Below are 72,089 nucleotides of genomic sequence, written 5' to 3'. Positions count from 1 at the left end.
GTGAGTGTGTGCGAGCGTGCGCATGTGTGGGTGGTGCAGTGTGAGTGTGTGTGTTATGCCAAACCATTTTTACACGGTTCAGAAATAACACTGGCATATACATTGTGATGCTGACGTATTTTTGCAGCCATTTTCAACGCTGAATTAACATTGTGGCATGTGACCAGCGTCATCGAAGAACTGACATTTGGAAATATTTCAGTTGAGCGTCCACTGTTAGTTACACTAAGTGTCCACCCAAAAATGAAATTAACAGCTTTCTTCCACCAACGGCCAGTAATTCATACTGACTACTTGTGTGCTGGCCTGCTTAGTATACTATACCATCGAAAACGAATTATGACAGTTATAGTATTCATCATGTGCTTTTTGGTGTAAGCAGCATAACGAAAATTTTACAGAATGCTTAAGACATTATTTCTTACCCACATGCATTTTGTAGTAATTTAGATACTGGAACAGTACTGGCGATCTTGCTTTGAATGTCCAGAACCATGTTATAGGTATCAGTTTGGTTAGATGTGTGTTCGCATGTGTGTGTGAAAGAGAGGAACTATATTAAATAAGATTCCGACACTTGACATAAGCAAGACATTTTTTATGTTCCAGACATATTTTTGCTTACATCTTAGACGTTAAATGAACATGTGGACCCTTCACAATCATCACTAAAAATTTAGAAGTTGAAAGTTTTTATTTTGAGGGTCCTTTGTGCGTTACAAGCAGCATCGTACAAGGATCGTTTTATGGAAGCTGACAATGTTAATTTGATCCTCTAACTTCATGGTATAAACACTGTGTTTGTGTCAGTATTTTTATTGGTGATGTATTTTAGATGTGGAATTACTGCAAGTTAAATAGTTTGTACAATTTTCGGCTCAACCTTTATGAATGTGGCCCAAAACTCTGACTGCCCAGATATGTCTTATTTCAGCTAAAGTAGCTGCTATGGGACTACGTTGTGACCACTGGTTTCATTTCAGTGGTCATTAAAAACTAGGCTGCCATTGTAGAATCATGATGTGGGATGTGAGAGACCTAAGGTTTGGTTGGCTGGTCAAGTGAAATGACGACATTATAAATAAGTGTGAATTGCTTGTAACGTGATAATTTAGGGAGCGTAACTTGTGACATCCTGGGTGTTCACACGTAATGATCACCTGACGACCTTCAGCAGGGGCTTGAAGGTCAGATTGGGATATAGAGTTCACAATTTACAGAGTATATAGGAACAGAATTTTAGGTTAAGTAATCTTGTAGCATTAAGAAATATATTGACAGCTAACAGAATATAGAGCTACAATCACTGCAGTGACATAATACACATTCCGATGGTTTAATATGATCACATTATGATTAAACAAAGTGAGAAATCATAAGACGAAAGTAACATTCGTAAATTGTGAGACGTACCACGACTCTGTTGAAGTAAAAAGAGGGAATAGTCTACTATGAGGAAAGCACAACACATTCATACTTACCAAATGGTATAAATATGTTTTTCCCATACAGAAAAATTTTACAGTTATTAATAACATCAGAAACCACAGTCTAATGTACTAATTAAAGCACCTGAGCTCAGCAACTGATAGACCTGCGTACATTGACATGTGTCATCCTTCAACATTTGTCATCTACACCATAAAGAAAGGGTGCTGGGAAGTACTACACAAAAACTAATTTTTTTTATTAGGGTACCAGTTCTTAATTAAATACTTGCCAAAGGAACAGTTGGTGTTGTCCAGATAAAATTCTTTTAAGTTACGTGCTTTTCTACCTGTCAGGCATTTTACGTTATTAGGAATATTATCACATATTTTTTACACATATTAAGCTCTTTTCTGAGCGAATGAAAGCATTAATTATTAGTAACTATAATTAAATATTTTTCTAATGTATCATCGACACCTTAAGATAGAACAATACTGAAAGTATTTTGAATTTAGGGATGTCCATTTGAGAAAATACAATGAACAACTTTCAGAAAATCATCATTTACTATTTCTCCCTTTACTATTATTTGATGGGCTTTACAATACTGGATGTATCATCTGCAAGTAGGATTGCAAGTTAACCAAAGTATGAGATAATTTAGGTACGGAAAGAACAGTAAAGGACTATAATAATAATAATAATAATAATAATAATAATAATAATAATAGCTTTATTCAACATCGAATGGTACAATGCACATGTACAAAGAGACAGTAATGATTAAAATTATTTGTACAATACGAAAGACACATTCTTCTGAATACGTCATTCATTTACAACAAAATTACAATAAGATGTTTACTGATTTCTATTCACATAATTTCACAAAGCATTTGTTGTTCTTCATATAAGTATGGTACTCTTCTAATGCGTAGAAAGGGTGTTTCAGTAAAAATTTCTTAAGTTGATGTTTCAGTTTAATTGTAGGAAGAGCAATGACAGCACTAGGCAGTGCATTAGCTAATTTTATACCTGCGTACTGAGGCCCCCTTTCGTAAAGGGCTGTTCTGTGGCTGCCAATGTAAAATCTTTCTTTATTTCTAATATTGTATTGGTGGAAATCTGAATAAGTGTTTGGGTGCAGTCTTTTCACAAGCAGTATGGCTTTTAGAATGTATGTGTTTATAAAAATTAACACCTCCGTTTTTGCAAACAAGTTGTGACAAGATTCCCTATATTTTGCTCCACAGATTATCCTCACACCCCTTTTTGAAGAATGAGTAGCTTATCTAGATTAGTTTTGGTTGTTGCCCCCCCAAATTTCAATACCGTAGTTCAAGTGAGAGGAGAAAAGAGCATGGTGTGCAGTTTTTAGGACTACGGTGTCTCTACAGAACTTGTTAATAGTACTGATTGCAAATATATTTTTTGACAACTTAGTTGCTAGGGGGTCAATATGCGTGTCCCATTTCAAGTTGCTTTGGATTGTTATATCAAGGAATTTTACTGTAGACTCTTTCTTTACCAATTCGTTGCCCATGTATAATTTAATTTCAGTATTCAAACTAGTTTTGTTAAACTCCATCAAACATGTTTTACTGGTGCTTACATTTAAATGGCTTTCATTAAAAAACTGAACAATTTCTTTTGTCACATTAGTGCACTCACCCTCTAGTTCATTACATGATTCCTTTTTACATACAATGGACGTGTCATCGGCATACAGAACAATTTTGGAATTTATAGTACAGTATTTAATATCATTCACATAGATCAAGAACAGAAGTGGGCCCAACACCGAGCCCTGGGGCGCACCATATTTTATGCAAGTTATCTCACATTTGTAGACACCACTTTCCGTTTTAAGTAGAACAAATTGTTTTCTATTGCTCATGTAACACTTTATAAGGTCATAAGCAGCGCCTCTAATACCCATTTTCCATAGCTTGTCTAATAGGATGTCAACATTCACACAATCAAAGGCTTTTTCCAGGTCTAGGTATACACCTGCAAACCTGCCACATGTTCCTTGCTTTCGATACCCCCTATCACTTCTTCAATTAGTTGATCAGCTACAGTGCTAGTTGATTTACCTTTTAGGAATCCATTTTGATTTTCGAACAATAGATTGTGTTTGTTAGGAAAGTTTATAATCCTGTTGTATATAACTTTCTCAACTATTTTGGAAAAGACAGGAAGGATTGAGACTGGTCTGTAGTTTTCTATTTTGTTGTTGTCACCTTTCTTAAAAATGGGTGTTACCTGTGCTATTTTGAGTCTGTCTGGAAAGGTATTGATTCTATTATATTGTTGACTGCTGTAGACAGAGGTAGTGAGACATTTTGGCAACAGGCTTTTAAAACATTAGTATTTAGGCCATCATGCCCAGCTGAATTAGAGGGTTTTAGAGAGCTAATGATGGCCATTATTTCTGCACAGTTTGTGGGGAGTAGATATATACTATGGTCACACGTATTACCTTTAAAACTGTAGCGCATGTTTTTATGTTTGACATTAAAAATATTTGCAATTTCCTGTTGGTCTTTTATGAGCATACCATTGTGGTTAATAGTAAAGTCCATACAGGATTTGTCATTGCAGGTTCTAAAACTGTTTATGACTGCCCTGATGCCAGCAGTTACGTTGTGTGAGTTTTGAAGCTTATTTGCAACATAGTTGCTCCTGGTCTCTGGGAGTGCTTGATATGTTTTGAAGGCTTCCTTTACCTCAGGAATCTCTCTATTATTCAGCATTGCACTGTGGAGTAGTTTTCATTTTTCCCTCGCTTCAAAGACATTACTATTTACCCAAATATTTTTGTTTATATTTCTTGTTTGTTTCATTTTTGTGATTACAACTGGGCATGTGGTATCAAGGCAGTAATAAAAGTCAGCAGCAAAGGTATCATATGAAAAGCTATTATTTTCAAATCATTTTGTTTGTGCTAGCATGCAGTTTAGTCTGTTTATGTTGTCATTATACATTATTCTTTTAGGTACAAACTGTTGCTTTGGAGTGACAGTGGGGGCCTCATGGAGCTCCAATTTAAGCTGTACTGCATGGTGATCTGAGATGGCTAGTTCTAAAACCGATGCACTGTGGGATAGGTGGGTCATGTTTGTTATTATGTTGTCAAGATATGTTTTACTACTGTCAATTTCTCTAGTGGGTTCCCGAATGAGTGGGGTCAGGTTAAATTCATCACACAGACGATGTAACTTTTTGGTGCTGACATCATTTGTTAATAAATCTATATTTATATCCCCTGTAAATATAATATTTACATGACCATTTGGCCCAGAAAATGTTGTGTCTATACATACAAGCAAGTCAGAAAGATTTACAAAAAAGGTATCTGTATTTGCTGCAGGTGGCCTGTAAACCCCAATAACTGTTACGTTATCTCTACCCCATTTAAGGTTCATTGCAGCAAATTCTGAGACGCCTTCGAAGCAGAAGGCACTCACATAAATAAAATTAAAATTACTTTCATTTACAGTGAAAATTGCTACACCTCCCCTAGTCTTGTCTTTTCTACTGTAGGCTGTGCAGAATTTCATACACAATGGTTGACTAATGCTAATCAGAACTTCATTGTACCAATGTTCAGTTACAACTAATATATCGGGTTTGTCCATCCGTGAAATTACATTTAGATCATTATGCTTATTTATAAGACTACCGAGATTCTGGTGTATAATTTTAAGGCTGAGTTTTATCTGCTGGACCTTAGAGGATAATTTTGGACAAGCAATGAGGCCAGCAGGATTTACAAGTTTCCCTGGCTTGCCAGCGGTGGGTGGTGTTGTGGCAGATTTTGTTGAGGTGGGTTGTACCACCCCATGGCAATGGACTTCTTTTCACCACTTTGTGAACAATGTCGCCTGACTGCCTCAATAATTTTGCTACTAACAATCTTTTTGCCTCTTCTGTTCATGTGCAGACCATGAGATGTGTGCAGCTCCCTTTCTAGATAGCTGACATCTACTAGAGACACATTCTGAAATGTACTATATAGAGCTTTAATCCTGTCATTTGTTTTATGAACTTCCCGGTTCACAATAGACTGTTTCATAAGATCATGCCTCTGTGGAATGTTGACAACAATTGTTTTAGTGTCATTTAACTTACCCAGTACCATTTTAATATATCTAATTGCATCAATTGCTTGATTTCTTGCTACATCATTTGAACCTCCCATAATAATGACACAGTCGTTGGATGAGAAGGAGTCACAATCCTGCAGGCACGGCTTCACTACAGCAGAAAGAGGGGCTCCAGGCTGGATGTGGCCTACCGCTGCAAAGTTGTCTGGCATATTTGCGACGTTTTGCGCTATTTCACGTCCATGGCTGTCTCCATATAATAGAATCCGGCCCTGCTTGTGTTTCTGATTGTAGTCGTATCTTCTGTTTTACTCTAGGGACGATTTCTTGCGTGTAATTTCACAGATTCCATTTCCTTGGACGGTTTGTTTACGTTCAGTTTCACGTTTTGCACACGAGTTTAGGACTTGGAGTTTTCTGAACCTATCACTGACAGTTTTTTGCTGCTTGAAGGATTACTTCTAGTTTGCACGGACTGAACTTGTTCTTGTTCCACTATTTCGTCGAGAATTGGAAACCTGTTTTGAGTAATGACGGCAGGAAAGCTTTCCTTGGTTTTTAGTTTAGGCCTACATTCTTTCATCAGGCGCTGTTGTTCAAATTCGCACAACTTCTTATTTAAGAGAGTAACTTCAGCCTTTAGGCTCTTTATTTCACTTACCATATCGCCGACTAGTACAGATAATTCACACCTACACTCACAAATTTTTGCTTTATGATAGTTATCTGAATTCTGAACGCAGCACTGACTACAGTTTCAGCATGTTATAAATTCATTATTTTCTTTCACAGATGAGTCTACTACCGCACATCGAAAATGATACGAGTTATTACATTCCTTGCACGTGATTCCGGTTTTCAGTACTTTTCCGCATTTCTTACACTTTTCCCCGTCAAAACACGAGTTTTTACGTAATCTAAGAACTTTATCATTACTATTTGCCGCCATCTTGACCAATGCTCAAACTCTATGTAACTCCCAAGCAAATTTCTGCTCAAGCACATGATATAATTTCCCTCTTTGTATCAATAAACCACATGTGAGAGTACTATGGTTGTCCAAGTGATGTGGAGGACTTTTAAATAATAAAAGTGTCTAATATATTGGCACTGCTGATGTAACTTACAGGATAGCAGCAGCTATCGAGAAAGAATATTTCGATTACTGTGCCAAACGTGGAGCAAAATATATGCAGCTTGTTTATTGCCGTGGCTGATAAAGCTTACCGCTTAGCCTACGACGTTACATTGATTTTGGTACCACACTCCAGAGAAATCAGGTAATGTATGCAATATTTACCAGAATAATTAAGGATTTGTCCAGTGACAGCACAAGGCACATATGGCTTTCCTTTTACTGTGTCTTGCTGCTTCAAGGTCACTTTTAGGTTGTTGTTGTTGTCGTTGTTGTGGTCTTCAGTCGTGAGACTGGTTTGATGCAGCTCTCCATGCTACTCCATCCTGTGCCAGCTTCTTCATCTCCCAGTACCTACTACAGCCTACTTCCTTCTGAATCTGGTTAGTGTATTCATCTCTTGGTCTCCCTCTACCATTTTTACCTTCCACGCTGCCCTTCAATAGTAAATTGGTGATCCCTTGATGCCTTAGAACATGTCCTACCAACCGATCCCTTCTTCTAGTCAAGTTGTGCCACAAGCTCCTCTTCTCACCAATTCTATTCAGTACCTCCTGATTAGTTATGTGATCTACCCATCTAATCTTCACCATTCTTCAGTAGCACCACATTTCGAAAGCTTCTATTCTCTTCCTGTCCAAACTATTTATCGTCCATGTTTCACTTCCATACATGGCTGCACTCCATAAAATACTTTCACAAACGACTTCCTGACACTTACGTCTATACCTGATGTTGACAAATTTCTGTTCTTCAGAATTCCCATCTGCTATCTGTAAAAATTTTAAATAGCCATTCGCCCCCTGTATTTTACCCATGCCACCTTCAGAATTTTAAAGAGAGTATTCCAATCAACATTGTCAAAAGCTTTCTCTAAGCCTACAAATGCTAGAAACGTAGGTTTGCCTTTCCTTAATTTTTCTTCTAAGATAAGACGTAGGGTCAGTATTGCCTCATATGTTTCAACATTTCTACGGAATCCAAACTGATCTTCCACAAGGTCAGATTCTACCAGTTTTTCCATTCGTCTTTAAAGAATTCGCGTTAGTATTTTGCAGCAGTGACTTATGAAACTGATAATTCGGCAATTTTCACATCTGTCAACACCTGCTTTAGTTGGGATTGGAATAATTATATTCTTCTTGAAGTCTGAGGGTATTTCCTCTGCATGTATGAGACACCAAATGGTAGAGTTTTGTTAGGACTGGCTCTCCCAACAGTGTCAGTATAATGGAGTGGTGTCTACTCCAGGGCCTTGTTTCGACTCAGGTTCTTCAGTGCTCTGTCACACTCTTCACACAGTATCATATCTCCCATTTTATCTTCACCTACATCCACTTCCTTTTCCATAATATTGTCATCAAGTACACCGATCTTGTATAGACCTTCTATATACTCCTTCCACCTTTCTGCTTCCCCTTCTTTGCTTCGAACTGGGTTTTTAATTGAGCTCTTGATATTCACATAAGTGGTTCTCATTTCTGCAAAGGTCTTGTAATTTTCCTGTAGGCAGTATGGACCTTACATCTAGTCGGATGAGCCTCCACAACCTTACATTTGTCCTCTAGCAATCATTGCTTAGCCAGTTTGCACTTCCTGTCGATATCATTTTTGAGACGTTTGTATTCCTTTTAGCCTGCTTCATTTGCTGCATTTTTGTATTTTCTCCACTCATCAATTAAATTCAATATTTCTTCTGTTACCCAATATTTCTACTACCCCTCGTCTTTTTACCTATTTGATCCTCTGCTGCCTTCACTATTTCATCCCTCAAAGCTACCCATTCTTCTTCTACTGTATTTCTTTCCCCCCTTCCTGTCAATTGTTCCCTAATGCTCTCCCTGAAACTCTGTAAGACCTCTGGTTCTTTCAGTTTATCCAGGTCCCATCTCCTTAATTTCCCAACTTTTTGCAGTTTTTTCAGTTTTAATCTACATTTTATAACCAATAGATTGTGGTCAGAGTCCACATCTGCACCTGGAAATGTCTTACAATTTCAAACCTGGTTCCTAAATCTCTGTGTTATCATTAAATAATCTATCTGATACCTTTTGGCATCTCCAGGGTTCTTCCATATATACAACCTTCTTTCATGATTCTTGAACCAAGTGTTAGCTGCTATTATGCTGTGCACAAAATTATACTAGGTGGATTCCTCTTTCATTTCTTTGCCCCAGTCCATATTCACATACTATGTTTCCTTCTCTCCCTTTTCTTACTCTCGAATTCCAGTCACCAATGACAATTAAACTTTCGTCTCCCTTCACTACCTGAATAATTTCCTTTATCTCATCATACATTTCATCAATTTCATCATCATCTGCAGAGCTAGTTGGCATATAAACATGTACTACTGCAGTCGGCATGGGCTTGGTATCTATCTTGGCCACAATAATGCGTTCACAATGCTGTTTGTAGTAGCTTACCCATACTCATATTTTTTATTCATTATTAAACCTACTCCTGCATTGCCCCTATTTGATTTTGTATTTATAACCCTCAATTCAACTGACCAAAAGTCTTATTCCTCCTGCTATGGAAATTCACTAATTCCCACTATATCTAATTTTAACCTATCCATTTTCCTTTTTAAATTTTCTAGCTTACCTGCCCGATTAAGGGATCTGACAGTCCACGCTCGGATCCGTAGAAAGCCAGTTTTCTTTCTTCTGATAATGATGTACTCTTGAGTAGTCCCCACCCAGAGATCCCAATGGAGGACTATTTTAACTCCGGAATATTTACCCAGTAGGACGCCATCGTCATTTAATCATATAGTAAAGCTGCATGCACTCGGGAAAAATTACGGCTGTAGTTTCCCCTCGTTTTCAGCCATTCGCAGTACCAGAACAGCAAGGCAATTTTTTTTAGTGTTACAAGGCCAGATCCGTCAATCATCCAGACTGTTGCCCCTGCAACTACTGAAAATGCTTCTGCCCCTCTTCAGGAACCACATGTTTGCCTGGCCTCTCAACAGATACCCCTCCGTTGGGGTTGCACCTAAAGGCACAGCTATCTGTATCGCTGAGGCACGCAAGCATCCACACCAACGGCAAGGTCCATGGTCCATGGGGTTGCTGGAATCATTTATTTTGTGCAGCTAAGTAAACTATGATATTACCATGCCTGAGTTGTTCGTATTATTTATCAGAAAATCGTTTTAGGTCAGATGTGACAAATACCAAAAACAGCTAAACATTGTGGTGATGTTATGGAAGAGAGTTAACTTTCCCTTGCTCTATAATGATTTTTACCTTCTGCTAATAATCCTAACATATGCTGGAACATGGTGGAGACTACATGACTGTTTGACAAAACGTCATACTGATAATAGTAATATTTATTTATCTAGGTTAACAATGAGGCTTGCTATAGTTTCTGCTACCTGTCAAAGTCACCAAAACTTAGTGACCTATACTAGTGTATTACATTTACCTTGCAGCACATTACATTTATCACCGTCTTCTGATAAGGCTAATCTGTGTTGTCACATAGTGTACACTGCCCCATACATAACAATACCAAAGTAAAATAGTAAGAGGTTGTCCCATACATCGTCATATTACAATAAGGTTGTAGCTTATTGCCCCATATATTGCAATGCTTCAATGAAAATTGTAACAAATTACCCCTGCATCGTTTTGTTACAGCCAATTGTGTCAAACTGGCCTCTTATTGCAAAATTGTGACAAATAGCCACAAACGTTTATATCCTAAACCGAATTATCGTTCCATACATTACCAGTGGGTCCAGCCATAGGATCTCGTATATTATACTAATACCAGAAGCTGACAGGAGTTGCCAGCTAGTGGAACTTATAGCTTCGTTGTAGTAGCAAAATCTTATAGTGAATCTACCATAATATGATGGTGTGTCATTCACTGAATTTCAGATAGTATCCCATGTAAAACGTAATGAACTAGCCCATACATCAACATTATGGCACCAGCTGAAACAATTTCCGCCACACATATACACTCGTACATAATAACTGTACCAAACTGCAATACACATAGAAATGTTGCAGCAGAACTGTAGTACATTCTCCTACCTCACTGTCTAGGCAAGTGTAAACGTGATCGAGCAAGCATTACGTTCACCGTGATTTGGTACATCATGTGTGCAAGTCAGTATCCAGTCCATGTTGTCATAAGCCGCCTCTATCCCCATTATACCATGGTGTCGTAATCCCACATTCAGGTTACTAACCTTGACCAAATAATGTCAGAATCCAAAATGGGCAGTACAAACTGGTTGGCCATTTTGAAATGTGTGTTAACAACTACGTTGATTGTAAATTGTAGTCAGTACTACTTCCCTGTAAGATGATGATGTATGGGCCGATTCTTGTTGTAACATTGTCATGTGGAAGTCATTATCTTACAGTTTGCCTATATCATTCTGAAACATGAGACAATCTGAAACAAGATTTGCATATTGGCACTATTGTGTGACCTTACAAGCTATGAAGTATTGGAGATCGGCAAACCTTAAATTTACGAGTAAAATAACCATGTTTGGGGCAGCTAAAGCATCATGTAGTCCCCACTGTGTGAACACGTAGTTCAACATTTTCAGCTGAAGATAAGAAGCATATATTGCAAGATGAATTTAATACCATAGCATGGATTTGCGATTGTTTTTGGGTGACTCTGAAGAACTCTTATTCGAAAGTTGGTAAATTGAAACACTTATTTCTAACCTAAAGGATTGTGTGTTATGTCTGTTCAGTCTGCTATCTTATAGTAGTGTTATGAAGTCTCCATAAGTGACAGCATTATCTGCAGTATCACCTAAAGGTGAATTAATTTTGTTCTACGATACAAAAACAGTACCTTATCAAGGAGGTTACTATAGTCTTTGTCTGTTTTTAGTACATATTTCGATTTGGCTATGACGAGTTGTTGAAAAATAAAGTAGACACATTAGACCTGGAAATAGCTTTTGTTTTACTTGGTAAATCTATTCTTTTTAATAAGTGCACCTTGAACTGTTGGATCAGCAGCAGTACCATTTATGGCTTCTAATGTTATAGGGTAAGTATTTACTTAATTTCATAAGTAATTCAGACAGTTCCCTGTTTCATTAAGTTGTGATGCAAAGATAATTAGATTTCATCAAATAATGTGTAAATTATATCAGTTGTAACAATGTACAAGCCCATATGTATTTAGATAAGTAATACAGACAATTTATATTTGGAAACAGTTGTGGATTCTTTATGCCTTCCAAAGTACCGCACAATAATGGTACTATTCTTTGTCAGCAAATGCCCACACCAGTTTTGCCTACGTAAGGGCTTTGTATATCTTTTGAAAAACCATATAGACCTATTTAATAATAATACTAAGGCCACATGCATTTTACACAAGTTACTGCAGTAGCACCATGTATGACATGCATCTGAAATCTTTGTTTACATTGATAACTAATATTGTTTTGGTGCAAAAGTCGTATTTTGGAGATATCCAACTTTCCTCTTGCCCACATTTTCCTTTGTCCAAGTTGTGTGTTTCCATCTCATGTTGTGAACATTGTGAAGTAATCCTCATTTATTACGAAAATATGTAATTTAAGTGATCGACTGGACGAGAGTTCGCGTCGAAATGACTTTTACTCTCTGAAAAGTGGTTTGGTAAAGTTCCTTATCGTTCACAGTCTCAAGAAGGCTTTTGAAGTACTGTCAACTTGTCATTAGCAAGTTATTTTAGCGGTGCCCATATGATCTTACAGTCACATAACAAGTTTCACTTGGAAATGCCCTTGTACCATTTAATTTGAGAATCCACAGTCATATTCCTATTCGTCAAGTTATATGGCTGTCTTGCATGTATACATCTTGTATTTGGAGCCATAGGAAGTTGGTCTTTCCTAATATGTATTTTAAGTAATATAAGGTATTAAATATTTCGTCAAAACGTACGGTTTGTAGTATGGTTTGTTGTGGTTAAGTGTAAGAGAAATGCAACTCTCTCGAGTAAACGTCTTATTACAGGTATGCCTCAGACCAAATCTAACAAATAAACTGTATTAACCTGAAATAACAGTGATTATGTTCCTCTAGTGTTCTACACGACACAGTATGTTCTTCCCCTCAAACATTTTAATCGGCGAGGTGAATCACTAGTGACAAACTTATAAAAACATCATAATAGGAAAGTTTCAAATTCATAGCACGAATAAAGGGCTTCGAATAGGTCTCATAACGAAATGGCAATATTGTTAAGTATTTTGATGTCTGTCTCGTGGAAATATTGTAAGCTACATCCGCTATGGATGGCACGAAATATTTTTCACATTTTTGATAAATAGTTTAAGGATTTCACATACTTTTGAACAAAGTGTCTGCATCGTCATCGTTTGGCTAAATATATCCAATAAAACACTGGAGCTGTGGCAGACTGCTTCGTTTTTATGGGCATAAAGTACTGGTCTGTGGTTGGGGTAGTGGAGAGAGAGAGAGAGAGAGTAGGAGTGGGAGCGGAAGTTAAGGAATGGTAAGCAACTCATTCTGTCAGGATATTTTATTCTACAAAGTTAGCAGCACGCAATGTGACAGGACCTTATGACACTGCAGCATTGGTATGACGCACGCTCTGCCAATCATGACATCCCATCGCTGTAGTTCCCTTCGTTTCATAAGTAACTTACATCATTAAATGATTTAGTTTTTGTCATATTAATATCTCAAAATAATGGTTGCGTCAGTGTTAGTGCATATCTGTCCTACTAAAATCGATATAAAAGCGTTGTTTCGAGATACACTGTTGTCCTTGTTAATTGGGTATTATCTGTATAGAATATTGTCATCATATACATGGACGAGAACTACATGTTTGTTTCTTCTGAGTGCTCGCTTTATTAGAAGATTAGCAACATGGAAATACGTTACGCTGAAAACCGGTTGTCTGGTATTCATGTCATGTTGTGGTAGCGTCTAATTAAACTCGGATGCCAGCTTGCCATTTTGCATCTCATTATACTGTCACAACGTTGGGAATATCCTTTGTCTGACACAGAAACAGAATGCAATATACGTAGATGTGCACGACACGTTGTATTTGAGTCGTCTCGACTTGGCTATAGAAGTGCCTGTGGACATCAGAAAATAGCAAGTAGCCATTAAATCTTCCTGTCTCTGCGGCAACATACATATTTTCCTCCTAAACAAAATAACTATTGAGTACTTTGTGTCCATTTCCTGCTTTCTAGTACTTAGAAAGACACATTATAAAGGATCCTACTGCATGTATGATATGTACCAAGGAAACGGGGGGTACTGCACCATGAAGCTAACAAACTGCAGAAATAAAAATGTAAAACATACTGGAACCTACATCGACTTAACCTGAGTACTGAATTCAATCTTAGATTTTCCTATATAACATTTACACCGCCCACACTTCTAAGCATTACGGTATTGATGATTCCTTAATTATTCCATATGCATGGTACTAACCGATTCTTTCAGTATACTTGTTTCAGAAAATACTTTTTCCACGAATCGATTCTTTACCTGCTCATTGATTATTCGATCTATATATCTAACATTCATGCGATATTCCGCGTCAACACATTTCCAAACCTTCTACTTTCTTATTGTCTGAGCTGTTCATCGTCCACGTTTCAACATCCGTAAGTGGTTCCATTGTAGACACATACCTTCAGCGAAGACCTTCAGAGATGACAGTAATTTTTACAATCAAATGTATCTTTTCTAGACATAATTTTCTTATTAATGCCGGTCTACATTTTACATCCTCTCTACTTCCGCCATCATAACATACTTAACTTCTGCAGAGCCCAAACTGACCTTCAGCAAAGTCGGCGTCTACCAGTTTTGACATCATTCTGTAGCTCTGCCGAAGTCACCCATGCTTTCTTCTTTCCGCTGCCACACTTTATTTGGCCATCGTATATCGTCCATTCTTTCTAGACATCCATACCACGTGAGACCTACCGTGCCTGCTGGTTCTATTATTGATTTATCGACACCCATAGCCATTCAGTATTTATTATTCGTACACAGTACAGCTTGGAGACTCCGCAACGTCACCTCCAACAGTCCACCTCTAGCGCACGCAACTTGTTTCTCTGATCATGTTTGTGCTGCGTATGTAGCTATGTTTTCAACAACTGGACGATGTATAAGCTGATTGGTGCTTTTTGCTATTTTATTATTCCAAAGGACCGAATTAAGTTGTCGAACGACCCTCTTGGAGTGATTTATTTTATTATTTACGCAACCTTATCTTCTTCCGCTAACATCATAAACCAGCACACCTAGAAAATTTAAGTCCGTCGATCTCACTAGCTCCTACCTCCCGAACCCATGTGCTATTGGCGGTTTTTGTCTACCTAGTTGTGAGGTTTCGTCTTTCGCACTACTCTTTTGAATTCTGAAGCTTGTACACAGCATAATCCTGGTTTACAGCTGCAATGACCTGGTCATCAGTGAAGATAATCTGTACAGGGTTGCGTCCGTCAGAGTGACTCCCTTGTCTTCACACATCCTCCTCAAGGTTTAAGTGCTTCCTTTGCATGGATTTTAAATACAATTGGTGCGATAGCACACCGTTGGTGTCGACTACTTGTAAGAGATGGCTCCAGTAATAGTGAATATCCTCTTTTGACAGGACTCACCGAGTGTGTATTGAAGTGTTCAACTCTTTCGATGTATGTAGTTGACATTCACTATCTTCTTACTTGCCGACCAATTGTTTTGTGGTAACGTACTTTAGGCCTACTGTAAATTCGCGAGGATTTAATGAGCCTCCGTTCCTCATGTAATTCTACCCACTATTACATTCTGTTATGGGACTATTCCGTCAATACATGAGGGCCCTGATTTCAAACTTTTCTGTTCTTCAGATATTTGACATGCAATTTCTGTTCTTTCCTTCAAAATTCTCCCATATATTCGTGCTAATGATGGCATCACACTTAGTTCCTCGTAATTTATACAGCTCTACGTATTGCCCTCCCTTTAGACTGAAGTACCAACACACTTCTGTATTCCTTACGTACTAGGTCGCCTTCCACTTAACATACAGTTGTTGAGCCAAGATACCATACAGATCAATAGAAGCTGTCTACATTCCTTTTGCGTTCTTTCCAATCCTGACCCTTGATTTCCCCTTTTTCACAGATTTTTTTCATGGTTCTACGTTGTATACATGAATTAAAGTGCTACACTCAAATTTAACTTGCCTGTGTAAAATCCTCTAATCTCTCTGACAGCAAGGCTTTGTAATATTTTAGCCATGCCTCCATACTTAACACAGAAACATCAGCTCTGTACATCTTGCAACACTTTTTGTCTCCAATATCTTCCAGTCTCTGCCAGGTCTAGTACAACCAAAATTACCTTTTATATCCTAACTGACTTTCTGCTATGCATCATTTTAGGCTTTAGTGATAGCCTCTTGTGCTTCGATCCGTTTAGCTCCATAACTTCTACGGCCTTCTTCAAGTCGAGAACTCACCTATTTGCTATAGGCTTCCTTGTTCATTGTCATCAATTTGTAAACTTTCACGTTCCACCCTGGAATCCTCTTCTCTTTTGTCATTTTTGATTTCTCCCCCAGAGATCCAACGGACGCCATTTGTGTCATTTCTTTAACTAACTAATAGATATTTACTTCAGTATTACCCTTGATAAACGATACACTGGCTGCCAGTCTAAGTAGCTGTAGGAAGATTGTGAGTGCTTCGGCAAACCTAAGAGATTACATCAGGCTTCCGAATACTTCTAACTTGTCCACTCTTCACCCTACTATCTCTTCCCGTCTAACCGGAAAGTAGATCATTGAGGCCAGTAGGTAGTGGTATACTGCCCTGTAACTCCCACGTGTTTTATAAACAGCCTTCCTTCTGCCATGCTATCACACAGTCAGTTCGAATATTAACTTATGATTCGGTTGTTCCATGTATATTGATGTACTGGTTAATGCCTAACCCATACAATCTTCAAATCTATCAGACCACCCACCTTGTCATTTAACACATTTTATCTGTACTAACAAACAATAGGGTCATTAGTGCTGCACACAGTAAGTACATTCATTACCCCAATAACTAAAACTCCTTTTCGATCACTTATCTTCTCCCGTCATCCCGTCAGTTCTCCATACAACTTTTCCTTTTCGTCCATATTGGCATCATCATTTGGCTCATACAGTATCGTGTTCATAACTAACTGTCTAAGTAATTCGGTTTGCACTTGCAGGATCGTTTCACTAATACGATGCCATGTTTTTAAATCTTCCCTGTATATTTTCTAACAGTTATTGAGACCCCTCTTTGGGATCTCTCCTCTTTGGGCACCACACTGTAGGTATTGATTGCACCATTCCGTTCTTCTGTGCCTCTGCCCTTTTTATTCGTTTCAGCTAGGGCCGTTATTTAGAAGAGACTGCCATGTAATTAAAATGGAATCAAGGAAATTGGTACGGCTCAGGGGCCAGCATATCTCAACAATACGCATAACTCTACCACAAGCGTAAACACATGGAAGAGGTATGGAGAAGTGTACTAACACGTTTCTGAAGAGAAGTACGAGCGTTTTCAGTAACCGCAGTAGCAACAGTATGCATGACTGATCTGTTTTTGTGTTATAAGACAGAATGGATGTAAGGTCACTTCCTCGGACGTGAAGAAAAATCAAAATATAGCTCCTAATGCCCCAAAGATTTCCTCCCAAGTCCCCATTTATCACTATTATTAGGACAATAACAAGTAGTTAATTCAGGAATCTAAGACTTGACAATTTACCAATCTACGAAAGAAAGATAACATTTCAGTAAAATTAAAATAAAAATGATAATAAATCGCAAAACTAGCATAAATTAACATTCGCAAAATAGAACCAACGATTCCAAAGAATAATCCGTGTGAGTACACTTTGGGAATCGTGAGTAATGACTAATTCAATGTATTGTCACTACGTTACGAGAGTTAGCCAAAGCAGGTCATATATATGTATGCTCGTACATGTAGGCGCGCTTAAATTGTTTTTGAGATTGAATAATTGCGATCTATTACGACGCATTAATACGATCTTATGACTTGAAATATCACTGCATTAGAATTCGAACGGAGGCCTTTTACCTATTAGAATAAGGTAAACTTTTAAATAGATGATTGAACTAAACATTACTTAGACAGTGATTTAGGCAACGAACACTGATAGACAATTTTCATTCATAATAGCCAGTGGTTGCCAGTGGTTGACGGAACTTCAGTGATAGGTCCGGAGGATGTAATTTAAATCCCACAACACCTGGGAAAGTTTTCTTCTCAAGGCTCGGTTAGGAAGTTACTGATATTGTGCAATAAAACACCCTCTCGTGCCAAGTCGTGCATTTGTAATTTAAAATTCTATCAAATTAATCACATGAAACTTCCGAGTAATAATTTTGCGCAGCGATAATCTCTGACTGTAGCGCTCGGCGCTTGTGTAGAATCTTTGACTCAAATAACAAGTCCACTGTTACGATTTCTTAGATACTTGAAATTACGATCAGCTTGTAGGGAATTAGTTGTGGATGTGACTGTATTTGTTTTATCGTTAATATTTCATCATTGATCAGTAAAACATCGACTACAAATGATTAATAACGATTCTTGGTGAAGTAAATACCTCACGGACTTCGACATTTCGGTTTAGCACTGTTCTTTTGTATGACGTCTTCTTCGTAACTTGATAACGATCAAGACACTCTACCGACTGTAACTGAGTTTTAGCCGTGGCCAAGTACAAATCAAACCAAATCATCAAGAAAAAGAGGCGTTATATGGACTTACAATGTTGATACTGCAGACTCTACGTACCGGTGGGTCTAATTCTCCTGAGGTGACATATTTCTATATTACTGTATCCAAGTTACTGCCATCAGGCGAAAGACAACGGGGGCTTACAAGTTGGAGTGTGTATTGTTTGATCATGTAATCGGGTAGGTAGATTAGCGAATTTAAAAGAGAAATGGGTAGGTTGTAGTTAGATATAGGGATAATCAGTTAAGTGTGGTGGCGGGTAGAAGGGGACATGTGGTCGGACTGAAAGCTTCTCATATTTCGCCTCCCTTTCCCAATTTATGATTTTATGGTCCCCTATGCCACGAATTTTATTGTTCTCACTATTACGTACAGCGCGTAGGAATACCAGCCTCCAAATTAGCGCTCCAACATCCCTGTTTGAGCCCCATTGATGTACATTAGGAGAGGACTCTTAGAGTCGTGAGTTTTCCCGGTTTTTCTGTTTCACTCAGTTGACTACCCTAATAGCGGCATTCCCTTCACCTGATAAAAATGAGGCACTGCCCTGAGCGGCCGCCTTTGTGGTGGCTTTTAGATACAGTCTTTCAGCAGGCTCCGATATGTGTGTGTGTGTGTGTGTATGTGCCTATTTCCCTTGCACATAGTCACTGTGTAAGTCGGGCTGCTTTATGTACTTTAGAGTGTGGTTAATGCGGCGCAGATTTTAGTGATGTTAATAGCAGTGAAATATGCAGTAATCTATGACTTCATATAAATTTGTTTTAAGATATTCATGTTTATTTTCATATGCGCTGTAATGAAAATTTTACATCTGAAAAATTCGTGAGTTAGTACTTAGTCCTTAGGATAATTTAGGTTAAGTAGTGTGTAAGCTTAGGGGCTGATGACCTTAGCAGTTAAGTCCCATAAGATTTCACACACATTTGAATATATTGAGTACTTAGTCATTGCAGTGTTTGCAGTCAATTAGCACTTGTTTATGAAATCTCTACATATGTCTGATATAAGTGCAGTGAAAATAACAACACCTATCCCAACAATGAAACCAGGTATATGTTCCTGCACACCTTTTATTTCAAGTACTACAAATTTGTCAACACGTCCTGTGGATTTTCACTTTCTCCCGAATTGCACTGGATCGCAAGGTTCTTTTTTACGTTTTCCTTTTTTAGAGATCTACGGTAGTCACTGAGGGTACTTTTGTACATGGAAAAACTGCTCTTAACATTACATGGTATCATGGGGCGTATTTGAAGACTCAGTTTAAAGCAGGGCTAATTTGGTTCATTGGAATTACCATAAAGACTGTCATTAATTTTGTACATAGTAGAACATTCAGGATTCCGCTGCAGAACACTACGCAATTTTAGTTCCCTTTGCCTCTCACTTCACCACCAGATCGGCCGAACTCACTCTGCAAGTGTTGCACAATGTGCAAGGCATCAATCAGTTGAGTACCAACAGCTCCAAGTCGAGTGTTAGCTTTTGAAACCACTGGAAAGTTTGTGATGATCTACAGCAAGTTTCCTGACAAGGTGTCTGTAAGATCCTGTATCACATTCCTCTTGCATGTCATACACCGTTATCATCATCTGAAAGATTTTCTTCATTTTGGCGTAGATCGTGCAGTAATATCAAGCATCATTAACGCAATAGGGAGGTGCCAGGAAAGTTCTCGTTCTTTGAATTTCTACACTCATAACGGCGCTTTCACACAGATTTTATCGCACAAGAAATTTGATCGCAGCTCTTCTGCAACTGTATGTAACGCGTGTACAAGGTGTATATCGTACACCATATTGCTGAAGAAACTGTGAAACCCATTGCCTACTGGAGCCATGTAGGAATCACGGTGTTAGTAGCAACTCACCATCGATCGCAGTAGCTTCATAGTCTTGAGACACAAAACGCAGCTGTCGAATTGTTTACTCTCTCTAAAACTATCTCTAAAATTAGGAGCATATCTCCAGGCCAACCAAATTTCAGAACAACAACAACAAACAACATTTACGAAATAACGCTCACACCCAGACATTTTCTCAGCAATATTAATATGAGTGTGGGTGAGCACCTCCTGGTTGCGCAAGGACAGATAATTCTATAATAAAATATGGCGTTTCAGTCTTCGATCGCTATTCTTTATTATAAATCAATTACCGGTTTCGGGCTATCTGCCCATCTTCAGATCTGTTGGACAAAGTTAAAAATGTAATTAGTAAGGGAGATACAGTCAGCGATAGAAATATCTTAGTTTACAAAAAGAAATTTTGGAACGTATTAAATGCCAACATACCATATGTTGTCGTTAAAGAGTAACTTGTCCGTAAAGAACACACGGTTAACTGTCATAAGTAAAGTGAATTTCAATCTGTTAAAACATTATATCGCAGTTTTTAAGAGTAACCTGATAGGTAACAGTAAAATTGCCCTCTACCTATAAGAATTGTGCATCTGTTATTATTTCACCGTATATATTACTAGCAAATTTTCTTTTTAATAAAACAATTTTTAAGGTAATAACATGAATAATCTTTTTGAGTGGACCCTGAAACGAAAAATTTACACTAATTTAACATTTCTTTATAAAGAAACATAAAATTCGGAAGAATATCTACATTTTAATTATATTTTATGTTTCTTTATAAAGAAATGTTAAATTTGTGTAAATTTTTCGTTTCGTGGTCCACTCAAAAAGATTATTCATGTCATTACCTTAAAAATACTTTTATTAGAAAGGATATTTGCCAGTAATATATACGGTGAAATAATAACAGATGCACAATTGTTATAGGTAGAGGACAATTTTACTGTTACCAATCAGGTTACTCTTAAAAACTGCGATATAATGTTTTAACAGATTGAAATTTACTTTGCTTATGACAGTTAACCGTGTGTTCTGTACGGACAAGTTACTCTGTAACGACAACATATGGTATGTTGGCATTTAACACGTTCCAAAATTTCTTTTTGTAAACTAAGATATTTCTATCACTGACTGTATCTCTCTTACTAATTACAGTTTTAACTTTATCTAACAGATCGGAAGATGGGCAGCTAGCCCGAAACCGGTAATTGATTGATAATAAAGAAAAGCGAACGAAGACTGAAACGCCATATTTTATTTAATGAACGATCACGAAACTCCCAAATAAGACACTCATGTCTAGTTTTGATAAACAGATGATTCTTTCTTAATGTTAATTCCGCTGGAACCGGACGTGTTGTGTACTTCTCCAAGAAGTGTCCGTAGTGTAGATTCTGCAGCTTCTCCAAGGGGGCGCAGGACGACACCATCTACTCTTACAAGTCCTTGAATAATAATTTCACGGCAAAGATGGACCTGTCGACTCAAATAACAGCGTGTGGCTGCTGTAATTTTCAGCACTTCTCTTCACACTGATGCCGTGTTTTACAGTATTGCCGTTTTGTTGCCGTGTTGCTGCTTCTCTGTACTAACTTAAATCTCAGGTTTTTTACAAAACAACAAAGAAATTGTTCAAATAGCTCTAAGCACTATATGACCTAACATCTGAGGTCATCAGTCCCCTAGACTTAGAACTACTTATAACCCAACTAACCTAAGGATATCACACACATCCGTGCCCGAAGTGGGATTCGAACCTGCGACCGTATCAGCAGCGCGGATCAGGACTAAAGCGTCTAGAACCGTACAAAAGCGCTTAAGATGATCTCTCAAATTTCACGAACAAAACAGCGCAATTTCATGCTGTTGGCTCACTTTACTTTCGACACGTTGACCCAGACTGAGTTTGCATTCGGACGGTGTAGTGTGACCACATTTGAAATATCTGTTATACCGGAAGCTCCCTTTGTAGGTTTCGAGCGTTTTGTCGACTGCGTGCAACAATGCCTAACGTCGACGATTCGACTACAGTGTAACGTTACTTGTCTATCCTGAGAAATAAAGCCTTATACCACTTTCTGTGTTTATGTGTGTAAATATCACCTCTATAACTGTCAGGTCAGCCACATTTCCATCTGCTTGGTTTTGTGTCCTTAAAGATGCGACAAATACTTGCATTTTTTGATAAAACTTAACCGAAGTACAATGAGGTGGTGCGAGTCTGGGATAGCGACATCCCCATACACAAATGGAAGGTGTACTGCGAAGACAAGGTATAAAATTGTGGGATATTGACGGACCTGTTATTTGTACACAAGCGATTAATGCCAAAAAGTCTCCGACAAGTTTATGGCCACACGACGGGAATTAGCAGACTCTGAACGAGAATGATAGTTTTAATTACACACGGTACATTCTATTTCGTAAATCGTTAGTGAGGGCCACAATGTCAGCAACAAGCCTTCAGGAACTACCTCTCACCATGAACAACGCATTTTCCGAGGTCAGTCACCTAATGACCGGGGGAAAGGGGTCTGCGTAGAATGGTCAGTGGAAAAAGAGATGCTACACTGCGTGAAATAGTCGCAGAAGTCAGTGTGGAGCAGTCCGGCGAGAAGTGGAGTGAATGGACTACGGCGGCAGACTACTCACGCTAGTGCCTTTTCTGACAGCGCACCGCCTGTAATGAGCTTCTGAAAGATTTTCGAAACTTACCTTTTCAAAGTCCACAAGATAATACACTCAAATCGTGTGATTCCCTGCGTATTAAGTGAAAGAGTAACGACGCCAATATCGTAAGATCAGCAACATATGTTCTCGAGTTACTTCACTGCTAAGTGGAACTTGTAATAAAGTTTATGAAAATGGATGCCACAAATAGCGCTCTAAAAAACAGTGCGACCTGTATTGGAATAATAAATTTACATAAGTGCCACCTCTGCGAATAGTTACACACAGCAACATGTACTATTCTCATCAACCTCTATGTTACAATATCGGAGTGCACCTGGCCAATACTGCTGATGACATTAAATATATGTGGCATTAAGGTCAATCAGGAAGAGTATCAGATAACATCCTCGGTAATAGAGGCACTAAGTAAGGGATTGTCCAGCACATACTAACAGAATTTATGTGTCTGGTGTGATATCAACGCTGGGCAAGTAGGAACCAGACGATTGACCAGTACATACAGAATTTATGTGTATGGCGTGATATCGGAACCAGAGAATTTTATGTCTGTTCACATTCCTTGTGTCAAGCAGTTTCATTTAAACAACTGATAAAAAAAATTCTAGTTTTGCACACTCATCATCTTCATTGGATCGTGACTATGCTGTTGTTGAGAAACGTTCTGGACGTTCTAAATTGCAGTTTGTGGAACGGTAAGGCCTATTATTGCTGCTACAAGACCCTCGTAACCCTCCGAATTGCTAAGCATCGGTACTAAAACTCTTTTGATTTCTTCCATCTTCCTAGAACAAAACTGACTGCTACACAATAAGGGTCACAGAAGCTATATGCTTACGAATCAGCAAAAACTTTATAAAATGGTTTTGCACAAAATAAGAATACGATGATATTCCAGGTTGGCAAACAACTCGTGAAGGCAGGCATCACTCAGCATCACATAAAAACTGCAACACTTCTACGTCTGAATACTGAGATAAATAGTAATGGGTTAAAGACGAAAAAATTTAGTGAAATGCTTGATTTTATTACCGAGGAAACCAAGAAATACTTTTAAAAAATTCTGTAAGTCTAGGTGCCTCCTGATGATTTAGACCTCTTCATTGTACATTTTCCAGACTTAGATCTTTTCAGAGTTTCCTGATTTGAAAAAAATAGTGTTAATTCTTATTCACGTTTCCAGAGTTTTTTCTGTCACAAATATAAGTCTATTTCAAGAATGTTCCACAGGTGCAATTGTCACTCGTACTGCCTAAGAAAGTCTGTTGGCACCTCTTCGCCATTCTATAATTATAAGTTTGTTTGAGGTGAGAGATGTGTGCCCTGCAATTCTAAGCTGCAGATACATTTTAAATTAGCACAGAAACTAAAATATAAAACACATAATCTCGAAAGGCCGCTTAGTACGCGCTAGGTGAACGTTACACTTTACCTCACTCAATTCAGGTTACTTTCCCTGCATACAGTAATCCGTCAGCTGATACACCAACTCTTCCAAATCACTTAAGGTACAAGAGGACTGCATGAAGATCACCCGTAATCTATTGTCTCGTTTAATGGCTTCTACAATATTATATACCACTTTTACCTCTGTGGCCAGAATACAAAATGTACATGTAGCATTGAGAACATTGTTACCATGTTCTCCAAATTGTTGATTTATTACTTCCTCGCCCAGTAATATGTTTCAGTTAAATTGTCGAAAATAACTTTTACCTACGTGCCTTCTCTACTATGCCTCTTGCTATCTTATTTGTCAGACTACCATTATCCCGTGGCTACATTAAGCGTGAAAAATCTATGATACATAATTTAAAATCCTCCTTTTGGTCTCCTAACCTTGCCATTTTACAAGAATTTTTCACAATATCAGATATGGAACCAATAGAGAAACACCCATGATTCATAGTTACTATCGAATGTCGAATGCTTGTAAACTGCTTCTTTCAGCCTATAGTTTCTCTCGTGACAATTTCTGCATTGCCATTTTGCTGATTGCCATCTACTTCTCTGTTTAAAATGGTACGACTTACTTGCACTGAACATAATGATAATACATCTCCGACAATCACTTCTAACCTGGCCAGCTTCTCATCCAACATTTAATGAATATCTGCCTTGACCGACCATTGGCAGCAGAACAATAATCCTATTACTACAATGCAAAGCCCTAGCTAGTAGCTTACGTACCTGGCCCCACATAGGAAATTCACAGTGTCAGAACCGTACCAGTAGTTCAGTTCCGCGAAGGACGAAATGACAATACTGATAGCGCTATTGATGTCCTTGCACTACGCTTCAATCAATGGCACTGGTACATCTATTACCCTCCATAGATGTTGGGGCGGGTCCACCACCATGCTAGCAGGAATCTGCCCAAGTACCGCACGTTGTACCTGAGACCAGAGCTCTCGCTTCCTAAGCCAAATGGTGCCCGAAATGTCCTCACTGCTATAACCGAAACAGCACAAAGGAGAGGGAGACGTCATATGTAATAATAATCTAAGACTATAACACTACATTCCTGCAGGCACAATGCTCGGCCATGCTCTACTGTCAAAAGGTTGCGTTGAACGTAGGTGGACTGGGATTTAGGCGAGGATTGCGCAGATACGGAGATCAATTTAAAGATAATTTATGTAACATAAAGAATTGACAATATCGAAAGCATGTACTGTTAAACAATATAAATGCCCATAGCCCAAAGACTTAATTAAAGCTTGACGATTCGAACACAGTGTTCACCATCAGCATTAGCAACCTACACATGCTGATGCCTAAGTAAACTGTTATTAAATTACATATTTGATAATTCATTCCCATAAGGTGATCCAAAACTAACCTTAGAGCACTGGTCTACACGTCATAAATTAACAAAGAATCAGTTCTAAAAACCGCTGATAATATCTGATTCATTGTCGTAGTGAAAATAAAGCTTCGAGCAATCAACACAGACTGGCGCCCAAAATTAAAGCAAAAAACCGAAACTTTCCAAGGTTGCGTTTATTTTGCAACAAAAGTTTATAATTAGGTGATAGTGAAGTAGGAGTAAATTAAAGAATACAGGGAGTAAAACAACTGCAACATGCATATCGATAGACAAAAAGTTCTTCTTCTTTTCTGACTTAACGAATTTACACACACATTCCGATACCTGGTTAAAGTGAAAAGTATAGGGTGCGGCCACCTCTGTGAGCAATACGGGCCTGACAAACGACGGGACACGCTGTGAATAACGTAATCAGTCTCATGTTGAGCAATAACGTCCATTCTTGAAGTAGCGCTGCTCGAAAGCCTTGGAGAGTGGCTGGTGAATGCTGACGTGATGCAATCCGTGTCCTTGGTGCATTGCAGACGTGTTGTGGGAGAGCGAGAATGCCCCGCCATGCTTGCAATATCCTCTGTTTCCAGGAAAACAGCAACAACGAGTGCTCTATAAGGTCGAGAGCATTATCGTCTAGCAGTACGAAACTTGGGCCCCCAACGACCTCAAGACAACCTCACATGACGCTCGAAGGTATCGTCGTGATACCCGACAGCAGTTAAAAACTGAACTCATCCCGAACGGGCCATGAAGGTCCAACGGTACTGACCGGCCGCAGTGTCATCCTCAGCTTATAGGCGTCACTGGATGCGGATATAGAGGGGCGTGTGGTCAGCACACCGCTCTCCCGGCGGTATGTCAGTTCCCGAGACCTCAATCAAGTAGCTCCTCAGGTTGCCTCAAAAGGGCTGAGTGCACCCCACTTCCCAACAGTGCTTAGCAGACCGAATGGTCACCAATCCAAGTACTGGCCGAGCCCGACAGCGCTTTACGTCGGTGATCTGACGGGAACGGGTATTACCACTGTGGCAATGCCATTGGATGACAGCTGTTAACCCTTGGTGATTTGACGGTACACTTTTATGTAAGCTTCGCCGAATTTTAAAGCGATAAACCGAAATTTTGCAAGGTTGCGTAGGTTGCGTCTATTTTGCCCCACACACGTGGTCAACATAATCCGTGCCCACATCGTAATGAATAATCGTCAATATCAATCTCTTTCCACACTTGTTGGGTCGATATCATGTTCCACGGGACTCATCTGCGGAAAGAACATAGACCACTGTTCAACTGTCCAGGTGGAATGTCGACAGCTCCTCTCTGTGAAGAGGCGTCAGAGGTACACTAACAGCAGGTCTCCGACAGTAAAAGCCACTCTGTCGAACGCTTCTGTACATCGTTTGCCTCGCTAACACGCACAGTGGATGCTGCGTGGTCAGACGCCAGTTGGCGCCCAGTACTAATGCGGTACCATCGTGCACTTACAGCCCAAAACTCGGTTCTGTCTTTCTGATGTTACTCGTGGTCTGCCCCACCCTGGTCTTCGGGATACACTTTCGATCCCAAAAAAACTGTTGCCGCATTCGAAAAATAACATTAAGCCATTGGGATACATCATTTTGCGACTGTAGTGCTTTCATTTCTCCAATGCCACTCTACTCCACAGAGTCTGATAGACGTCTTCTCTGTGCCATAATGCACCGTCTGTGGATGTGGACGTGGGACTACCCGGCAAACACTATCCCGTTCGATAGGCACCCTGACGTCATAGTTTGCGTGGTTGTCCGTTACCAGAATGCCATCTTCCCTGCATATCATGATCATACGGACATCTGTTGACAGATTATTTGATAATTTCGAGAATTAGACACGGGACGGGGAAATGTTTTTTTTTTTTCTTTAATTTTGGTTACCAGTGTAGAATCAGCTCTTAAAATTACTGACTTGAGAAACAGTAACACGATTTCGTTGGTCATGTCGTGGCATGTAATGTCCACTGACGCCTGCTTCTCAAGCAACACACACTTTACAAGCCCCATGTCTCATAAGTGTGCCATAAACATGACAAGCCATTACTCAGCAGTCGCAAGCATCCTTGAGCCGTCGGCACACGGACCGTGCATCCGATCGTTGAGCGTGCCGAGTTTCTGACGTCACAGCGTGGAATAGTACGTTCGGGAGCCTTTCCGAACGTGCACAGCAGTATCTGGCATGTGAGATATTCTGAGCGTGCGTCTGAGCGTTGACCAATGAGATGGCACAACGCCACCTACGTCATACGCAGGCCGTCTCCCTTCAGTACAGAGTTGTGAGGCGCCATATTGGCATTCATTTCAAGCATATATGTATATTTACCGTTTCTGAGCACCAGAAAATTGAGAATCACTCCAAAACCCTTTGTTAACTGTGTGATTCTTTCCAATACAATAACGAGAAACATCATATTCTTGTTAAAAGAATTATTGTAACGAACGTGTTATGAGAGTAGGCTATTTGAAGGCAGCGACACACTGAAGATCCACCCAAAACGCATTGTTATTGGTACAATTTTTTATAATTATGTTGCAATTAGTAACGTATCTACGATTAAGGTTTTCAGCAAGAGCTAGCACACTACGATTAGATGCAAGGATTGTGTGGTGGGTTCAGCGAAACGCGTAGCGTCACTGACCTGTATTCAGTTGTTTGCTGCAGTGGTGTTTCGCGTAATCACACTTCAAAACTTTACTTCCTAACATTCGCGTTTTATTAGGTTCTGATACTTTATTATTAGTTTAATGTAAGTATATACTATAATATTTGATGTTATGTAAATATAAATTAATCTTTCTTTTTTAGGGATGACTTTGTTCGATTGACATAATCTACTGGACAGCTTGCGCTATTTGTACGAAGATATTTTGCCCCTTTTTTCTTTATCCTTCGTAATTCACATGTTGCAAAGATTCTGCTGCTGGGCAGGAACAGTGATCAAGTAAGAGTGACCTTTGGGTTTTACTAAAATGTAGGAATGACGAAATCTTATCTTATGCGGAAAAGAATTCCAAAATCTTACCGCAGTATTTGTAATGGCACTTTTATAAGCCTGTGTCCTTATTGATTGGACATGGTATTATCCTTTTCGAGGACGATGGAGGAAATGTGCGTTTTAATGGTGCTAACGTTAACGTGGGACTTCTACGCGCGCCCGTTGAGTAAACGGTGTGAAATACGAACTAGAAACATCCCTCAACTGCCACTGGAGTGCGTAGTGTTCGCGTATACCACGTTAGGGCCCACCTACCGTATGCACAAGTCGCATCGTTCCTCAGCGTTCAGCAGCACGTTGAACATCGCACGCTCAACGTTAACGTTCGACAGCCCGGTTCGCGTGCCGACGGCTTTACCCTCGCATCCGATGCAATAGTGTGTCTGACAGGAAGACAGCAGTCCTGCTCCTGCTTACGCTGACCGTTATCTGACATGGTACTGTTCTGCGGACCAGTTCCTTGAGGCCCTTTGACTCGTCTCTTCCACCTCACTACAGGAACTCACTGCCATCGTCCGCCCACGTTCCCGACACAGCCCTCTGTGACCCACACTGCCTATTGACTGTGCTCTCAAGTCATTCACCAGAGACCCGGATATGTTTTTAGAAGATGTTACTGTTGCTGGTTTGATGGTGCTGGCTTCAGTGGATACAGCTGACTGCCGACCTCTGGACGCGTCTTACTCCAGCTCAGCCGTTGCAGCGATTGTGTCCCTCACGTGTCTGCCACAGCCACCCTCTTGTGTGACCACTGGCATGACTATGCTCTCTGTCACTCCATGAAATAGCTGTGCTGCTCGACACGGCACACAAATTCGCTTTATGCATCAATCCCTAACAATTATTACCGAAATCTTGGTTCTTCCCTCCTTCTCTGTTGATGTGATTCTGGGCTTGGATTCCGTCAATAAGTAAATGAGGACTACAAATTTGGAGGAACACTTGTGGAAAGGAAAGTTTGAGGAAACACTGTATGATTACGAGAGGACAGTTTTCTGGGTGAACTATCTATGAAACGAATTGGTTCAATACAAGTTGTGATTACTTCTCAATACATAATCATTGAAGGTAGGAAGTAGCGGGAGCAGTACTAGAATGCATGCGGTGGCAGATGATAAACTCAGTCACATAGTTTTAGTCGGCTTCCCTAATCAGTTGAGAGATATACTAAATTCACACCAAGGGGTATTTTCTGCTGACACGATTCTAATTTTGTATACTGTCAAGCATCACAGATAATTGTTCGTAGATCACTATCCCAGGGCGGAAAGGGAAATTCGACCTATGGTTACCGAAGGGGTCAACTGAATGATGTTCTAACATAATCGGATCATAAATGCCAAAGTTCAGTATGACACCGATTAGACAATACATGAAATAAAATAAATATCTATTAACTCTTTATCTGTGCTGGTCACAAAATTTACAAGTCGACAAATATAAGAGACCTTTAATAGGATTAGACACAAAATAGTTCCAGAGCCGAAACTAAATGAAAAATATTATCTTATATTTACATATATGGGATCATTTTTGGCTCTGTAACATTTTTCAGTTTTGGATAAATATAAGCATCAAAAATCGAGATTCTTGTGGAAGAACGTTATACTTAACCTCCCTGTCATTGTATAATTATTATGACATTCGTATGTATGTATTTGCCCTGAACTGAAATGCATTTTCACCTATAAAGATTAGGCTCATTAAGAGTACAGTTATATGGTTGCACCATTGATTAAATATGAGCAACTCTGAGCATATTATTTATAATGAACCTAAGGAGTTATAACATACATGTTAACTTACAAAAACGATGTGTAGGTTACTGCGGTAATAGGTCAGTTGTGAGCAGGTCCTGATAAGTACTATTACCTACCAACGCAACAAGCAAAATAATGACGTTTTATTTATGTGGTGAAGTCCAGGTCCTTCAGCAATGCCAGCATCTGACTTACTATCCCTCTGAAAACATAGGTAATGTGGTGTCACCGCCAGACACCACACTTGCTAGGTGGTAGGCTTTAAATCGGCCGCGGTCCGTTAGTATACGTCGGACCCGAGTGTCGCCACTATCAGTGATTGCAGACCGAGCGCCGCCACATGGCAGGTCTAGAGAGACTTCCTAGCACTCGCCCCAGTTGTACAGCCGACTTTGCTAGCGATGGTTCACTGACAAAATACGCTCTCATTTGCCGAGACGAAGGTTTAGCATAGCCTTCAGCTACGTCATTTGCTACGACCTAGCAAGGCACCATTATCCGTTACTATTGATTTGTGAATCATGTACCGTCAAGGCCGACGTTCATCCTTAATAAATTAAAATTAAGTATTCCACCAGCTACGTCCGTTGTTTCTAAATTCTAATTTTCTGGTCCTGTTCCAGACCTCACACCAGCCTGCGTGAGCTAAATCGCTTGCCTTCCGGCCTCCTCTAGTAACACGGTGTTGGCTCTCCTGCCAACCACAAGATTGGCGACGAGGCAAAACCGCGTTCTTATCGATATTGCCCTGATTTCCTTGTGTAATGGCTTCGCCACAATCTCCAGATGTACTGTCTGAATTTTGTCGCTTACAGAATCAGCAGACGCAGGCATTACTGGATGCCCTTGGACAGCTCGTCCAGGCCCAACTTGCAATTCAAAACGACGCGGCAGCCGCCGCTCCACCGCTAACGCAGCCACAACACGCACTTGCACCCACTTTTCGACCATTTGATGCTGCACTGGAAAGCTGAACGGAGTGGTCACGCCAATTTGGATTCTATCTCGCCGCCCACAGAGTTCAAGGTAATGAGCAGCAGCCGTTTTTGTTGTCTTCGGTCGGCTTACAAACGTACCGTGTGATAGTCAAATTATTTCCCCGACGTGACGTAGCAACTCTGTCCTAAGAAGAAATTTTGTCTGCATTAGATGCATATTTCAAAGACTCAGTCAATGTAGTTGCGAAAAGGGATTGTGCTTTTGAGTGTCAATGTGGACTCCCTTATTCAGATACTATGGTACGTGATGCAATTGCACTGAACGTTTCTGATGTTCGTATAAGGGAACAGATTTTGAAACTAGTCAATTCCTCCCTTCAACTAGTGATGGACATATTGGATTTGCAGGACACACTTGACTTTGCTCAGGAATCCTTTGAAACTTAGCCAGCAGTGTGTCAGGTTCACCGGCCCGCCGGGCGAGCTGCACGGAGCAGTAAACAGCACTCGTGCCCGGCCGGGCCGCTGCCGCAAGGCTCTCTGCCACGTGTGCCGCCCCGGCAAGCAAATGCAGTGATCAAATCATGCCCGCGGTGTGCTACTAAACATTCACGTGAGAATTGCCCGTCACGCCAAGCTATTTGCTTTTATTGTAATAAAAAAGGGCATGTTCAGAGTGTTTGCCAGAAAAAGCTCAGATCGGACGCTCAAAACCATTGCAGGCCCTTTGCTTCGCGCCGCAATCGGACTCGAACCAAGGATACTCAGGCTCGCGAAACTTCGCCCATGGAAATTCATGTAGTTCATTCCACTCCGCACAGCGCCACTCTCTCTAACAGTGACTGTGTTCGTCCCAAAAATAGTGTGTGTCGACATCGCCGGAAATCCCGTCAAGTCGCAAGTGATTATGTACCAGTGTCAGTTCACGTTGCACGAGACAGTCGCTCTTGTCGTCAGCAAGACAGTAAAATTTTTGTAGACTTGGACATTAGCGGCAAAGTGATACCGTTCCCGCTCGATAGAGGAGCTGCAGTTTCACTGATCAATCAAGACACTTACAAACTGCTGGGCACACCTCCGTTGCGTGCCGCAAATTTTAAGTTAACTAGTTATTCAGGTCAAGATAACCCTGTGTTAGGACAGTGCAGCCTTCTTGCAACATACAAAGGACAAACAAAACTTGTGTCATTTTACGTCCTCCGTTCTTCTTCTGCAGTGAACTTGTTTGGTTTCGATTTATTTCAGATGCTTAACTTGTCTATAGTAAATAAGGTCCTATCAGTGAACCAGACTGTGCCTTCAGACAGTGTTTCTCGTCTATGTGAAGACATTTTAGCACCGAGCCTCGGTTGCCCGAAGAACTATAAAGCACATTTGGAATTGAAAGTAAACGCACAACCGAAATTTTTCAGAGCGCGCAATGTTCCCCACGCATTGCGTGATGAGGTCGCAAAAACATTACACGATTTGGAATCACAGTGTGTAATTGAACGTGTGCAGGCTTCTCTCTGCGCATCACCCTTAGTAAAGTCGCCAAAACCTTACGGAATGTTGAGACTTTCTGTGGACTTAAAGGCAACAGTGAATCCACAACTGATGATTGCAACTTTTCCTTTACCCCGCCCGGAAGACGTTTTTGTCAAACTGCGCCCGGGTAAATATTTTTCGAAGCTGGACCTAGTCGATGCGTACTTGCAAATACCGGTGGACGAAGAATCCCAGCCCGTTTTGGTGGTTAACACGCATCATGGTTTGTATCGATTCAAACGACTGCCATTCGGGTGTGCATCCGCCCTTGCATTGTTTCAGCAATATCTACAAACTGTTTGTGCGTCGGTCCCTACTGCAGCAATTTATCTAGACGATATTGTGATCTCCGGAAAGACGGAAGAAGAACATTTGACTAGTCTCAGGACATTATTTCATGTCTTGTGACAAAATGGTCTTCGCTTGCGGAAGGCTAAATGTGTGTTTTTTGTTCGTGACCTGCCATACTTGTGACATGTACTCAATGCCAAAGGCATACATCCCAATCCCACGCACCTCCGTGCCATACAAGACTTGCCGTCGCCGCAGAATTTGAAGCAGCTACAGAGTGTGCTGGGAAAAATCAACTATTGTAATAAATATGTGCCGCACGCCTCTTCCATTTCAGCTCCGCTTCATCGCTTATGCCGTAAAAGTGTTCCGTTCGTCTGGACAACGGAATGCGAACGCGCCTTTCGCCGGTTGAAATCAGCGTTGCTTTCCAATACTTGCGTTACGCCATTCGATCCCCAGAAGCCACTTTTGTTGATGGTGGATGCATCGGATTTCGGGATCGGTGCTGTGCTTGCGCACAAAGATGGATCGCACGATCGCCTTATTGTCTTTGCGTCCTAATTGCTCTCGTCTGCTCCAAGAAATTATTCACAGATCGAAAAAGAAGCATTGGCTCTCGTATTTGGTGTTACAAAGTTTCATGATTTCTTGTATGGTCGTCACTTTACCATAATCACAGCCTACATATCTTTGACATCGCTTTTTCATCCGACCAATCCTGTACCTCCACGTACGGCGCTGAAATTCATATGCTGGTCAACTTTCCTCTCGCAGTACCGCTACAATATCTTGTATCGGTCTACTGCTAAGCACGGAAACGCTTGTTGTTGAGGATAGGGCATTCGATTCCTCCGAACTTGCTTGCATGTTCATTGCTGCGGAAACCGATGACGTGGTCGAATCGTTTCCGATTGATTTTCGTCGTGTAGCTACAGCCACAGCTGCCGACCCTGTCCTTGCTCCCGTTCTGCGTTTTGTTGCTACGCAATGGCCCTTGTCAAAGTCACGATTCTGGGACCCGTTGGTTCGCCGATTTTTTGCTCACAAGGAGAGACTTTTTGTACGACGTGGTATTTTGCTGTTGCGTTCTGATAATGATCAGTCCACGGTCGTAGTACCACGTTCGTTACAGTTCTCTGTCTTACAGCTTCTCCACCAAGGACATTGGGGTATAGTGAGAACGAAACAACTTGCCCGTCAGCACAATACTTGGTTCGGAATCGATGCCGCGATTACGAATATGTGCACTTCTTGCATGGTGTGTGCCGAACAACAATCAGCACCACCGCGGAAATTCTTTGCATGGCCAAAAGCCACTACCTCTTGGCAACGGTTACACATCAATTTTGCTGGTCCCTTTTGGAATGCTCGATGGTTGGTTGTGGTAGATTCATTAACTAATTTTCTTTTTGTTGTCGGGATGTCTTCCACGACGTCATCTGCCACCATCCAAGCATTATCCGCTATCTTTTGCATTGAAGGTGTTCCACAGACTATTGTTTCCGACAATGGCGCACAGTTCATGTCCACAGAATTTCAGTCATTCTGCAAGCCAATGTTATTCAACATCTGACGTCCACGCCGTCAAACGGTGCCGCTGAACGATTGGTCTGGACTTTCAAGTCACAGATGTTGAAGTTGAAAGAATCGCATTTTCGGGAGGACGTGTTATTACTCTTTTTGTCCTCGTATCGCTCTCAGCCCCGAGATGGTCGCACGCCGGCTGAGTTGCTCCATGGTCGTCATCATCGAACCTTGATGTCTTTGTTACATCCGCCGCATCAGGTTCCTGTGCAGGGGCAGACACCTGCTTTTGCTCCAGGCGACGTTGTCTACTATCGCCACTATCGAGGTTCATGGCGTTGGCTCGAAGGGCGCATTCTTCGCTGCCTCGGCAACGCTATGTATCTGGTTTTTGGGGCCTTTGGTGAGGTGCGTCGGCATCCCAATCAGCTGCGCCTCTGTCGTCGCACGGGATCTGCCGCTCGCCGTCTCATTTCAGCGACGGAGCCGTCCGGTCACCGCCACGGGGACACATATACTGGCTCGCCTCAGCCCAATGTGTTACCGACGCTGCCTTCCATTTTGCCCCATGGCGCCGCACCGCCGCCGCCGCCGCCGCCGCCGCCACCGCCACCGCCGCCGCCGCATGTTCTCCCGCGGGCGACGCCCGCAGTGGATGCCGTGCTGCAACCGCCGGGAGCCTCCCTGGGTCACGCACCGCCGATCGCTTCCCGTGACCAGTTGTCCTCCGACATGGAACTCTTGCCCGCTCCGGACCATATGTCGTCTTCGCCCGTCGGGTGCCCCGGCCCGATGGAGGTCGACCCTTCGGCCCCTCCTGTCTCTCTACGGGCGCATACCCCGCATGTTGGCGTGCACCCTGGAGCAGGTTTTGAGGCGTTTCCTAGCTCCCCGCGGTCCGAGTGGCAGGGTGCGGGTGGCACAGCCTCGCCTGTTGTTAGGCTCCCCACTTCGGCGCATACGTCAACATGGGGTCGTCCACACGGCGGGCGGAAACCTTATGCCACAACCGTACGCCGATTTGCGGGGGAGGAATGTGGTGTCACCGCCAGACACCACACTTGCTAGGTGGTAGCCTTTAAATCTGCCGCGGTCCGTTAGTATACGTTGGACCCGCGTGTCGCCACTATCAGTGATTGCAGACCGAGCGCCGCCACACGGCAGGTCTAGAGAGACTTCCCAGCACTCGTCCCAAGTGGTACAGCCGACTTTGCTAGCGATGGTTCACTGACAAATACGCTCTCATTTCTCGAGACGAAGGTTTAGCATAGGCTTCAGTTACGTCATTTGCTACGATCTAGCAAGGCGCCATTATCCGTTACTATTGATATTTTGAATCATGTACCGTCAAGACCGACGTTCATCCTTAATGGACTAAAGTTAAGTATTCCACCAGCTACGTCCGTTTTTTCAAAATTCTAATTTCCTTGTGCTGTTCCAGACCTCACGCCAGCCTGCGTGAGCTAAATCGCGTGCCTTTCGGCCTCCTCTAGTAACACGGTGTTGGCTCTGCTGCCAACCACAACACGTAACAGATTGGCGGAGCGAAGTCTCACGGTATTCACTGATCGTAGTAATAATTAAAGAATGTGATTATCTTTGCGAAGGTCAAAATGTACTTTACTTAGTTTAATAACAATTTCAAAGCGCAACTCGGGCTTAACATCAGGAGTAGAAAAAAATGGCAAGGAAATTGGAATGACTTTCAGGATATCTTGAGTATTTAATACATACTTGCTTCCAAAATACAGCTGAGCCTCAATGTCACACACAACCTTTGTGTAGAACTAAACCAGTACAAAAATCAACGTCACGTGAAACATTTGATGTAAAAACTTCAGTCTCAAAAAATACTTAAAGAAACTCATTGAATGGGAATGTCAAGATCTTAAGTATCCTAACACCTTGATGTATTAAAGAAAACTCGATTCTGTACCGTGTTCAGGATATCAGCCACTTTACAAATATACGTAGGTGACACTCAGGAGAGGAAGGACAATTTAAAAACTTTAAAACTTTAAAATAAAGTGGAATTGACTAGTCGCTGTCGTGCAATGCGAAGCAGCAAATGCATACACAATAAATTCACCATATCTGCTAGTGAAAAGAAGACTATGACTTCAATTGTACTCAAATCTTAAACAACCATATAGAATCTTATTTGCGTTGGCCTGTCTGTCGCCGAAGCGCCCACCTAACATCTCCAGACCGACACCAGCAGACGGCTCTGCAAGATAGACCAACGTTGTATTATTAAAATACAGCGACTGGCTCTCTGTCAAATGCCGCGCCCAGATTTACACTACTGGCCATTAAAATAACTACCCCACGAAGATGACCTGCTACAGACGTGAAATTTAACCAACAGGAAGAACATGCTGTGCTACGCAAATGATTAGTTTTTCGGAGTATTCACACAAGGTAGGCGCTGGTGGCGACACCAACAACGTGCTGACATGAGGAAAGTTTCCAACCGAATTCTCATACACAAACAGCAACTGACCGGCGTTGCCCGGTGAAACGTTGTTGTGATGCCTCGTGAAAGGAGGAGAAATGCCTACCATCTCGTTTCCGACTTTGATAAAGGTTCCATTGTAGCCTATCGCGATTGCGGTTTATCGTATCGCGACACTGCTGCTCGCGTTGGTCGAGATCCAATGACTGTTAGCAGAATATGGAATCGGTGGTTTCAGGATTATACCACGGAACGCTGTGCTGCATCCCAACGGCCTCGTAGCACTAGCAGTCGAGATGACGGGCATCTTATCCACCTGGCTGTAACGGATCGTGCAGCCATGTCTCGATCCCTGAGTCAACAGACGGGGACGTTTGCAAGACAACAACCATCTGCACGAACAGTTCGACGACGTTTGCAGCAGCATGGACTATGAACTCTGAGGCCATGGCTGCGGTTACGGTTGACGCTGAATCACAGATAGGAGCGCTTGCGATGATGTACTCAAAGACGAACCTGGGTGCACGAATGGAAAAACGTTTTTCCGATGAATCCAAATTCTGTTTCCAGCGTCATGATGGTCGTATCCGTGTTTGGCGACATCGCTGTGAACGCACATTGGAAGCGTTTATTCGTCATCGCCATACTGGCGTATCACCAGGTGTGATGGTATGGGGTGCAGTTGGTTACACGTCTCGGTTACCTCTTGTTCTCATTGACGGCACTTTGAACAGTGGACGTTAGATTTCAGATGTGTTGCGACCCGTGGCTTTGCCCTTCATTCGATCCTTGAGAAACTCTACATTTCAGAAGGACAATGCCCGACCGCATGTTGCAGGTCCTGTACGGGCCTTTCTGTATAGAGAAAATGTTCGACTGCTACCGTGGCCAACACATTATCCAGATCCCGCACCAACTGAAAAGTCTGGTCAATGGTGGCCGAGCAACTGGCTCATCACAATATGCCAGTCACTACTCTTGATGAACTGTGGTATCATGTTAAAGCTGCATGGGCAGCTGTACCTGTACACACCATCCAAGACTCAATGCCCAGGCGTATCAAGGCCGTTATTACGGTCAGAGGTGGCTGTTCTGGTTACTGATTTCTCAGGATCTATGCATCCAAATTGCGTGGAAATGTAATCACATGTCAGGTCTAGTATAATATAACTGCCCAATGAATACCCGTTTATCATCTGCATTTCTTCTTGGTGTAGCAATTTTAATGGCCATTAGTGTAATTGGCTCACGGGTACCGGGACCAGAAAGCGTTTCCTGCTGGCTATATTAATGAATGCCTCAGAGTCTGTTAGTCTTTTAAAACATCAAAACCTCTTTACAAAAGGTATCATTGCAGTGTGTCTGCGATTTAATTTGAGACCATGCGATATAAATCACTGTAGAGACTTGTGACTGTAACATACAGCTTCTACAGTCTGGCTAATAGTGTTAATGCAATTTGTTCCTGAGCCGCGTGCGGTTCGCGGTCATGCCGCTTATTGCTCGTCATCTTGTTGTTGAGGTACTGTCGCGTCGCTTTTTCTTTTCATTCCAAATAATGGAGTCGCTAGGTTGCTGGTTTGCTTGCACTTCACTGGCCGTAGCAGCGCTTATCCTTATGTGCACTGCCCTACCATCTCTGGAGCGACCGCTAGTATTTCCGGGTTGTATCTATGAGAGTTCAGTTTGGGCGCAGAAACAGTGAAGTCATGGATGTAACGCCAGTCAGGTGCGGACAGCCAGTACTCGCCGGCAGCTGGCGACACACATTAACTGTCCTACGGAAGGAGGTTGGAGCGGGACGACCTTTGGTCGGTCGTTCGGTAGGTCGTCTCATAGGGCGACGTGTACTTGGTCATTTGACCATTTCTGGGCCTCGCCACCTGGTCATCTTGCCGGATGTAGGTCAGTTCCTTCCTTGTGGAGAGATGGCCAATGGGCAAGAGTTACCTCTGCGTGGTTGGGTCCGAAGAACTGGGCCCCGGTCGCCATGTCTCCGATTTCTGAACGGACATGCGGTTGAGTCGGTTTGAAGCAGCAGTCAACTTCGGACAGCCAAGACTCGACGACACACGTCACTTGAGTGGGAACGACCTGGGTTGGTCGTTCGGTGTGTCGTCTCATCGGACGACGTATATTTGGTTGCCGACCGCATGTGGAAACTCTCTGTGTGTCGAATTGATTCGTCCTTGCTGTTTCCTAGTGATTTCTTTTACGATTGTTCGAACTTCATAACAACTTTAAGATCAGGCCTTCAGCCGCGTTTCATTGAAAATTCTCGTTGCTCTGCATTTAGGCCTTCAGCCGCGTTTGTTTCATAACCTTTGGCTTTAATATGTAAACCCTTGACTGTAAGGTTTCTCTTTAATTATCTTGAATTCGTGAAACGTGCTTCAGCCGTGTTCTGTAAATGTTTACTTTGAGGTTGTCTTTAATTATTCTTTATTAATTGCTTGGAACTTCAGCCGACAAGATACTTCAAGTTTCCTTAAGATGTTTTTCTCTTGTACTGTGTAAAGGCTTATCTTTAAAGTCTCTCATTTATGTTAAGAAATTCTTTTAAATTGGCCTTTCAGCTGAAGAACTAAGTAGAATTTTCCTTAATATGGCCTTTCCCCAGAATTTGTTAATGTTTGGCTTTTAAAGAATTCCATTAGCTGATTTGAAATATTATTTCGGCCTTTAGCCGAGAAGATATTGTAACTTTACTTATGTAAGGCCTTCAGCCGTTGCTCTAAATCCTGGTGTTTTAAAAGCAATCATTTAAACTCATTCTGGACAAGTTACTTGGGCCTACAGCTGTGAATTGATATTTGTTATTTGCAAGAGAAAACTGTGCATTGGTTTGAGGAATAATGTTGTGTTTGTTCTTGTATATCTAACAGTAATGGACTCTGACCGCTTTCCACACCGTGATTCGCTCTGTCCTGCGAATTCAGATTTCAGTTCAATTTAGTGATGCTCTAAAGTTATAAAACTGCTTCATGTGTATAATATTTTAGAGGGAAGCGAAGATTTCCTGTTCCATTTTATTAACTGATTTCCGATTGGATAGGTTAGAAAATACTTGACGAGACCACATCTAGTTACAAGTCCTTTACTGAATAGCAATAGCCGGCCGTGATGGCCGTGCTGTTCTAGGCGCTGCAGTTCGGAACCGCGGGACTACTACGGTCGCAGGTTCGAATCCTGCCTCGGGAACGGATGTGTGTGATGTCCTTAGGTTAGTTAGCTTTAAGTAGTTCTAAGTTCTAGGAGACTGATGACCTCAGATGTTAAGTCCCATTGAGCTCAGAGCCATTTGAATATCAATAATATCAATGAAATATACAGAATGTCGTACTGACTTGTCAGTTACTTACAGTGTCAAAGTATCCACCGAGAGCGTTGGTAGGTACCTCTAACTATGCAGTGAACCTCCTACTGTGATATAATTTTCCACTTTTTAATATTGTACTGTCCTCCAGGGTTCGCGTTCCTGCAGGTTCTTTCTGTCTCGGTACATGCTTGACACCGAACCTAGATACAATTCTTAAGTGACGCCCTACACAAAATGTTGTCTGCGTTGTAGGCTATGTCGCTCACCATTCACTCTATGTTTTTGCACTTAGTCGCCCACTGGTAATTAAATTGGTTTTAATATGGCCTTAGTTCTCCTTTTGTCTCAGTGAAAATGTGATGACACCAATACAATAGCTTTCAACCACGTGAGATACCAACTACAATAAAATCTACGTGGTTTTAGTACAAAATATATCGGTTTATTCTATAAGTAGTATCATAGGGTCTTCATTTACGAGCGTTAGCATTTTCAGTTAACATGAAGTGATCCAGTGTCACAAAGGAACACACCATCATTGTCTTCAGTGAGAAGACAAGACGGAAGACATTCACTGTTTTCGTTCGCGGAAGCCTGTCGCAGTTGTGTACGTGGCAGTTTTAGTACAACGTTCCGCCCTCAGATGACAACAAGTACCCGTTCGGCAGAATATCACATAACACCACAAATTTGGTAGTGCATGTTATACATTCACGATTGCTATTAGTAACATCATTACTGAGAAACAATGCTTTATTTTAACCCATATGGTTTCAGTGCGTTGCTTTTATCACATTTATGCACCTATTTCATGGCGTTATCGACCACTTTTTCTGATATACTTAGTTGCATCAAGTTAGTGGGTGAGAAAAACTGTCCCTTTCATCTTCATTAAATACTGGTACGCGCGTCATCGTTTCACGCGCGTGTTTGGGTAGTGGTCGCCTGTTTGTTACCAGCATTTTAACGCTTGTGTCACAGCCATCGTTGTCTTTATGATTGATGGGCCTTGTTATTGTGACAGCAGCAGGCGTTCGCATTTAGCTGGGCTTGGTGTATGTCTAACGTCCGCAGTCGGGCTGCACCTGTTGTTTGATTCCCAAGCTGCCAGTGCTGGATATTTCACGTCGTGATTACGGGTCTTTGTCGTAAACAGGTCCTTTTAAACCACGTACATCATAAAAGTGTATATATGTGTGAACCACATCTGCTACTAAATAAGTGGACTGTTTTTCACAGAACGTCTTAAACGTATCGCTTACTGTTGGCACAGAATCGCTGTGGAGGTAAGAACTAACGTACATATCAACTGACTGGGGCTCCGGTTGCAAAAGGACCTGCCAATATCCAGATTTTATTGCTCAAGTATTTCAGAATGAGAGAACGTAGTGACTTGTTACAAACTTTGTACATAATTTCAAACTTTTACGAAACTTTTTCTCAAAGAAAACCCACACGAAAAATGAAAACCAATAACATCATGGCTTACAACATTTTGCTTTTCGTGCAGTAAAACAGTCACTTCGGGCCTGACGTTTTAACTGTCTTGCTTGCTTACTACCAACAGTGTTCAGGACACATGTCGCAGAAGTATTCACATGTAACACACAATGTACCTGTAAATTATATCATTGTGCGGCGAATAGTTTAAGGGACATGACGTCATAAGTAGCGTCTCACAGTTGCGAGGTCAGATAAGGAGCTGCGTGAATGAAGAAGCAGTGACATCGTCAAGATTCATCAAGCGGCTGTAACAACTGGAGGTACTGACGACATGTCTATCATAATGTTCCACGAACGCAGAATGATCCTCACATCACGTCGTGGGCAGCACGGGGTGAGACACAACGGGCGTAAGGCCGAATTCATGAGTGGTGACAACGTTTCTTTTGCGACGGAAACCTGAAATCAATGTTCACAATGAAAGATCGCAACCTGTCGTTAACTCCTGAACTACTTTCATTTGATATTTACTCAAAAGTAGGATCTGAAGTATACAATCTTTATCTTAATTGTAAAAACGTGATCTATTTATTGTGTCTGAAATTTTGAAATGTCAGTTGTGTATTGAGTCCATTTTCTACTACAGTTTCTGGGTTCGAAACATAAACATTATTTGATTGTCTTGAAATTTATGAATTCAATTAACTTGTTTAAAAGTCATTCTCCTAAGTCAAAATGCAATAACGTACCTCCTTGCAGACGCTAATGACCATTTGGTGACAGCAAAATGATTAACTAGTTGTTTAAAAAAATGGTTCAAATGGCTTAAGCATTATGGGACTTAACACCTGAGGTCATCAGTTCCCTAGAACTTAGAACTACTTAAACATAACCAACCTAAGGACATCACACAAATCCATGCCCGAGGCGGGACTCGAACCTGCGACTGTAGCAGCAGCGGGGTTCCGGACTGAAACGCCTGGAACCTCTCGACCACAGCGGCCGGCTCCAGCTATTTTAATTAAATACGGTATACTTATTTGCAACGTGTACTACACGTCAGAAAGACACTGATCACGTTATTGAGGGACCATTTGGTTTGCGGCATTAGTGTAAAGCTGATTTCCTTAGGCGGACTTCGTTCTTCAGTCGTGGGAGGTTTCTAAATTTTGCTTCATCTCACGTTCGTACTATCCAACAAAAGTACATTCTTCCTCCTTCGACACAGCTACAATTCCACATTGTATCATGCACTTTGACTCACCACACATTAACATTACGTTTTTTCTTAGTTTAGTGTCTATATCGTCTCAGGAACGAGCCCTTGTCTGTCTTCGCAGATCAGCCTCATTCATTCCGTTTCATCTTCGGTCGTCAAAGACTTCCTTCCCTATGTGATACATACAGCATTTCTGCTAGTATTATTGATTCTCCCATGGTTCGTCCACTAGATGACATTAACTATTATATCGTTTACTAGGTCAACTTTCAACTCTTTTCTAGCACCTATGTTCTTTAATGTTATCTAACTGTCCATCCATTCACAGCGCTCATGTACCTCATTCCAAGTGATGTAATCAGATTTTTCTGTTCCTTTGTTAATAATCCCCACATGGGCAGGAAGTTCTCATGTTCATCCACATCTTGCTATTACAAATATCTTATTTGGTTTACAGGAAATTTAAAAAATTTACTTCCTCTCTTATGTCATTACAAATGTCGATTTTTTAACTCATATATCTGAATCATGCAACTGGCGTCACCTTTGTCTTAAAAGTAGTAATTTTCTTATTATATTCTCTGCATAGTAAGCTCAGTTTGTGGACAGTGTAGTATTCTAGTTTTTTTGTTCTATATTTATGTTATCACAGTTGTATCACTCATGTATTTATTTCAAATGTACCAGTCGTCGCTGCTATTCAATGCTGTCTGTACAGCCTTGCCTGAAAAATTTTGACATACATTTTACCATCATTTACTCGTCTACTGCAGGCAATTATCATTTAAAGCTGTGAGCATACACACTATTCCACGTTGTATTTCTTAGAAATAAAATGTACCACCGTAAGCTGCTGTTAAAAGTAGTCTGCCCACGGTCAATGCAGTTTCCAAAACTATTGCACAACATACAAGCAATACTTACTACAAGACAATCACATTATAAATGGAAACAAATTGTCGAAGAGACTGGAAACTAACAACGTATAACTATCTGAACATTAGTAATTCGGAACTACCATGTGCAACAATGAAACAGTATAGTGAGCGTTACCTGTAAAGTGCTTAAGTATACTAATATGGTATACAATGTGTAAATGATTGTGAAACCCTACAATTGGTATATTACTAAACATTTACAGAGTTTGACGCATTGGGTAAACTGTTCTAGTAGAAGTGTATACTACATACACTATGCAGATGTGAGTGCTAAAGCTTATAGAAAAGATCTCTACGTGGTTACAAAGTCTCGCAAAAATACAGACAGCGGTATAAAGGGAGTAGATTAAACAACGGAAAATGGTGGACCTAGATAAAACTGGAATTATTACAGTAGCAAATTATCGGAGATGCGTTGGAAAAGAACCAGAGCTTCAAGAGTTCGTAAAAATCCAAGCAAAAATCCTTATATGTATAGAAATACCCCTATAGCCGGCGATAAATTCAGATGAAGTTTCTACCAATGACTTAATGGCGTATGAAAATGATTCATTAAATTTAGTGGATGACGGCATATTTCTTGAAGTTAGAAACAGTTTACTTTTTAACCGAACATTAGTTTTCTGTCGATATGTTAGTGAGCATTTATGTTTAAAATCCGTAGGAGATCCAAAATATCGTCCGCTATTGTACTAATTGCTTCCTCCGAAACTTATTTTCAGCCAGTAGTTCAGGAGCCCACCGGCCCTACATAGTGCAGTCTTAATACACGAAGCTTTTGACAGTTTTCATAACGAAACTTTGTTAAGTATATCAGATAATCCAAAGACGTTGTGGTCGTATGTATAGTGCACCAGGGTCAAGACACAATCACTACATGTGATAACAAACTAGTCCTATTAGCGACTAACAGTCCTGAGTAGATAGCGGGGTTCGCGACATATACAGTAATTACTGACGAGAAAGTCACTGCAGCGAGATTTAATAAATAAAGTCTAAATCCTCTAATAATGAACTCACAATATATTAATTTAAAATAGCAGATAAAATCTACAGAGACAGTCTCCTTTTGTTCCCAAATAAAAAAAAATTATGTAAACGTCCATAGAATGTTGATGAGATACAAAGTTTGTGTTGGTGGCAATTGAGAGTTGTATAACAAATAATTTTATAAAATATGGGACACATCGCTCATAGTAGAGGAAAAAGATCAAGACACTGTTGCAGAAGCAGAAGGAAAACGCGTGCCAGATTTAAGAGGTAGCCATATCTTCAAGACTGCAGACTGTCTACAGAAGCTCTACACCTAGTGCTGACTTCACACACGAAGCCCTTAATAGTTCGCACAATGAAATATTGTTTCAAAGTCTGGAAGGAAACCCAAAGTGGTTCCAGCTGCATATATAATAAACTAGCAGCAAGACACAATCGATACGTTTACTGCGCGAAGTCAGTAATAGTTTTACTAACGACAATGGCATTTAAGAGGAGTTATTAAACACGATTTGAAGACATTCCTGCACAGATGAAGATGCTGCATCTATTCTAAAAATCGAATCAACAACAGCTGCCGCCATATGCAATATGCTGGCAGATAATTTCAGTGTAGTGAAATCACTTAATGAAGGAAAGTGTGCTAGTCCACACTGCATACCAGTCACGTTCCTTCAGAGTGTGCAATCGCACGCTCGACGAACGATCCACACCTAAGACTGGAAAGAGGCATAGGTGACATAAATACAGAAGACAGGAAATAAAAGTAATCCTTATTAAATGCGAATGAGGAGAGCATTGATGAACTGCAAAGAAGACAGCTCATTCTGTGCTATCGCGGAACAGGGGAGATAATTTCACGAATACGACGAGCGAGATGCGGTGATAATCATGAAACCAAAGAAGTTCTTCGAAACAGGGAAATCGAAAATTAAGACACCATTTTCTTTCTCAGTGCCGAAATATTTTCTTGAATGCCTCCTTGTTAGGAAGAAACGACCGTCGTATTAAAACACACATCCAAACTCAGACGGAAGGATTATAATTTCATTTTTTAACGTGCTATTCGCGAATGGAACGGTACAGAAACAGGCAGTAAGTGGTTCTGTGAAATACCTGATGAACACTTATGTTTGATGTAACAAAAACAGTAAGTGTAGCCCGCAAATAATGTTTATTTATTCTGGTACATGATTTCAGTCAGAACACGATATAATCCAGATTATCAGAATAAACAAGTATCAAAAGCCTAACAGATAACCAACAAGTATGTAAGAAGAAATTAAAAGAATTTCTGAAAGGCAATTCCTTCTACTCCATAGAGGAATTTTTAGATATAAATTAAGAAAAAAAAGAAAAATACCAAACAAGAAATTATTAAAAAAATAAAAAATTCGTTATATTAACTTAATTATGTTGTTAAATTAACTTAGTTATGTCACGTATTGGAAAATTTTACCCGTTCCACATCATTACGAAATATCGTATCCACTATCCATGGAACTAGTATTAATTTAATCTAATCTAATCTGCTTACACTGTTCACTGACTCTTTTCTTTACACTGCTTGCCGACCGGGGTCGCGTGACTGCCATGGTCGCAGGTTCGAATCCTGTCTCGGGCATGGATGTGTGTGACGTCCTTAGGTTAGTCAGGTTTAAGTAGTTCTAAGTTCTAGGGGATTCAAGACCACAGAAGTTAAGTCCCATAGTACTCAGAGCCATTTGAGCCATTTTTTACACTGCTTGAGAGGATCGCTGTAGTGCCATATGACTTCAGAAATTATTACTCAAGTGAAACTTGCAGTATAGTCATGTAGATGTCACGCACGAGTTGACGCATAGGGTGCTCACGCTGAGAGTCAGCCGTGTTAACCAATACTAGGCGTAGGGGCGAAGCCAGTGTACAAGAAACAGATACTAAGAGGAACACACCCGACAGACAATAAACTGATTAGAAAAATAATAATGACTACAAATCTATATGGAACAGATAAATGTGAAGAAACAAAGCCAGGAATGGGTCTGGTAGTCACAGCTGTACACCTGTAGTCCGAAGGCTCGTTTGACACAGTTGCCCAAGGATATACAGGACAGTATGCCCACAGCCAAAATCAAGGTTCAGTCCCCTTGAACTAAGAACTACTTAAACCTAACTAACCTAAGGACCTCACACACATCCCTGCCCGAGGCAGGATTCGAACCTGCCACCGTAGCAGTCGCGCGGTTTCAGACCGTAGTGCCTAGAACCGCTCGTCCACTCCGGCCGGCGAAAATCAAGTGAGCAGTTTCCCTTTACCTTCACATTACTAGCATATCCAACCCACATTGGCTATATCCTTGCCTTGTTGTTACACCAAGGTTACGGCTGTTTGTATCATTGAGAAATTCAAGAGAGTCCACCTCGACAAGGTCCACAGTTCATTGGTGATGGATACTCTGCATATAGCGTATTAAACTGAACTGCGTAAAAATCTGTTGTACAAGTAGTACAGTAGAAAATTAGTACACAACCTTACATAAAAAACAACATTGTGTCAGCTGCAAATAATAAAAATGAAGCAATATAATCTCGAAAAACACTAACTTCTAAAAACATTTTACAACAGTTATTACAACACTTTTTAACACAATGAAAGAATATAACAACCGAGAAATTGGGAGTACAACAAAGAGGTAATAGACACGTAAGAATGTAATGCATACAGCTCTGTGATGATAATGCTTGGTTTATGGGGCGCTCAACTACGCCGCCATCAGCTCTTGTACAAAGTCACAATATTTTCACTATTCAATATTTTTCACAGTCCATTCTAGCCACTGTCACGATGAACTCCGACGTGAACAGTAGCAACGCCAATATTGTATTAGGTACCGAAAGCTCGTTTAAATCAGACATAGAATGCAGTGAAACTTTGAACAACGTTTAGGGAGAATACGACTGATGCTATGGGAGATGGTGTGTTCATTGCAGTTAAAAGCTGTTTAAACGCAGCTGAGATCGATACTAAGAAGCACTGTGAAATATTCTGGATTAAAGCTGGCAATCAGACAAGGACTGACCATTCTATTAGGATGTTTTTATAGACCACCAGCGCCCGCAACAAACGTAGCAGAACGTTTCAGGGAAAATCTTGAATACATAAGAAGTAAATATCCAAATTATCCATTAATTATATGTGGATACCTTAATTTGACACCCACTGACTGGGAAAATTATAAGTTTATCACAGGGGGCAGAAGCAAAAACTCCTGTGAAGTTATTCTAGTAGCGCTCTCAACCTACAACCTTGAGCAATTGGTTAGAAAACCTACTCGAGATGGGAACATATTAGATATCTTGGCGACAAACATACCTGATCTTTTAGAGGAAGTTAATCTAGAAGAAGGTATTAGCGACCATAATGTCTTTGTGGCTTGTACGTCAGTGGAAGTAGCCGAAAAGCCAAAGAAACAGCGTAGAGTTTTCTTGTTTGGGAAATAAAAGTTTCATTAATGAATATCTCTATATTCAGCTCAAAGATATTGAGCATCTTTGGTCTGAATTTAAAGGTACTGTCCACCATGTGCCAGAGAAGTAAGTGCCTAGAAAAATATTGGGGAGAGAAAGGATCCACATTGGTACAACAGACACATTAGGAAGTTGCTGAGAAAGCAGAGAATTTTGCACAGTCGTTTTCTACGTAGTCACTGCCCCGCTGACAAACAGAAATTATGCGAAATGAAAGAATCTGCCAGAAGGACAATGAGAGACTGTTTTAACGAATTTGAAAGCAATATTTTATTTGCAGATTCTAAAAATAACACCAAAAAATTTTGATCGTACATAAGATCTATGAACGCTACAAATAATTCAATACCTTCTTCTGACAGTACAGGTAGTGTAGCTGATGATGATAAACAGAAGGTTCAAATTCTAAACGTAGCTTTCAGAAACTCGTTTACGGTAGAGCCCTGCAGCACCTTTCCCCTTTTCATTTATCAAACAAACGCAAGGATGGCTGACATAGTGTTTAGTGTATCTGGGATTGTAAAACAGACATCAGGAAGGCATCTGGCCCAGACGGTATCCCCGTAAGATTGTATGTTAACTTTGCTACAAATAAATCCATCGTCTATCAAAGATCATTGGAATAACAGAACGTTCCACGGAACTGGAAGAATTCCCAGGTCATCGCAATCTATAAAAAGGTAGAAAATCAAGTGCACATAGTTACCGGCCAATTTCACTGACTTCGATTCGTTGTAGAATCGTGGAACATATTTTGCGATCAGACATAATGCCCCTTCTAGACTCTGAGAGGCTCATCTGCAGAAACCAGCACGTTTTTAGGAAAAGCTGGCCCTGTTTGTGCATCATATGCAACAGGCTCTAGATAATGGCTCCCAGGTTGGGGTCATATTTCTGGACTTTCGAAAGACGTTCGAGTCAGTTCCGCACTGTCGCTAGACCCAAAATGTGCGCGCTTACTGTCTATCCGATGACACATGCGGTTGGATAGAAAGTTTTGTAACAGACAAGGGCCGGCCGCGGTGGTCTAGCTGTTTTAGGCGCTCAGTCCGGAACCTCGCGACTTATACGGTTGCAGGTTCGAATTCTGCTTCGGGCATGGATGTGTGTGATGTCCTTAGGTTAGTTAGGTTTAGGTAGTTCTAAGTTCTAGGGCACTGATGACCACAGATGTTAAGTCCCATAGTGCTCAGAGCCATTTGAACCCTTTTTTTGAACAGACGAGGGACAGTATGTCGTCCCGAACGTGGTGACTTCAACAGAAATAATCGTAGCTTCAGGTGTGCAACAGGGCAGCATAATAGGTCCGCTGCTGTTTACGATTTACGTAAACGATCTGGTTGATGATATTGACGGCAGCGTTAGACTGTTTGCCGATGATGCTGTAGTCTACAGGAAAGTAGTGTCACACGAAAGTTGTGAACAAATCAATGAGGATTTGTAGAAAATAAATAAGTGGTGTAATGACTAGCAGTTATCTCTCAATACTAGTAAGTGCAACCTACTGAGTATAGGAAGGCGAAAATCCCCATTAATGTACGAGTACAAAATAAATTCCCGGCCTTTGGAAGCGGTAACATCTGTCCAGTATCTGGGTGTGACTATTCGAAATGATCTCAAACGGTATGATCAGATTACACAAGTAATGGGTAAGACGAACTCTAGATAGTGGTTTATTATTCGAATCCTGAAGCGATGCAGTTCTTCAACAAAGCAAATAGCTTACAATAGGTTAGTTCGTCCAGTCTTATTGCATTGTTTGTCTGTATGAGACCCTTACCAGTTGCATCTGATTCAAGAGGTTGCGAAGGTCCAAAGAAAAGCGGCAAGATTCGTGACTGGTACATTTAGCCATCACGAGAGCGTTACAAATCTGGTAGAATGTTTCAAGTGGGACACACTTGCAGATAGACAGAGCGCTAAACGGAAGGGGCTGCTCACTAAATTCCAAAATCCGATCTTCACCGAGGATGTAAAGCATTATCACCACCAGCTTTCAAATTGCACAATGATCACCATTGAAAGATAACGGAAATTAGAGCTCGTACTGATGTGTTCAGATATTCGTCTTTCCTTCGCGTGATCCTCGAGTCAAACAGAGGGGGGACGGGGGGGAGGGGAACATCACGACGTTGCTGCGGCCGGAAAAAGATCCTGCAAGAAAGGGACCAATGACGACTCAAGAGAATATTTCAACGTGGCAGAAGTGCAGCCCTTCCGCAGATTTCTGCAGATCCAAATTCTGGGCCTCAACAAGTGACAGCGGAGGTGAAGGCGCACTCGTCTACTCTTGATGACTGCACGACACATAGCTTTCAGTCTAGATTGAGTCCGTCAACATCGACACAGGACTGTTGACGACTGGAAACATGTTGCATGGTCGGAAGACACTGTTATGTGTCTGAGTCGAATCAGTAACTTCTGACCTGTAATTTTCCATTATTTCAAAATAACTCCATATCTCAAGGGTTTAACGTGTCTGGTAAGTGAACCTCTGTGCAGATGAATTCACTGAATTTCTAGTTTGTTCATGTGAGTGTATACTTTTGATAACAGTCCCTATTTAAGATAACTCCAAATGTCAGAGCCTGTGGTAATATAAACAAAGGCACAGATCTCGGCATTATCATCATCAGCCTCAGCATCATAATCATCATCAACAACAACAGCAACAACTGAATGCACAATGAGAAAAAGAATAATTAAAGAACTTCGTGTTTCATCCATCCTCAATCAATTTGCTCTGACCATCTTTTCTATGACAGATCGATCACATTCACACTTATATTAACATATACTTCAGTAGTTACCTCCTCGCACCCCATGAATCATGGACCTTGCTGTTGGTGGGTGGGATTGCGTGCTCTCAGCTGCACAAATATCCATACCGTAGGTGCTCCCACAGTGGAAAGGTAAGACAGACGTGTCGTGCCTCAAGAGGGAGAGCAGCCACTTCAGTTGCTGCAGAGGCCGCAGTCCGAATGATTGACCGATCTGGTCTTGTAACATCAACCACAACATCCTTGCTCTGCTAGTTCTGCGAAGACCTGAAAACAGGGGAAACAACAATCGCAGTTTTCAGGAGGGCATGTAGCTCAGCTGTATGGTTGAATGAAATAGCATGCTCTTGGGTAAAATATTCGGACGGTAAAATGATCCCCCATTTGGATTTCAGGGTCGGCACTCTTCAGGAGGGTGTCGTCATAAAGATAATCAAAACTGGCATTCTCCGGATCAGAGAGTGGAACGTTAGATAACTTAATGGGGTGGTAGGTTAGAAAATTTAGAAAGGGAGAGGGGCAGGTTAAAGTTAGCCTTAGTGGGGAATGGTGAATTTTCTGGCAGGAGGAGCAGCACTTTTGATCACGTGAATACAGGGCTACAGAGACCAAATCAGATAAGGATATTGCAAGAATAGGTTTAAAAATGAATAAGAAAACAGGAATGCGGCTAAGCTATTCTGAAGAGCCTAGAGAATGCATTATTGTAGCCCAGGTAGATACGAAGCCCATACCTACTACAGTAGTACAAGTCTATACGCCAATTAGCTCCGCAGATGATGACAAGATTGAAGAAATATGAGATGGGATGAAATAAATTGTTCGGTTGTTAAAGGAGAAGACAATTTAATAGCGATGTGGGACTAGAATTAGATAGTAGGAAAACTAAGAGAAGGGAAGATAGTAAATCAATATTGGCTGACGGGAAGGAATGAAAGAGGTAATTGCCTGCTAGAATTTTGGACAGAGCATAATTTAATCATAGCTCTCATTTTGTCTAGGAATCACGATAGAAGGTTATACATATGGCAGACACCTAGAGGTGCCGGAAAAGTCCCGAGTGGTTATTTAAACGTAAGACAGTATTTTTGGAACCGGATATTGAAACTGTAAGACATTTCCAGGGCAGATGCAGACTCTAACAGCAACTTATTGATTATGAAGTGTAGATTAAAACTGAAAGTATTGCAAAAAGGTATGATGTCAAGGACCTGGATAAAGAATCAGAGGTTCTTTAACGTTCCAGAGGGAGCATGCACAAGGACTGAGACGAGGTGGGGAAAGGAATGTAGGTTGACTCTTACACAGACGTTCACAGCAATCAGCTACTTTTCACAATGCTGTTTATTTTTTAAACAGCGCCATTACTGGTTTCATACCGATTAGTTCATCTTCAGACGGCTAGTTCACGTTTTACTTGACAGTTCGTGTTCTGTTTCCCTACCTGACGAAACTTCCTTTGGGTGGGTGGTGGGGGGGTGGGGGGGATGACAAGGAAAAATTCGCGCCATTACGTTCCAGTGCATGTTGCTAATCATCTTGCAACATCCAAAATTGTATAACACCCTTTATTGTAACACGTCACTCACACACTCAGAAGTTTCGTCACATATTGTATTATCAAGATACCGTTTGTAGTTGATGATTTTGCTGTTGCTGTGACTGTTAGCTTAAAATAAATATCTGCTGTAAGTGATAAACTAGGTGGATACCCACTGCCAACCTATCTTTCTGTCTGTATATTTTGTTATTAAAACTGGAGTAATTGTTTCAAAGTACCAAGATGAGTAGCTCAATGAGCTCACAGATCTCTGCCACGTATAGTTTCTTATTTGAGTAGATTGTTTCTGATTATGTTTATGGTGTCCTCTACAGGGATGTTAGAATAAAGGTTTACTATGTCAAGTGATACAAACCCGGTTGTCGGTGGAATGTAAACGTCTTTAATTTTGTCAATGATTTCATATGTGTTCTTAATGGAGAATTTGTTTTCAAAGGTATAGCAGTTATTAAGAAGAGTAAGTAGTTTGTTATTTACCTCATATGAAGGGCTGTTCCTAGAGTTCACATTTGACCATATGGGTCTTAGACTGTGACGGGACGCGAAGTGCAGTGGGGTTCACGGAAATGCAGTCACGTACTTCCCAATTACTTAGCAGACGAAACTTCTGAGTGTCTGAGTGGTGTGTTACATTAAACAGTTTTCGATGTTTCAAGATGATAGTGGCGAAGATTCTTCATTGGCATCGCCACCCCAAGGAAGTTTCGTCAGGTGGGGGGAAAAAACACGAAATTCATGTTAAACGTTAACTAGCCGTCTGAAGATGAACCTATCGGTTCGAAACCGGAAACGGCGCTGTTTAAATATATAAATAACATTGTGAAATTGGCAGGTTGCTGTAATCTTCTGTGTAAGATAAACCTATATATACGAAGGTTGGAACTTTAATAGATGCAACTGTTCATTTACAGCTCGTACCAAGTAGATACGTGTTTCTAAGTTTTACTGACCTTCAAAGGAATCACCAGCATTGTGCATAACTTGCACTGTAAGTGGTTGAGCATTGTCCCGCAAAATGATGGTCAGGTCCTGCAGAAAGTGTCATCACTTTTGTCTCTAAGCTGGTCGTAGGCTGTGTTCCAAAAATGAACAGCATAGAGGCAGAAGTGATGACACTTTCTGCGTGACCTGACCCTAATTTCGAAGGACAATGCTCAAGCAAGTGCAGTGCAAGCTGTTACTGATTTGTTTGACTGATGGGGCTGCTTAGTGCTATACTACCTAGTGCACTCCCCTGACTTAGGCCCTTAAAAGTTCAACTCTATTTTCAAACTGAAAGAAACGCTTCACGACATAAACTTCAGAACTGCTACAAATTCGTCGGGCAATAGACCGCGCCGCTCGAATCGTCACCACAACTGGCACTGCCAAGAGTATCCTAGCTTTCCACAATTCTGGCGACGGGTTATAGATAATGCTGGTGATTACTTTGAAGGTCAGTAAAACTCTGAAACACGAATCTATTTTCTACGAGCTGCAACTAAATAGGTGCTACTATTAAAGTTCCAATACTCGTAGAACACAATAATTTCAATTACAAAGAAAGTACGCGCTTGCAGGCATGAATATTACAGATGTATCCGTTTAACAAGTCTTGGTTGCAAAATACTAAAACGAATTCATTACAAAAGAATGTAAAAACTGGTGGAAGCAGACGTAGTGGAAAACTTGTTTGGATTTCGGAGAAGTATAGGATAATGCAAGGCAATAATTGACGTAGACAGTACGTTAGAGAAAGGCAAACCTTGTTCATAGCACTTGTGGACTTAAGGAAAGCTTTATGGAATTCGACTAGAATGCTCTCTTTGAAATTCTGCAGATATCAGGGTAAAAATAGGCGGAGTTAAAGGCTTTGAACAGCTAGAGTCAAGTGGCATAAAAGGTAAGAGTGGTTGCGAAATGGGACAGTGTTGCAAACTATGCCCGATTCATTCTGTGCAATGAACAAGCACCAAAGGAAACCAGAGACAAATTTGGTCTAGGAGTCGAAGTCCAGGGACCAATAATAAAAACTTTAAGGTTTATCGATGACTGAATAATTCTGTCAGAGACACTAAAGGACTCGGAAGAGGATTTGAACAATATGGACAGTCTCTTGAAAGGAGGATATGAGTAGCAACAAAAGCAAAACAGGATAATGCTGTGTACTCGACTTAAATCAAATGACGCTGAGAGATTTAGCTTACGAAACGAGACTCTTAAAATAGTAAATGTGTTTTGTTATTTGGGCAGCAAAATAACTGATGATAGTCGAAGTAGGTAGAATATTAACGGTGGACTGGCAATGGCAATAACAGAGTTTCTGGAAAAGAGACGGTTTTTGACTTCGTACGTAGATTTCAGAGTAAGGAAGTATTTTCTGAACGTACAGGTATTAGCTATATATGGAAATGCCACATTGTCTATAACCAGTCTAAACACGAAGAGAATGGAAGCCTTAGAAATGTGGTGCTACAGAAGAAAGCTGAACATTTGATGGGCAGACCACCTAACTGATGAGCAAGTTGTGAATAGAACATAAGAGAAAATAAATTTTTGGCAGAAACTAACCGGAAGAAGGGATCGATTGGTAGGACACATTGTGCTACATCAAAGGATCATCAATTTAGTGCTGCAAGGTAAAATTTGTAGGGAGAGACCAGGAGATGAATGTAGTAGGCAGATCCTTAAGTATGTAGGACGCATCAGTTATCCGGAGACAAAGAATGTTGGACAAGGTAGAGTAGCTTGTGGAACTGAATCAAACCAGTCTTCGTACAGAAGATCACAACAACTTTAGTAGCGGCTTCGATGTTCTAAGGTTATTCATTTTCGTTAAATGCCTTCTATCTGTTGGTTCCTGTACATCTCTGTTTGTTCAGATGATTTCTTTCCTCATTTATTCATTTTCCTTGCTATCAAATAATATGTCTATATCTACAGCTCTCAGCTATCAGAGATTTGCTGATCTTGAAATGAGTGGCCAACATTCACATCCTCAAAATTTACACATCACATTTCTTCTGCTACAAATTTTTTGATTGATTGTGGGTGTTAGAATATTTACAAACTTCTACCAATGAAATCCCTTTATTTTGAGTGAAATCACGAGCAACATTAAGTAAATTATCCGTTATTTAGGGCTTTTTTCTTAATGGTAGACTGAAGTGTATCTATCATATCCTTTAAAGGCTAACAATTTATGCTATGTAGAGATATTTATATTACACTTATTTGCTACTTTCACAAACAAGCACTTAAGTCATCTTCAGTTAAAACTTAAATTCCATGGTTGTCTGCAAATATCAGGGTTTCCAGAGTACAATTATTAATTATAAAGGGCTTGAGAAACAGTTTTTTCTGTATATTTATGGTACAGTCTATGGAATAATTAAACAGATTTGGGAGGTAGTTTGTAGTCCTGTTTTACTCCTAGGGTTACTTCAGTTACCCTGTTGTTTTTTAAATTTTATTGCTTTGTTCTGTTACACATATAGTGTAATACACTTACTAAGCACTGTGAAAGACCCTACTCCAGTAAGAACTATATAAATATGGATCTGATGACCTTTACGTTTTATCTATGTAAACAAAGCAGTATTACCTGTTTTGCGAAACGAAAAATGGAGTAAAAATTGGCAATATGGCTATCACCAGAACACTGCACTTGTTACAGTTACTGTACGCTCGAAGGCGACCGCCTGTATATTTAATTGGGAGGTAACATATTAACAGAAAGGAAGAACTACTTGTGGACCTCCGAACAGTACATTAATTCTCACATCGATTAGTTCTTAATTCTTGAAGCTCTCATACCTATAAATATGCTTGCAAATGCCTTAAGCTGTGTAAAAGGGATCTATATTAATACTCGAAGTCATTACGTATGTTGTGTACATAGTTACGTGTAGTCAGCGGGTACACAACTTTCCCACTAGAGCGCTCCCCGCGAAGCACAACAGCGCAGGTGCAGTGCTTGTCCATCTCCGCACTACGGGATGGCGCTGCCATAGAGACGGACCAAATTCTCCTTCCGCCGATCCGCATTTAATATGTAACGCAGCCAATGAGATTGCTGCTTAGGTAGAACATTTTCTCCTCGCGGATCACACTCGCGCAGGGATACATGAACAAGTGAGGTATTGTAACGAGTGTACTGATCTCCAATTAGGCAGTCTGCATTAGTCTGTACCAGTCTGCATTAGTCTGTACCATTCTGCATTTGTCTGTACCATTCTGCATTTGTCTGCACCAGTTTATATACAAGTATCAATCTGCGCCTGTACATAGCCATATTGCTGTACATAGCCATGAAGATAAATGTATAGACACTTCTGTCAAGTATCAGAGACATATGTGAGAATAAGATTAACGTACCAATACCAATGGAACTTCAGATTATCAATTGTAAATAGCATCCAGAAACAAGTTAAGTTATTTTTATTCTTGTTATCATTTTAATAAATGTGTGAAAATTAATAAAGTTCCGTTTAAAGTTGGTCACCGTCAATCTGCTACTCTAAGCGTGCAAGTGGCATTTCTATCATCTGACCTAATGGCACAAGATAAAAACGCCACGATGAGACCACAACACATATTGCTGACACTCGCCTACTTCGTTAGAGCGGCAAGTCAAATAATCTGATGGTGTGTGTACTGAAGGTCTTGTAGTACGCACATCACAACGTATCATCTGATTATTCATCTGTTTTTAGGGCAGGGCTTCTCTTTGAATGACACAGGATTCTTTGTCTTTATATTCGTGGAAACAGTTCCCAATTTCGGTTTCAGCAGTTTCTGTATGTCAGTGTCTTATGTTTAAGGTAAACGTATCCTAGATGTATATGTGTACAATATAAATCAATAGGCCATCACTCTAAGTCATTATTTGAAAATACTCGTACGTGTGTAACCACAATCGGTGTGCGATCTCTCCTCAAGGAAACAGGTCTGTGCCTCAGTTATAGCTTCTTGTGCTTCTAGGCGAACTCTCCTCAGTGCCTTCTTTGCACATGTTTGACTTACTGTGTACCAGGATGCATTTGTGAAATAATTCTCCACTATTTCTCATTGGCACTTGTTTTTGTGGCAAGGAAAGTAGTGGAGGGACTTGCAGGCTGCGCTCAGTCCTAAAACTTCAGATGCCGCTGCTGATGGGCTCGGAGATACGCGGGAGACAGCCGACGGCTCCCAGACGTTGATGCCAGCCTCCACTTTCCACAACGTCAGTGCTAATTCCGTTGTCCCTCACTGTCACGCCTGTTTTCCACTGTGCTGAAGTTATGTGCACAATGTGAAGATACGGGACCGTCGCCATCAGTTTTTCATACAGGCGCTCCAAACTCGAAGATGTTCTGACAGCCTCTCAGTGTGAAAGAATACGATATTGCAGTGCCTGTGTTGCTCATAAGTAACAGGCACTGCGGCGACTGCAGCAGTTATCAGATATACCAGTATGACCGACCATCAGCTGTATAATGGAATGACGACAGAAAATTTGTGGCGTACCGCGATTCTAACCCGGATGTCCACTTTATCACGACTGGTCGCCTTACCATTAGGCTATCCGAGCACGACTCTCGGTTATACCCAAATGTGCATACGTCGTCGACCAAATGTCTACAGCCAGCACTTGTAAGCCCATTATGTATGTTCTTGTCCAGAGAAGATCTTTAAGTGAAGATCGCTTAACCCACTATATGTAGATTCAGCCGTGGCATTTCCCTTTCCAGGTTCTCTAAATTCCCTATCAGGTTCAAACGTCTGACATAACAGGCCACAGCTCATAGGTCGTTACCTTTCTATAGATCTTTCAATCCTTTTGTCACGGTCACGACCCCATGACAGTCCCCAGATTGTGTTAGGTGTTCCTGGTTCGAGTGGGATCCCCTTATTGTGCTTGCGAAAATTATAAATGCCGTAGTATATAAATAAACTCAAAATAGCTCGCTCTGAGCATTATGGGACTTAACATCCGTGGTCATCAGTCCCCTAGAACTCAGAACTACTTAAACCTAACTAAGCTAAGGACATCACACACATCCATGCCCAAGGCAGGATTCGAACCTGCGACCGTAGCGGTCATGAGGTTCCAGACTGAAGCGTCTAGAAACGCACGGCCACACTGGCCGGCAAAACACTTTTTACAGTATTGTATATTGCGTACAAGAGAGATACGTTACTGGGACGCAGAATGTTTCTATCAGAATGACAATTTACCCTCTCAGCAAGCAGCACATGTGAGGCCATAGTTTCTAAACAATTTTCCAAGATTCCTGAAATGGACTGGCCTGCTCAGGCTTCCGACATAAAGCCAATGAAATACCATACATACGAATTAGATCCTCGGCGTCGTTCCATAAACCAGCGTCCATTTTCAATACTCTCTGTAAATCTGGCTTTTGATGAAGGATGGATTGCCATTCCTCAGCAGACATTTAGACACCTCATTCAGAGTGTCTTCAGCTGAGTTCATAAAACGAAATGTGGTCACGCCCCGTTTTAATGTCGACTAAACGGTACGAGATTACTTATGAGTTAACTTTACAACATAATTTCAGTTATGTAGACGTCTGTCTGTCTGAAGTGGTTATGAATATGCCAGTTAATCGCCCTTATTCCTACGAAACCAGATTTCTTCTATTTACAGTATATTTTAATGAATTATCATTTATTAATCTTATATTTTCTTTAGACCAAATGCCGTGAATGAATTACCATGCACACACCACAAAACATTTTAACATTTCAAATGTGTTAGTATAACTAAACATTATATTTTTTAAAGGGGAGAGAAATGTACCTATCGTATCTGTGCAAGAAGAAAGATAATAACAGCAACAATTTTTATAGAGTCAACATATTTCTGTTTGTCCATTTCGGGGAAAGATGATTATATGTTCATTTGGTATCCAGAAAGCACGAGCTACTGGTCTGCTACACAACGCTGCGTTGCCACATCACAAATTTGGTTATTTATAATTGTACTCTACACAACACTTCGCTACACAACACTAAACAGGACTACACTACACTACACTACTGCATTTGGTATCAGAATCAAAATAGTCTTCTCTTTTGTATTGATAGTTGGCCCTCGACGCACTGTTGTACAACTCGGGATTCAAAGGGGCTGCGCTGCTACTCCACCCAGTATGTAAAAATTGGAAGTTGGCGGCCTTAGTCTCGGGAAATCCTTTCTGGTCTTCCTCGAGTCGAATCTCGTCACCGTTTCCGGGAAGTTTAGTGGTGATTGATGTTCTACCGTGGGGCATCTTGTTGTCATGATGAATGGCACCTTCTTGCTTGTCTTTCGGCCTTGTAGGCCTGCATTTCGTAAGCTGATATTTTATATGTCAATCAGTTCAGCTTGAGTCAGATTTCTTCATATGTTGTTATATTACAGACTGTTGGAGTACCAAAGTCGTTCCGGTTCTGGTTTGTAACGTCGGGTCTAATGACATACTCCCAAACACGTGATCCATAGTGCTGCTTGACCTATATTCGTAAGTGTCTGTGGTGCGTTGTCGTATTTTAGTAAGTAGCTATGATATAAACCTTGTCATGGCAGGTAGTGTGTAGCTATCTTAGTCGGAAGGCTGCCATTGATATTCTTTCCTTTATGCTAGTTTGCAATTGGTACATTCTACTCCATTTTCCTGCGAGTCCCTGATTTCTTATAATTCTCTATCAATGCATGCATTTCTACCATTATTTGACTTGACATGGCTCTTGTGCTGTGTTCTTTACTTTACCACATTGGCGTTTGTTGATCCAATATTGTGCACCTCTTTCTCCTACGGATAGTATAGGGCAAAGCCATCGGCAGCGCCTCAGTCAGAGTTATTAGGCACTGGAGTACACTTCTCATTGATTGCCATAGAGCCTGTCCTATACTTACTATTTAGCCCAAACCCTTGCCCATAACCCACAATAACAAATAACATTGCGTTGTGGTAGGCTCTGATTCCATTCAGTGGCATCTGAAAACTTTGCTGGCCAACTGCTGCTATTTTGTTTAGTATTTCAATGCCTCTCTCGCACACAACTTCTACATGCCTATGGAAGTTTTGATGTTCGTCGATATTAGCTCTCAAGTAACTATATACTTCTTTATATTTATTCTGGATGTGGGGTTTCTGCTGTATTTTGCTGATGCTTTTCGCAGTTATTTAAATATAATTGACTCTTATAGCTTCCTAAGAGGACACACTCACAAAATGTATAATTTTTTTTTTTTTATAATAGGATACAGTACCAGGCTGAAGAAGATGTTGTGCCTACCTTATGCAGTGCTTCGTTCTGCTGCCGCTGGGATGGAATGGTACAGCAAAAATACCGTGCTTAGGGTCGTCGTAGATTTCCGCACAGAAACAAATAGAACACATTAGCACACACATATAAGCTAGTCCTGTCAATAGGTTGCCACTGAATTGCCCTCTTTGTTTATTGATTGGATAGCCACTGAATTGCTATTTATTTATTTAATGGGATAATAATAATTAAAAGGTGGCAATCTTATTTAAGCACTGTTTTTACTCTTTCGATGGTTGCGAGTCGGCGATAGTGCAATGCTGCTCGCTTTGGAGAATACACATTTTATAAGAACTATTTGGTTCAGGTAACACTTTTGCGATCACGGTTGCGATTTAGACGGTATTCGCGTAATTGTACTGATTAAAAGTTATCGTTTCCGAAAGACGCACTTTTACGCGTATAATGAAAATATTCATATCACGTCGCGTAACAAAAAGAAACATGCGAATCACAACCGTGATCAAACGAAGAAAATATATGATAATATAAATGTTCTTCGCTGTTATTCAGGACAGGCTCAGATTAGACCTTGCAATTTTTAGTTATAGGAAATCACAAGACGTTACTCTTTAGAGATATTTGTTTTGAATAACTTGTATTTACCTTCTCTCTCTCTCTCTCTCTCGTTCTTACAGTCTTTATACCTTCACATCGATTAAGGAACTTTTCCTTCTCTACCGACCAGTACGAGAACAATATTCAGACTCAACAAAATGTCTTACATCGAATTATAACATGCTTAAACCTTAACAATCATATATAGTTTCGTAGTACAAACAATGCTAATTTATTCCGTGCACTGGAAAGTCTTTGATACACTGAGCACAAAAATGAAAATAATAAAATTATAATTACATTTTTAATATAATGAATACTTCTTTAAATCATGTAAATAAGGTTTGACATCGTCGTAATATTAATTTTCATCGTTCTAGCACTACAATACCATAAAATAATTGGTTAAAACAGTTGACATTTTCCAACACAGAGAAAGAATTTCAAGTCTTTCCCGACTATACGTTTACGTTATCTGCAGCGAGCTTTACATGTGATGGTTTATATTGAGAAGAAGAGTCCATTTGAGTGTGTTCGTTGTGAGAGACGCAGGTCTAGCTTTTGCTTTACAGCCGAGGGAAACCATCTGACAACCATACTACAATTTGAGCAGAAAGGTCTGCCAGAACTCAGAAGCTTTGCGGGCGACAGTGCTGACATCATTAGTTTGTGATAGAGTTTGCACATAGGGAAATAATTATTTAGCTGCAGTGAGCTATCATCTCACATTTATGTTCTCTGCCAGATCTCGTTATAGTAAGGACAGTGTTTTTATTCATAATAGAACTAACTGGTACACAATTTTCCGTTATATTTCTTGCCTGTGAAGGAGAACTATTAGAATGTAAGTGATAATATTGGATGAGTTTCCACTCAGATAAGAGGAACTACTACTTAATAAAATTGACAAGAGCAAGTTTCTGTGAAAAATTCTTCTTTGTTGTCTACCGACAATATGATTCAGGTAGGTATGTGAGAGAGCTCCCGGATCCTACAGGGATCAGGCAGACAGAAACCAGAGTTTTCCGTAATCCAGGACTGCAGAGCGGCGACGTTGCTGTAGACACCAGGGTAGCTGGCGTTCGCACAGCTGCTTGCAGGACTCAGTTAAGCGCGCCGGCCCCAGATTGGATCCGCCCAGCGGGTTAACGACGAAGGCTGGTGTGCCGGCCAGCCCGTATGTGGTTTTTATGTGGTTTTCCACACCCCGCTAGGTGAATACTAAGCTAGTCCCACGTCCCATCTCAGTTACGTGACTCGCAGACATGTCCAAGTTGTTCACACTATTTCATGATTTACACATGATGCGGACAGCTTGGGTACACTAATTCCATCCTTGGGGGTGTGGTGTGGCGGCAAGAAGGGCATCCAGTCACCCCTTCAAATTAATGTTGCCAAACCCGATTGTAGCCATGCCAAACCTGCTAAAACTGTGGGACAAGGCACAACCGAAATCTGAGTCCACTACATATCCACTTTTTCAAACCATGCACACAATACATACACCTGTGATAGAATGCGAGGCACTATTCCATACTTCCTCAATTCTTTCCCAAAATTGGTTCTAAGCAATCGTCTCTTGTGAGACAGTAATGAGCATGAAATCTACAGAAATTCACCGAATTGATCACCTTATCATCAACATTGAAGTTTTTATTCCTGATGGTTCATGTTCTACCAATAATTCTTCAGTTAGTAATTTATTTTCCTTGGATGCTGACAAGAGCACCAGTCACTTCGGAAAACGTAAGGGATATACCTGGAATCTGACTATTGTCCCATTCCTTCAATTGTCCTCTACCATAGATTAATTTGTAAAATTTCTGTTAAAAGTGCGTTCTGGTTTCATTTTGTGTAAGAACGAAATCTACAGGCTCTCCCCGAATTGATCCTCTTGCTACTAAAGGTGAAATTCTTGTTCCTCGTGGTTCGTGTTCTTCTAATAATTCTTCACTTAACAATTTATATTCCTTGGAAGCTCAGAAAAGCACTAGCAACTTCAGTTAAATTAGATGGTGTTTCTGTAATCAGACTATTTTCCTATTCCTACAGCTCTTCTGTATTACTATTCTGAACACTTTTTAAGAGATTTGAGCCGGCCGCGGTGGTCTCGCGGTTCTAGGCGCGCAGTCCGGAACCGTGCGACTGCTACGGTCGCAGGTTCGAATCCTGCCTCGGGCGTGGATGTGTGTGATGTCCTTAGGTTAGTTAGGTTTAAGTAGTTCTAAGTTCTAGGGGACTGATGACCACAGCAGTTGAGTCCCATAGTGCTCAGAGCCATTTTTTTTAAGAGATTTGAGGAAATGGCGAGCTGGACTCCTTTTTTGACTAGGACACAAGAAAAATTTGTTTGCTTGACCATCATTAATGCACATAAGAACAAAGAATATTTAATTTTAATTATGGGCTCTTTGTGGTTAAAAGTAGCTGGTCAGTCTCTATGCACATTCAGATTATTCTTTAGGATTAGTTAATACAAGTATCATTAATCTGTCAATAACACAGTGGAGGTGAAACTATCTTCTCCCTCTCTCTTTTTCTCTCTCGCTCTATACATATATAAAACTTTCTCTCTCGCTCTATGTATATGAAAAGTAGGAGAAAATTTCGCCGGCCGCGGTGGCCGTGCGGTTCTGGCGCTGCAGTCCTAAACCGCGGGGCTGCTATGGTCGCACGTTCGAATCCTGCCTCGGGCATGGGTGTGTGTGATGTCCTTAGGTTAGTTAGGTTTAAGTAGTTTTAAGTTCTAGGTGACTTATGACCTAACATGTTGAGTCCCATAGTGCTCAGAGCCATTTGAACCATCTTTTAGAACATTTCAAAAGATCTCAGTGTAATCACCTGTATGCGGGCAGGAGAACGCAGACTGTATTGTACTACATGATTAATTTAAACGTGCCAAATAAATGAGGGTAGATTTAAACTATCAATTTGACTACCGATCTGTATGTGTGCCGCCACCTGGCTTAACTCACGAAGGGACACAAGCTAAATCACTTCAATTTTGCTCGCAGATGCCAGAGTTACATTAAAGCATTTTTGAAGCAAAACTGAGGAAAAAGACTGTAGTAGGGCCCTATTCAAAATGCACGTCAATTGAAATGGTCTGCCTAGTACTGTACACCGAGTTAGGTGGCACAGTGGTTAGCACTTGGACTTGCATTCGAGACTACGACGGTTCAATTCCGAGTCATGCCGTCCTGATTTAGGTTTTCGTGATTTCCCTGAATCGTTCAGGCAAACGCCGTTAAGATTCCTCTGACAGGTAACTTCAACTAGATGGCGCTGCATGCGTCAGAATACGTAAATGAAAACACCTGTCATGGGCACTTCCCATTGAAGTTTGTATAATCACGCCCAGGTTAGGGCTTTTGCTCCTTTCGCGTCTGCGACGTTCGCCGTGAATGTCTCAATGAAGGATCGCGCTACACTTATAAAACTATATTACAAGAATGATGACTTTGCACACGTCGCTCAGTAGATGTTCCGGACGCTGAAGTGACTGAAAAATGGCTTTGATCCGATGTCTGCCATGTGTCTGGAGAAAATGATTCGGAAATTTGAAAGGACGGGTTCTTTTGGTGTGCAACCTGGTAGACGGAGGAAACAAACAGATTCGACTTCAGTGGAACAATGGCCACAGCAGTGCGGGAGGAGAAGAGTGTTTGTGTGCACCAATTAATTGCCCGAACTTTGGACTTACCCGTGAGCGCGGTGCGTAAAATCATACGAAACATCCAGCTCCTGGTACTGAGCGCCACGGAATTTCAATCCCCGCCAGACGTCATGGACGTCAAAGACCCCTATAGGTCTCTACACCATCGCGCGTAAGCTGGGGTGGCGCGTGCCTCCTGGCCCGCATTTATCGTGAGGGCGCCACGGTGGAACACGTGGTTGCTGCGGCCAATAGCGGCGTCCCTGACAGAGTGCTAAAGCGCTCAGCGAGTTGTCTGACATTCCGTACGTCTGTGGGCATATCGTCTCGCCTTAGGCAGCATATTTACTTTCGTGTTTTGTTTACGAGTAGACGTGGTTGTCTAGTTACGTTTTCTTGACTCCGTTGTCTCGCTATTGTTGTTGTCGTAAGCTCCTTCGTCGGTCATGTCCGTCCTCTCCGTTGTGTTCTTGTTCGCGGATCGCTCCGCGGGTCCCGCCGCGTTTTCCGTTACTTCGACCCCGCGACTGTTCCGGCCGCCGTTACGACACATCTTTGTATGCATTCAAAATTGACCATGTGCACGAGTTTCTCCCTGTTAACCTGCCAGCAAGATAGACCTTTAATTTAGAATCTTTTTGCTCACACGGAAGTGGACAAGGATTGGCCTTGGAAGCTTTATGCACAGAGGAAACCCACTTCAATCTGACAAGACATGTCAGTTCACGGAATTGTCGAATATGGGCAACGGAAAATGCACACACAAATCAACCAGTACCACTTCATTCAGAAAATGTCAATATCTGATGCTGGTTTACGGCATCATTTATCTTAGAGTCATATTGCTTCGAAGAGACAGATGCTTCAGGTCCTGTTAGCTGTATCGTTACTGGCCAGCGTTATGAGTGCAACTACGTCATTCCAGCTCTCAGACAGCGTGAATGTGTGGATGGGATCATTTTTATGCAAGATGGTGCATTGGAAATCCAGTTAAGCAACTGCTGAAGCTCCATTTCGGAAATGCTACAAATATCAGCCGCCATTTCCCTACAGCCTGGCCGTCCCGACCAACAGACCTTAATCTGTGTGACTTCTGGCTACGGTACTAGCTGTAGGATGTTGTGTTCAGTGTTCTGATTGCCAACTTGGCTGCACTGACGGCATGCACTGCGCTACACATTCTGAACGTGACCCTGGAAACACTTCGATCAGTTGTGGAACATGCTGTTTCTCGATTTCATCTTGCTGCAGGAAACGGTGGACAGCGTGTTGAACATGTTTTGCGCCAGTCACACGGAAATTAATAAACTCGATTTGATTTTGATTGGTTCTTTTTATGCGGTTTTTGGTCTCAGGACAATTGAATCCCGATGTGAATGATGGTTTTTATGTGGTTTCTGGCGTCTGGAAATTAAAAGCCAATTTTTCCCAACCGATATGATATGACTCGCCGTGATGGATGGGCTTACGTAACTAACATTATCATACCTGTACACCCGTTCATACTGAGTAATAAGAGTTTAGCGTCAAACGTACACTTTAGGCGTTGTTGTATATTTCATTTATCATTTGTAGTCGACCATTATTAAATTATGATGCTTACAGCGCCATGTATTCTACATTTTGTAAATTTTTTTTTCTACCATATCTTTTCCCCATTCTCCGACAATATTCATCTGCAATCTGACGTCATCAGTGGTGTTATTTCAAAAGCGTTTTAAAATTTCAACTTTAATTATAATTACCCTGTGTGTATTTCATGCATATTTTACCGCTATTCTTGCTATCCTTCATATGACTTTTTTTTTTCGTCACTCACTGAACCTCGCTTTCTCTTTCCCCTCCCTTCCACCTGTTCCAACCCTCTCCTCGCCCTCCAATTACATTCCTTGGTTTCGTACCTCCTCGTTTCTTACCTGTCCGCCATAACTCCCTGTTAACTTCATCTCTCATAACAACTGTTTAGTTAAAACTGTCCATTTCAGTCTAGTTTACTGCGTTGTTCTACCCCAGACGCGTTGATATATAAACAAAATTTAAATTTTCTTACAAGGAGTTTGTGATCAGTTCGTGTAGCACCTTCACCGGTGGGCATATAAGGTCGCTGTTCTTGATTACATCTGTAAATCAGTTGTAATGATTACAGATATCCGTAATGAATCAAGTTTTTTTGCAATGTTTGACGCCACTCACATTTATCTGCAGACCGCATGTTTTTACCATGCCTGCATCATTGCTCTCATTTCACTTTCCAGATATGTAATGATGGAAATAAACCCGTCAAGTGATCAGTTTGAGTAATAACGTCATATTTCACCTTCTGTTTGTGATCAGTTCGTGTAGCACCTTCACCGGTGGGCATATAAGGTCGTTGTTCGTGATTACATCTGTAAACCAGTTGTAATGATTACAGATATCAGTAATGAATCAAGTTTTTTTGCAATGTTTGACGCCACACATTTATCTGCAGACCGCATGTTTTTACCATGCCTGCATCATTGCTGTCATTTCACTTTCCAGATATGTAATGATGGAAATAAACCCGTCAAGTGATCAGTTTGAGTAAAAACGCCATATTTCGGCTTCTGTTCCCTTTTATAGAGTGACCAATTTTGCTGCAATATAGTGCCGCATTGTAGCATTACAGAGGAGACTTGATTCAGATGTTGCATTTCTAGTAGTGAAGTTTGTGTTGTTGGTTTGGTGCAATCGCTAAATACATATCAGACATCATGGTAAAAGAATGAAAGCAGTTCCTATCACCGACCTAGTTAGAGAATATATTTTACCGCAAAGCAAGACATAAAAAATCTCGTACATCACATGTGCGGCATTATTGTTTCACTGTCGAGTCCCGTGAATAAAATGCTTTCGTAGGATCCAGTGCAATATCGAAGCTACGGAGCGTAGTTATACAAAACCACCACGGTAATAACGTCTTCTCCTTTTTCATGGAGTTTACAATATTATTAAAAATTTCGTCATATGTGGTTTAGGTTTTGGATGGGAATCTGGGACACAGTATATATCGCGTGGAGACGTCCGTGGTTATGCACAAACTAATTGAAGGAGTAACCATCCGTCATACAACGAACCAAAATGGGAAGACGAGGAAGAGGATGGCGAGATGAACGGAAATAAAATGGTGAACCGTCATGCGAAGAATATTACGTGATACAAAGAAATGGAAGAAATTGTGGGAGGCCTTTGAGCAATACAGGGTCACTCATTATTACTATCAAACACAACCAGTGAATACTCACAACCGACGAACACAACACGCGATGTCATTAGTCATGCCTGGGTTAAATTCTTACTGTTAAACTCCTACTAGCTGTAATATACTCATGGTGCTCACTGTGGAGGAATGTAACTCAGGTGGTGTCAGAGGAGTTTTTGAATTGCGTTACACATATAGCATTTTGATCAAACATTCGTTTCTCTACCTTGTCAAGCGAATAATGTTGGCGGTGTCGACCACATTATGCTGTTGGAAGAGATACTACCAACATAGTTCCTGCATCATTCATCAAGTGGCTGAGAACACACAAAGACACAGAGCATGCACTTACGGACAATTAGCTTCGTTTCCTAAACGCGAAGCTGTTATGGTGAAAGGCCAGCTTTCCCGACTCCAGTTACACTGTTTGCTGAGGTCTGAGGAAAGAAGGACTGGATGCATGAAGATCCGTTGTGAAACGGAAATTGACAGTGTATATGTTTTACAAAGTCTGACAGTCGTGAAGCTCCATCTGCACTTCAGGGATGACAAAGTGTTTTCCACATCCAACGTTGTTTTAATAGTCGTCTACAGACTGCAAGAGTGAAACCACCACGAAGGATATCCAGCGATAACAGGAAGGTGGTGGCTAACCGTTTCCCTCTGGGGCTGCATTTGTGTAATAGGAGGAGGAATGCTTCACAGAAGTGAAAACCATTTTGCAGCAGGCGGTATGTCTATACAGCGAACTAAGGGATGCTGCCTTGAGGGAGATCGCTATACACTGCACGAGAATCGATGTTACAAGTATGTAATTCTCCTGCGAATAGGTCGACATTCGTTCTGTAGCAGTTGTCCAACATGGTCATTACCGTCATGTACTAGACACAACAGGCGGCGGATATGAATCCAGTGGAGGGCACGTGGGTTAAATTAGCACAGTCACTATCAGATATCTGCCTGTGGCACAAACCAGCTATAGCTGACCCCCTCTGAAGCAGTGTTCTACAATCCTGGCACGAAGCTGCCTCTTCTGGCAACAACGTCTGCTGGCCCATAAATTAAATGCCATTACGTATTAACGAACTAAAAATAATAGGCGTTTCTGGACAAGATATCTGAGCACCGAAAACACTCTATTTCATCTGTGTATTGTCTTGCTTTATTTTCTGTCAGTTTGATCTAGATCATGTGCCTACAGAAACGTATCAAACCTGAGATAGTAGAATGTGAGTTAGTTGCCGGATAAGTTAATTTATAATTGCAATAAGTTTTGTTGTACATATATTTTTGTGTATGTTTCATTTCCCTTTTATTTCCTCTCTTCTTGTATACTTCTAAAGTAACAAATCAAGTGGGAGTTTCAAGACTAATTTTTGTTATTTCAAATTCATGTCCCTCTTTTGCCCTCTATTGCCACTCTCTGCATTCTCTCAAAGAGAGGGTAAAATGTTCCGTCTAATATTCAACTTTAACTTCCTCTCTCATCCTTTTATCTTTCTCGTCCAGCTATACTTTCGTCTCACTTGCATGCACTCCATCCAAAGTTTATAAACAAATCAAGTAGTTGAAACTATTTTTTTCCCTGTAACGTACCTTTCTACCTCATCCCTGTTTTACTTTCCTCCGCTGTCATTTCTTCCAAAACGAATGGAACCGTTGTCTCTTACATCACGTGGTCAAATACCCATTCTCCGTTCTGAAAACAATCTTGTCTTATTCCTTTTCTGTCTCCTAAGATATAAGGAACTGTGACATACATTTCTTGCTCTTCAGTCTTTTACTTGGCACCTTTACCATCATCCCTGTGGTTCCATGCTCCTTCTTTTGCTCCCACTCTCCCTCCAGCCTTCTCCTTCTCCCTCCCTCTGACCCCACTCTTTATCTCTCTTTATCTCTCTCTCTCCCACTCTCTGTCTCTGTCCCCCACTTACACACACACACACCCACACACTCACAGACACACAGACACACACACACACACACACACACAAACACGAGAGGCAGTTAGACCGAGAGAGGAAACTCCTTTTACAGGTAGTGTGAACATGAGCTTGTGCAGTCGGTGCAATATACAAGATACATTATGTAAATCGAGTTTTACTTCGGACATGACTGATTGTGGCACAAGATCCAGTTAGGGCAATTTAAATTTTTCCGAAATCGGTCATAAAAAATAAATTTATATTGTCTGCTATCGTGAGTTTGTGACCCTACGGGCGCTAAGACTTCTGAGATCTCTCTCTCTCTCTCTCTCTCTCTCTCTCTCTCTCTCTCTCTCTGTGTGTGTGTGTGTGTGTGTGTATTACAGCTAGGCAGCTTTCTGCCACGTTTCAAAAATGCAGTCCCAAACTAGGTCAGCTGCAGTCAGTTCGTATCATGGCCAGTTATCTCACGGTGAATGTGCTAACTCAGCCGAAATTATTTCCACAGACAGCAGTCTTTGGTAGTCGGTTCATGGCGTTAGTACTGCTGAATGAATATTGACTTGTGTGCAGCCCAATGACCCTTTCATTGCCTAGAATGGGGACTTCGCTATATTGGCATACTGCCTGCTGTCAATGGTTCCTGGACTTACGTGAGGTACTCCTGCTCCTGTCATCGAAATACCGCTTCAGCAGGAAAACGAAGCCGCCACATCTTGTCGTCGTTTTGTACTCTCTAGCACTTCGCGGTATAGGCTTATTGCCTATGAAGAGTTCCTTCTCTTCCGTGAAGTACTCCTGCCCCTCTCATGGAAATAATGACATCGCTGTTTATTGTGTAAAATCATTGATTTGGCCATGGCACAACTGGTGTAATGCGAAGACAGTTATTAAGTGTCAATGTGAGTCCATTAATGTTCACTGAATTTCTGTTCTACTGTGATTAGTTAATTATCACAAAGACTACAAGGATACAGACGTATGTCGGTGATTCTTGTCCTCACCGCTGTAATTCACTATGTACTGGTAACTTCGTTTAGTAATTCATTTGATTAGTTCCTACACTAAACTACATGTACACCTAAAGAAGGAGCTTCAGTGATAGCAAGTTGCCTTGGAGTGTACGAGAGGAGATGCGCCCTCAGCCATAAATCCGCCATGGGAAAGAGCAGCCAGCAGACTACGTGAAAGGCACGGAAGGACACATGCAAGGCACCTCGGCCAGGAGGTCGGAATGCACATTGCTTTGAGAGAAACAGCCTTGGTGTGAAAATGGCATTCTGAGATAAAATTGCACTCACTGTGTGCTGCTTCCTC

Source organism: Schistocerca gregaria, chromosome 3 (genome assembly GCF_023897955.1).
Source record: "Schistocerca gregaria isolate iqSchGreg1 chromosome 3, iqSchGreg1.2, whole genome shotgun sequence".
In the NCBI taxonomy this organism is placed as follows: domain Eukaryota; kingdom Metazoa; phylum Arthropoda; class Insecta; order Orthoptera; family Acrididae; genus Schistocerca; species Schistocerca gregaria.
Note: the sequence above shows the minus strand (reverse complement) of the source record.